The sequence below is a fragment of the Heterocephalus glaber genome, unplaced genomic scaffold, assembly GCF_053883595.1.
Source record: "Heterocephalus glaber isolate CG9 unplaced genomic scaffold, H.glaber_assembly_v1.0 deba00001757, whole genome shotgun sequence".
Classification (NCBI taxonomy): domain Eukaryota; kingdom Metazoa; phylum Chordata; class Mammalia; order Rodentia; family Bathyergidae; genus Heterocephalus; species Heterocephalus glaber.
The window spans coordinates 199,717-271,805 of NW_028258454.1; the positions used below are offsets into that span (position 1 = coordinate 199,717).

Sequence of the window (72,089 nt, forward strand, 5' to 3'; positions counted from 1 at the left end):
TTTGGCATGCCACAGTTGGCCTGCAGGCAACAACACTAGGCCTAATCATAATTTAATGGTGAAATAATTGTTCCCCAAATTTCTGTAGAATGGTTCCTGACACACAGCATATTTTGTCCTCAGATGTATGTGTATCTGTAGTCCAGGTATAGGGTGTGTCATAAACTAGATATTGTACATGTAACCAGTCATAAACTGATTAATAAAAATATTTTACTTTCAATGATTAAACAATCTTTAACACTTATGGTTAACTCCTATTCATAATGTTCAGTGAAGTGAATCAGACAATCAAGATAATACCACATGGTTTTTATTTTATTAGAAGCCAAAAATATAAAAAATGTGTAAAAGAAGAGGTAAATAGGAAATAGCAAGATACATCTTTAGTACATGGGAAGACAACCAAGAGATGAAGGAGTGGAAGGGAGGGGAAATTACAAGATAAAAAAGGAATAGAGTCCTGTGCCTGTAACAACTTCCCACAATGAATGTCATCATTATGTACTACAGACATGTACCAAATTTAAAAATGAACTTTTAAAATAGTAATTTTTAAGCAATCAAAAAGCTGAAAATCAGAGTAAATTATACTGGTAAAACATAAAACATGTTTTTATCTAATTGTTTTAAGTTTATCTGACTTTTTTTATTCATTAAGTTTATAAGTACATTTTAGGTATACAATACAATGACATTCATCATTGGGTATTTGTACCTTTACATGATATATCTTGGTTCTTATTTAATTCAACTCTTTCAATATATTAAGAAAATCTTAATTACTTTAGACATGGAATACTTTATTTTATAATTATTGCCCATGCATGCATATATAAAAATGTGTAATTTTAATATATATCATATATACATACAAAAATTTTTACTGAAATAATAGACCTTGACCTTATCTTTTTCCACCTATACCTAACACTGGACTGTTTAGTGTAGTTCTGTCCTCATTGATCTCCTCCTCTGTCAAAAATCAAAATAACCCATGAGATTTTTATGGGACATTTTCACTTCTGTGGCCTTTCCACATGTTTGTGACCTGCTTTCAGATATATGTATCATGTACCAGAATTTTCCGTTTAACAACAGTGTCAAAGTTCCAAGCTTGAATTGAATGGTTTGTAATGAAGAGAAAGTGAGTGCTTCCAACATGCAGTTCCCTGTCTGTACACTAAATTGCTGAATCATCAGGAGGACCTTTCAAGGTGCAATCTGATTGGCCTTGCTTTTCCTGGAGAAGCACCTGGAGCTAAAGAAATTTAATACTGTCCCAAATTCTCATAGCTGGGGATAGACTGACATGCATGTGTGTCTCCAGAGAGGGTATTCAGACTCTGCAGTGGTCTATGTACTCTACCTGGGATATTTAATTCCTTAATATAGGCCCTCTCTAAAGGATTTCTGGGCACTCAAGCTCAGCCTGCTGTTGCATTCCCACTCCCTAGACCATTGCTTTCTTGGACATCTTGAATAGGAATGACTGCTTTCTTATTCCAATCAAGAAGATGAGTGCTCCCAGGGATGTAGGTCAGTGGCAAGTTGCTTGCCTGGCAAACACAAGGTCAGGACTTTGATCCCTGGTACTGAAAAAAACCCCACACAAAACACAAAAACAACAACAAACAGATGTATGTTGTAGTCTATTATCCATTCATATGTCAGAATGTGACACAGGATAATTAATAAAGAAATGAAATGTACCATCCACAAATTTTGAGGTTTTAAAGTGTAAGACCATTGGGCTGGGGATTAAGGTCAGTGGCAGCACACTTGCCTCACAAGCACAAGGTCCTGATTTCAATCCCTGGCACTGAAAAAAAATTTGTGAAATAGGAAGAAAGGTTGCAAAGGGGACAGGGAAGTGGGAGGAGTAGGGGATAGAAAGGGAATGGAATAAATATGAGAAAAGGAAAAAATGGAAACAAAGTTAAAAAAATGGAAACAAAGTTTTTGTAAATAGGAAGGGATGGAGGGGTTGACAGAGGGCAGGAAAATGGAAAAAAATAAGAATCAAGATATATTACGCAAAGATACAAATCTCCCTTGATGAATGACATTATAATGTATACCTAAAATGTACCAATAAAATTAATTTTTTAAAAAGTGTAAGACCATTGAATGAAATAGGGAGTACTTTTGTCCTGAAATATACTTTATGTTTTGGTTTGGTTTTTTGAGACTGGGTCTCATTATGTAATTTAGGCTGTCCTTGAACTCCAGATGTAGCCTAGATTGGCTTTGAACTTTTGGTGATCCCCTCCCCTAGCTTTCCGAGTGCTGGGATTACAGGCATGTGCCTCCATGCTGAGCTTGTATATGTTTTTTAATTCCATGTAGCCATGTGTATGATAGAGAGAAGTGAGTGTTATTAGAAACCCATGCTACCCATCTCACTCACTTTCATGTAAAAAACATCATTCCATTCATGAGAGAAACTGTTTATTAGATACTCAGTTCCCAAACCATAAAATTTAGAGGGTGCATGAATCAAGATGAGTTACTGATTTGAAATCTGTGGTTTGAGTGAGGAAAAATTCCACAGTACATGGATGTCTGCACTTACCCTTGAATCTCCGTACCCTTGGATACAGAAACCTCAGTACCAGTCAGCGTCCATTTATTGCGTTATTGTTGATGGTCTGGAGAAGATCCAATCTTTTCCTATGTAACACTTTTACTTATTTAAAATAAATGTTCTCATTACATAACACAAAACCATGATTAATAACAGTGATGAATTGACTAAGCAAAAGTCCCAATATAGACGGGTAGCAGTGTTTCACTCACTATCAAAAGGTCTTGTTCAGTGAGTGGCTGTGCAGCACTTGAAACACTCTGAAGTGCACTGTCACAGAAAGTGAATAGAATGCAATCTCAGCTTTGTTTATTGTGGCCTTTTATTAAGACTTTGAAAGACAAAGCATTTTATGTAATAATATTTCAGGAAGTGTAGAATCATATAAAGCATACTTGGGAAGACAAGGACTGGACTCAACTCTATGACCTTTAACATGTCTCTCAGTCCTATTTTACTGAAATATTTGTCTGTAATTCTACTCAGCTCTGCCCCTGGTTGGTCTTCGTCAGGCTGAGGTCTCTGACTCTTGACTCTGTTCTCTGTGATTTCCTCTGGCTCCACTTATTTCCCAAAGGAAATTTGCCATTTGACTTTCTTAAATTTCATGACTTTCTCCTACCTTTTCTGCAACTCCTCATTATGAGGTGGCTTGGTCTATGTCATGTGCTTTAGATTGAAATATTAAAAAGTAAGGAAAGGATCTGGCTCATCTCTCTCACCCATGAAAGCTCTCTATGGTCCCAACACAGTGAGAATTGTAGAATGAATGCTTGAGTTCTCTATCAAAGGTGCTAAGAAAGGACAATACAGGGAATAAAATTGCTTCACTTGACAGAGCAAAGACATGGTAGGGGTGGGGATTTAGATAAGTGGTTCCACCACCTGCCTTGCAAGTGTAAAGTCCGGAGTTCAGTCCTCAGTACAAAAAAAGAAAAGAAAAGAAAAGAAATATCCATTAGGACAGCAATATAGACTTATATGAAATTCAGGGAAATTCAAGTAAAGGACCCCTTCAATTACACCTAGAATCTTCAACCTGAAGAGTGTTAGAACATTATACTGGACTTTTACAGGAGGAATAAATTTTTCAGAGCCTCCACACTCCTTCATGGTCTACACTCAGTGTTTAATAATTCCCCCTCCCCATGCTCAGCACACCCACATGCCTTTGTTTTGAAATACATTCTTTGCCATAAATGCTATTTTAATATTGCCTGGGAAAATCCTTTGTTTTCCTCAAAGCACTCCAGGTGAAATGCCACCTCTTTCATTGAGCTAGTGAGTTTCACACTGCCTTCTTTCATGTTCTCACATGAAAGAACTTTTAGGCCACCACTCCCAGCCCAGAGATAGGGTCTTCCAGGCTGCCATTCCACCACTCCCAGCCCAGAGGAGGTGAGCCATGCAGGCGCCAATAGCACACTGCCACACACATTGAAATGAGAAGACACATAAACAAGTCTCAAAACCAAACTTCCTGATCACCTACAGCAACCCCAAAGGGAAATGAGATGGAACACTCTGATACTCAACCACCTGGACCCACTGAACTGGCAACAAAAGAGGATCTGGAAAAACTGAAATCAGAAATAATTTCTCAGATAACAGCAGAGATTGTGCTCGTAGTGCAAGACATGATTAATAAATCTAGAGAGGAGCTGAGGAACATGATGGAATCCAAACATAGGAAACTAATGGAATCCATAAAACAGATGCAAATAGATTTCCAGGAGATCAAAACTCCATTGCAATGCAGCACAATGACCAACGTGAGGACAGAGTTTCAGATATAGAAGATAAGATTGCAATTAGTGACCAGGAAAAGAAAAATTGCTTCAAAATTGTAAGGGACCATGAGAAATCAATCCAGCAGCTGTTAGAGGATGCAAAGAAGAATAACATAAAGACTGATTGGAGTCAACGAAGAAACAGGAGAGAGTGCTGATGACATTAAAAAACTTTTCTCAGAAGTAATGGCAGAAAACTTTCCAAGCAGGGGAAAGAACTTGACATACAGATAGGTGAGGCATATAGAACTCCAACTAGCCATGATCAAAAAAAATCTACACATAGGCATATAATTGTTAAGATTCCAGAAACTCAACAGAAGAACAAAGGTCTACAAGGAGTTAGAGAAAAGAAATCACATACAAAGGAAATCCCATCAGAATCACAGGAGACTTCTCAACACAATCCCTCAAGGCAAGAAGAGGTTGGAGTGATGTATTCCAAGCCCTAAAGGAAAACAACCTCCAACCTAGATTGATGTACCCTGCAAAACTAGCTTTCCAAATTGATGAAGAAATAAGATACTTTTGTGAGACCAAAGCGACTCCATTTTGCTAAAAGCCACTATTCCCCTAGCCTCTATTATTAATGGTTGAAATGTGCTTGCTCTGGGACAAAAGACACACTCTGTAACAAAGCAAAGTTCTTAAGTTAATTGCTCAACCTTCTGTTTGCCCAGGAAATAAACATTCTGGGCCCCCTATTTGTAAAACAATCTGTCAATGTGCCGACCATCAGTACATAATGGTCGTGAACATTAGCCATTGTGTCTACTGACTGCCAGTACTTGACAGTCAGCCACTAACCTTTGTCCCTCTTTTCCCTCGTAAAACCTGTACATAATCACCCCTCAACCCCCAATGGGCCTAGCCAATCAGAAGTATACACTTCATGCTTGCTAAGTGCCAACCAATCATGTGATTGCTAAATGGAAAATCCCCAAACCTTGCTGTAACTTTAGTAAAAACTCCGCTAATTTGAAATGCGGGGCTCTCAATCTTGACCCGCTGCGTCAGTGACAGTTGAGAGTCCCTGCTCATGCTTGAATAAACGACCCTCATGTGCTTGCATCGGAAATGGCTTCCTGGTGGTCTTTGGGACTTCAAGATCTGGGCACAACACTTTCATGACAAAGCACCTTAGGAACTTCATGAATACCAAACCAGCACTCCAAATAATTTTAGACAATATCCTAGGAATAGACAATGAGGATTGCAACCCCAGGAAGCACAGCAGAATGAATCCATTGGGCATGACATGAAATTAAATGTAAAGGGGGAGAATCCAACAAAAAGAAAAAAACATGACAATGATAAGTCAATATGTATCAGTGATAACCATCAAGGTTAACAGTCTCAATTCAATCAAAAGAAATGGACTGGCAGAATGGGTGGAGAAGCAAGATCTAACAATATTCTACATACAATAAACACAATTCAAAATGAAACTCATAGACTGAAAGTTAAAGGGTGGAAAACAATACTCCATGAAACGGGAACCTGAAAAAAAGCTGGAGTAGCTATCCTCTTGGCAGATCAAGTAGATTTCAAACCAACACTGATTAAGAGAGACAAAGAAGCACACTACATCCTTGTAAAGGGAACAATCCAACAGGAAGACATGACAGTCATAAATATCTATGCACCAAACACTAGTGCACCCAGCTATATGAAACAAATCCTAACGGACATGAAAAGTCATATATGCAATAATACATTTGTAGTGAGGGACCTCAACACCCCACTGTCACAAATAGATCAACTAGACAAAAAATAAATAATAAAATACTACAACTCAATCAAACTCTTGAACAAATGAACTTAACAGATGTTTACAGAGTCTTCCACCCCACAAAATCAGAATACACATTCTCCTCAGCTGCACACGGGTCCTTCTCAAAAATAGACCACATACTCACACATAGAACATGTTTAAGTAAGTGCAAAACAATTGAATTTATCCCCTGTATATTATCAGACCATAGTGCGATGAAATTGGAGATCCATAGCAAAAGAAACTCAAAAAATTTCACAAACACGTGGAAATTGAACAACACACTTCTGAATAACCAATGGGTCACAGAGGAAATTAAACAAGAAATCAGACAGTTCCTTCAATTAAATGACAATGACAGTACAACATATTGGAATCTATGGGACACAATGAAAGCAGTCTTACAAGGGAAATTCATAGCAGTGAATGCACATCTTAGGAAAACAGCAAGCCCAATTAACCTGATACTGAACCTCAAGCTTCTAGAAAAAGATGAGCAGGACAAACCCAAAGCTCATACAAGGGAGGAAATTATAAAGATGAGAAGAGAAATCAATTTAATGGAGACTAAGGGAATGATACAAAAAATTAATGAAGCAAGAGTTTGTTCTTCAAAAGAATCAACAAAATTGACAAACCCTTAGCCAATCTTGTCAGAAAAAGGAAAGAAAAGGCCCAAATGCATGCAATTAGGAATGAAAAGGGTGAAATTACAACAGAACCAGCAGAAATCCAGAGGATCATCATTATCTACTTTGAGAACCTATATGCCAATAAGATGGACAACACAGGAGAAATGAACATATTCCTAGATACATATGAATTACCAAAGTTGAATGAAGAAGACCTAAAAATTCTAAACATCCCAATACCAACCAATGAAATTGAAAATGTAATTAAAAGTTACCAAATAAGGGAAGCCCAGGTCCTGATGGCTTCACTGCTGAATTCTATAAGACATTTAGAGAGGAACTACTGTCAGTACTGATTAAACTCTGCAATGAAATTGAAAGAGAAGCAATACTCTCAAATTCATTCCTGGAAACAAGCATCACCTTGATCTCCAAGGCAGAGAAAGACCCAACCGAAAAAGAGAACTATAGGCCAATCTCACTAATGAACATAGATGCAAAAATCCTTACTAAGATACTGGCAAATAGAATGCAGAAGGTCATCAAGAAGATCATACAACCTGATCAAGTGGGATTCCTTCCAAGGATTCAGGGATGGTTCAATATACAGAAATTAATCAATGTAATACACTATATCAATAGAGCCAAGGACAAAAACCATATGATTATCTCCATAGATGCAGAAAAATCTATTGACAAAATCCAACATGCATTTATGATAAAAACCCTACAAAATATTGGAATAGATGGTCTCTACCTCAATCTGATAAAAGCCATCTATGTAAAACCAACAGCCAGTATCATACTAAATGGTCAAACATAAATCCTTCACACTGAAATCAGGAACAAGACAAGGATGTGCACTATCACCACTCTTGTTCAATATAGTTTTGGAAACATTAGCCATGGCAATTAGACAAGACAAAGAAAGAAAAAGAATAAAGATAGGAAACGAAGAAGTCAAATTGTCATTGTTTTCAGATGACATGATACTGTATATAGAAGACCCCAAGAACTCCACCAAAAGTCTTCTAGACTTAATAACCAAATTCAGTAAAGTAGCTGGATACAAGCTCAACATGCAAAAATCAATAGCTTTCCTCTACATGAACAACAGACTCACTGAGAGAGAAATAGGGAAAATAATGCCTTTCACAATTTTATTCAAAAAACTGAAATACCTAGGGATCCACCTAATGAAAGAAATCAAAGACCTCTTCTCTGAAAACTATAGCACTCTGAAAAGAGAGATTGAAGATGATATCAGAAAATGGAAAGACATCCCTTTCTCCTGGGTAGGAAGGATTAATATAGTGAACATGGCCATACTTCCAAATCTGCTATATATATTCAATGCAATCCCAATTGAAATCCCAGCAGCATACTTCATGGGCCTTGAGAAAATAATCCAAAAATTCATTTGGCACAACAAGGGACCCATAATAGCAAAAGCAATTCTAGGTAACAGAGACATGGCAGGGGGTATCACAGTCCCCAACCTGCAACTCTACTACAAAGCTACTGTGATAAAAACAGCATGGTACTGGCAAAGAAACAGACCTGAGGACCAGTGGAATAGATTGGAAAATGCTGAAACAATTCCAGATACACTCAGCCATCTCATCTTCAAAAAAGGAGCCAAACACCCTCACTGGAGGAAAGTTAGCCTCTTTAATAAATGGTGCTGGAAAAATTGGGTCTCAACTTGCCAAAGATTAAAACTAGACTTATTTCTCTTGCCATGCAGTAAACTAAAATTGAAATGGATTAAAGATCTAAATATTAAAATAGAAACACTGAACCAGCTGGAACAGAGGTTAGGTAGAACTCTTGAAAACGTTGGTGTAGGAAAAGATTTCATGAACAATACCTCAGTTGTCCGTGAACTAGCACAACAATCAACAAGTGGGATCTCTTCTTATTGAAAAGCTTCTGCACAGCAAGAGAAACCACCAGCAATGTGAAGAGACAACCCACAATGTGGGAAAAAATCTTCACTTGCTGTTCCTCAAAGGCCTACTATCTCAAATCTATAAACAGCTTAAAAAAGATCAGACCTCCTAAATTTAAAGACCCAATGTGAAAATGGGCATCTGAAATGGACAGACATTTCTCAAAGAAGTAGAAGTAGCAAATAAATATATGAAACAATGTTCAACATCATTGGTCATTTGAGAGATGCAAATGAAAACAACACTGAGATTCCACCTCACTCCAGAAAGAATGGCTTCAATCATGAAATCAGCCAATAACAAATGCTGGTGGGGCTGTGGGGAAAGAGGAACCCTGCTCCACTGCTGATGGGAGTGTAGACTGTTGCAAGCACTGTGGAAATCAGTATGGAGATACCTCGAAGAACTAGGACTGGAAGTCCCATTTGACCCCGCTATTCCCCTGCTGGGTATCTTCCCCAAAGAATTAAAAGAATCATACCACAGTGATATATGTGCACCCATGTTCATAGCAGCACTATTTGTAATAGCTAAAACTTGGAAGCAGCCCAATTGCCCATCAACTGGAGACTGGATAAAGGAAATGTGGTTTTCTTTTATAAAATGGAGTATTACGCAGCCATAAAAATTGAGAAATTAGAGACATTTATAGCTAAATGGATGCACATTGAGGTGATACTCTTAAGTGACATAAATAGAACACACATGTATAAATACCAAATAGTTTCTCTAGTGTGAGAAACTGAAAGTGCAAATAAGGACTAAAAGGTATAGCAGATAATGTGAAATAGGAAGAAAAGGGGCAAAGGGGAAGGGGAAGTGGGATGGGTAGGGTAAAGAAAGAAGGAAATGGAATTAATATGAGAAAATGGAAAAATGGAAACAAAGTCTTTGTAAATAGGGAGGGTAGGGGAATGGGGAAAAATAAGACCCAAAAGAGATTATGTAAAGGTATAAATTTCCAAAGATGAATGTCATTATATTGTAAACCTAAAATGTACCGGTGATTAAAATGAATAATTGATAATGTGAAATAGGAAGAAAATGTCCAAAGGGGTAGGGGAAATGGGAGGGGTACGGCAAAGGAAAGACAGGAAAGGAAAATTATGAGAAATGGACAAAATGGAAACAACGTCTTTGAAAAGAGGGAAGGGTGGAGGGGTGAAGGGAGTGCAGGGAATGGGGAAAAAATAAGAACCAAGATACATCATGTAAAGGTACAAGTTCCCAATGAGAAATGTAAATGTATTGTATACCTAAAATGTCCCAATCAAAGAATTTTTTTTTTTGGTACCCACGATCGAACTCAGGTCCTTGTGCTTGCACAGCAGGCACTGAATCCACTGAGCTAAATCCCCGGCCCAAAGAATTAAAAAAAAGAACTTTTAATTGTTTTATCATCAGCACTGTGCATTTGTTATGAAAATGTATACATGCTTAGACATAACATGTAGGAACAAAGTTCTTCTCTACCTTCAGCTTCTCATGGCTCACATTGAGAAATTCTATTGAGTCTGGCAGCTTGGAATAAAATGTGATGTGGTAGGCCAGTCTATTGGTCTTCAGTAGTGTTGAAAGACTATGTCAGGGAGTGAGAGAAGCCTTCTGAAAGTGGCAACGTTTAAATGAGACCTGAAGCATATGACACTTGTAATTCATGTATTGATATGAAGAATTAATTTCCAGATAGAATAGGCAGTATGTAAATATTTGGGAACCTGTAGATGTAAGTGTTATATTACCTTGTTTCAACATACTCAGGGATACTAGAGTGATTTTCCAAAGAGTATTGTCATACACTTACTTTCCCACATTATTGTGGATATTCTTCATGAGTTCTTGTAAGTCAAAACTTACAAGTGAAATTGGTAGATAATGAAGGAGATCTCCATCTGCTTCCAAAATGCTGTGTAACACAAGTCCATTTGACTGTAGCATTGGGTTTGTTTCAAACATGAGTTCATCGCCAAATGCTTGTTAGTATTGAGTTAGTTCTGCATGCATGGGTGAGAGTGGAGTATAGAGGAAATATGTGGTTTTGATATGCAAAGAGTTGCTGGAGGCAGACTGAAATATGTACACATAAAAAATTGTGAAGAGCAGTCACTGAAAGATTCATTTATATAATTATTTGAAGGGTCAATCAATGCATTTGGAAGATTAGTTAGGACTTGTATCTAATGAATTGTGGTAGGTATTTTTTTAGTTACTTGCTTACTTGTTTACTTAGTAACATGTAAAATATACATAACATTCAGAATTTAAGAAAAATAAGCTTATTTTGTCTCATTGTTTCGGAGATTGTAGTCAGGGTTTGAATGTTTCCAATGCAGAAATATTTTGGCAAATGGAAATGAAGAAAAAAGGTAACTTTTTTTTTATAACATAAGGAGCTAGAGAGTAGGGAAGTAGCCTGAGAGAAAGGATTCAAGGGATCAGATTTGGTCCTTAAAGTCAAACTCATATTACTCCACCAGACACACCTAGAAGTGCAATTTACTAGCATACTCAAGCCAAGTAAGTTCTTAACAAGTGTATCACATAGGTCCAGGTAATATATTACTTTGAGGAATAGTAAAGTCTTGAAGAGGCAGAGTTTCAGCCTGTGAGGAGGAAACTAAAGAGCATGGTGAGGTGAGTGACTAAAGTCCTTGGGTTTCTCTGCCTCATCTCAAGGAAATGGTTGAGTGGATTAGAAGTGAGGCTCCCTTTCAGCAATCATTCTGACCCTCAAGGGTGGCAATATGCTTACTTTAAGAATTCACGTTTTTTTCCTGACCCTGGACGAGTAATAAGCATGTCTGGGAGAGTCGAAATATTTCCTTTTCTTTCATCTTTACTCTTTTGCAGATTATTGCTATAATTTAACTGAAATTTCTTCATTTGCACAATAACTGTGCTCCTTCGGGGGGGGGGATCATATATTCACTTTCTTAGCTCAAAATGAATAGATGGAGAGAGATAGTTTGAAAATCTTGACAATACAGCCTGTTGCCTCACTCCCAAATTTAGTTCTCAAACAGCCTGCTCCGTAGGTTTTCTGACATTATAGGAGTGATTCTTCCTTAGAATATTGACCCCGGACCGTCTTAACACATTTGTGACCCATTTTCAGGAAGAGTCCATTCAATCTTATAGGAAAACAGGAACAGCACTGAAAAGAAAGCGGTAAAGCCCTTAAATGTAAGTATCTCTTAGGCTACCTGAGGTCAACCTTGTAGCAAACTGCCTGGTCAGGAAGTCTCTGCGCTACAGTCTTTCTTTTGGGATCCACACCTGCAGGTAGGGGTTTGTTTATCTCCTTAGTCCTGGCCCGGAGGGCAAGGAAATAAAGCAGGAGCCAAACAGTGATGAAGGGGCAGGCTGTGTGAACTGTCCAATCAGGTGGGCCAAGGTAGGAGGGTTCTTCCGGTGTCATGGCGCCAAAGTGCCTGTCCTGAACACAATGCTTGCATTTCCGCCTTCTGTTGTTTCTACTGCCTGCGGTCTGTATAGGGAAGACCCAGGAAGACCCTCAATCCTCGCAATGGTAAGGTTGTGGAATGGGAGCCCTGAAATTGGGTGGAATCTGGGTGCAATCCCGTTAGAAGTGGTTCTAACCCGCTATGGTGGCTAGAGTCTCTGCTCTCAGCTACAGACTCTGAGGTCCTCCCTGACTGGCAATGACTCATTCTCTGCCCCTTTTGGACTTTGCTGGGGCAAGACTACCTATAGAGCCCCATAGCCCTGTTCTCACTGTGACATCGCCAGCCCACAGTGCCGTCTTAGAAACTCCCTGCAGCCCTCAGACCGCCACCGGTCTGGTGAGAGGAAGGGGCTTGGCATGACCCTGACTCAGATGTGGGTTGGAGCTGGATACAGCTGTTGTGAGCTGGGTCCCTGTTCTCATTCCTGTCGGTAACAGACCTGGAGGAGCTGAAATTTATCAGTATCTGTGATGCAGGGTCTCATAGCCACAACTCCTCTCCTCAGACTTCTGCTTTTTTGTATTTAAAGCGATCTCCTGAATTTCCAATATGTCCTCACATTTCCCAACTTGTGGTATGTGTTGACAAAGTTCCTGAGGATTTATAGAAAAGTGGTAATATGCGTCAGTGGTGGAACACTTGATAAACACCTAGTGAATTCCTGTGTTCCATACAGAGCAAAGCAAAAGAAATTTATAATTTTACTTATTTAGGTGACACACCTACTCACAATTAGACTATTTAAGTGAGAACTGTCCTACAGTTTAGTCATGTGTGGAAAATGAGGTGGGAATGTTAAAGTTTTAGCAAGGGCAGAGGAAAGTGTGCCTGCTAAGGACAACTTCCAGAATGGGCTGCCTGTTCAACCCATACTGAGAAAAGCTTTGAATTGGGGCATTTGCATGGACATTTATACGTGGTATGTGTATGAGCAAAAGAGACAGGGGTGTCACCTCTGAATTAATGGTAATTGAGATTGGCTTGATGGTAGTCATTGTTTCAATACTGAAATGCTGTCTTTGAGGAACACTTTAAAAGTAGTGGAGTGGAGAAGCCCCAAATAGAAGTTGTGCAAGCACATCAATGGTTAGGCATGAATGTTTTTTTGCTTAGGGCGGATCAAAGGAGAGTGAAAAGGAGAGTGAAAAGGAGGTAGAAGAGAATGGCATGATGAAGGGTGCCAGTAGTAGCACCTACAACATAGAAGATTTCCTCTGAGAGTCAGATTGTTCTTAGGGAAAGCACGAAGGAAGAACTGTGTGCTTGCATGGTCTGTGAGTTGGCCAAAAGTCACAAGCTTGAAGAAAGAGAAACTTAATAATAGGTAAATTTGTCTTCTGTTACCACTGATCAGTTCACCTAAACATTTCTGAGGCCAATAGGAAATAAGGAAACTGTCTGGCCTTGGAATAGGTTTAAAAACAGTGTGGACACCATCATGGATACACCCAGTATACAGAAGTTTTCAAGGTGTACTTGACGTTTTTATTGTACAGGAACTGAACTCTGCAAATTTTCTCTGAGTTACATACCCTAAAATTTTTTACTTTTTATTTTTTATTTTGTAAAGTTTTGAGATCAGGTTTTACTAAGTTGCCTCTGGTGGTAGGAGCTTTGGATAGTGTTTATACCTCACAATTGGGATGACACGCATGTGCCACTATGCCTGTTTCAGATTGGGGATCTGTATTCACCATGATTTACCAAGAGTTCAGTGCTTGGGTATAGTAAAAATCAGTAAGGCATGGTGGTTTACATCTTTACTCTCAGCTACTTGGGAGACTGAGGCAGGAGTATTACAACACCAAGCCAGACCTGGACAATGGAGCAAGACCCTCTTTCAATATGAATTACAAATTCTGAGATTTTTCTCCCCTGAATGCTAACTTGTTTAACATGCCTTAAGCTCTGTGATAAACCTCCAGTACTGAAGAATAATAGAAAAATTACTCAGTGGAAATCTTTCTTTGAGTTTTGTATTTTATTCTTTTTGCACCCTAGTGATACATGGTTCAGTATTGCTGAGGTCAGGATGGTGGACAGCAGTAATGAATCACTGCTCTGTCAGCAACAGCAAGCCAATGATGAACAAGCAGTGATGTACATTGCACCATATTCACTTAAGTGCATGAGATATTTAGAATTTTATTATGAATTTTATATTGTGTTAAATATATTTTCTCAAACACAGATCAAGCAAATGTGTTGGGCAGGTTTAAAGGATCCAAGGCTTAGCAGTAATGTTTGCTTGATCAGGCACATTCTGTACATTTTCAACACATTTTGTTTTCAAATTCCTTTGGTTTGATCATTATATTTTTCCTTTCTAATTTAAGTACTGTGTCTATTTCAACTCTTGAAAAAGTCCTGTGTAGAACATGATACTCATTAATTTGTTTCCTTTTTTGAGAGCTGTGTTAATCAGGTTCCCCAGAGCAACTGAATCATGAAAAAATATGAGTAGCACTTGGAAAAGGGAACACCACTCTGTATTTTGGGTTTTTTTCTTTGTTTGTTTTGATTTAGTTTGGTTGTTTTTATTACTTTTATAAAAAGGTGCCCCACTCTGATCATACTGTGTGGCTTGCATCACCATTACAAGGGGGATAGGATAGAGCTTTTCAGTGATCAGACAGAGCAGAGGCCTGAGCAGTTTGAACACAAGCCACCAAGCATATGCAAGGCTGAAGAGAAAACACTTCTATATCAATGCTGATTTATGTTGATTTTGGAAACCCTTCTAACTGTTTTAACCTTGAGTAAACATCTATCTTTTTATGCCAGTTTGCCTAGTCATGTAAATCCCACTTCTGTTTCCATGACATTAATGAGTTGAAGACATGTCTGTCCAGAAGTGCTATTTCCCCGGTCTTTCCCCTTTGCAATGATTTATATATTTTTCTGGGAAAAGAGATAACCATGGGCCTTTGTTATTTGGTCTATAAGTTACTACTTATTGCAGTAGCTGAATCCCCCTAAGTTCTTTTGAGGACAGACTTTCTATTGGTATCCTTGAGTTGCCCATGGAAATAGCCTATGACATAGCTGAGATAAAGCGTAGAGTTTTGGTTCAAAGCAACTTTCAGTACATTTCTACCTCCCTGTGGGTGTCATCATACAGCATGAAGTAATGGAGTCTGTTCTGGCTTTTCACACTAGTGACATATGAAGTGAAGTGTTAAGTAATGAAGACAAGCAGTGAGTGTGCAAGGAGAGACAGAGTCCTTTGTGGAGAGTCATTGAGCTTGGATTTGGGTGCAGAGCTAGAGATTTGGCAGGTCTTTGGGTCTTCAGTCATGTTCCCCCCCCCACCTTGGTACTGGAGATCGAACTCAGGTCCTTGTGCTTGTGCAGCAGGCAGCGAAACCACTGAGCTAAATCCCCAGCCCCCAGGTCTTTGGGTCTTTGTCCAGTCTCATGCCTTGTCATTCAGATGTTTATGTGTCCACTGCACTGGGTAAGTAAGTGGTTTTCATGCATTGGTGATTGTGCACATCAGAAAACGTGAATGTGTTTCAACTTTTTCTTGTCATTTTGACATAGAGTGTAAGAAGGATTTAGTAGCACCTTGGGGACAGAGGTCAAGAATGTTGAACACTCACATAACAAACAGAATAGCTTTTATTAGAAGGAAATATCAGCCCCAAATATCACTTGTGCTGTGCTTGACAAACCTGTTGCAGGTGTGTTTTTGTTCCACATTGTGCCCCTGCATACTGCTAGGTTATACCCAATAGCTTCAGGTACATTTTTTGTGCTTGCTAAAGACCCTAGATACTGATGCACACTGTACATGTGCTCTCCCACTGAGCTACACCCCAACATCCTGTATATAAGTTATTGCTGTCCAAGTGCTATGTTAGAGAGTTCATACTGTGTTTTAATTAATTCATTCAATATTATTTTCCAGATTTATTTGCACTGCTGTATGTAGATGTAATTCCTGTCATGATCCATATTGTTTGTCTGCATAACATTTTATTTCCCTTTCCACAGTTGTGGGAGGGCAGGCTTGTCTAATTCTGTCACTGATATAAATGCAACAAGGAACATGATCTTACTTGCTGTCCTAGAAGCAGATTTGAGAAAATCCCATGGATGCTCGAGAGCCTCTTTGTTGGTGCACAAAGTGTGTATCATTTAGACTCTTATTACCCACTGTCCACACTACAGCGCTCTAGTTTCTGTTTTCATAACCATCAGCAGTGGACTTTTTCTAATTGGACAAGTTCCATGGATTCATAGTGAAATTTGGTTGCTGCTTTTCATTTTTTCTGTCTTTTGTGCCTCTTTTTAGGGATTCTTTTTCCATTTACTCTGTAAGACATTTGATAAATTATCTGCTTATATCATGTTCTCATATTTCTGATGAGTATTCTTTTGGTTGTTGCTTTCCTAGGTATTTCATTATTACTTGTAGAGAATCAACATACCTTCTTATTTCTTCCATCTGCATTTTGATTTCATTGAGAATTTTCTTTGCTGAACAGAAATCCTTACTATTATTTTTTGTACCTGTTCAAAGTCACCTTAAGATTTGTAGCTTTGGAATTTTATTTCTGAGGATTTTCTCATTTGTAGGATCAATCAGCAAGTCATTTTCTTATACTATCTTCCATATTTTAGGTTCATATTTTATATTGTTTCTTGAATCTATGAAGAATGTACATTTGAAAGCTTGTGAAACAAAAAGAAGTTTCACTGAGCATATAAAATGAGCAATTTACTTCCATAAAGAACTGGTGTATCACATCTTACTCTTCGTTTGTAATGCCAGATTTATAAAATCTGTTTGATTTAAGCTGATACACTTATTGATATATTTTTAAAGTTTAGTGTGTATACATGTTGTCTGAATTTGAGGCTTAAATGACTGTAACTGTATAGCATTTGGCAAATAATTTGAGAGAACATCTCTCTCTTTTTTTTTTTTTTTTTTTTGGTACCGGAGATCTAACTCAGGACCTTGAGCTGTCGAGGCAGGCGGCAGAACCACTGAGCTGAATCCCTGGCCCACATCTGTTTTTTAGTTTGGGATTTCAAAAATATGAGTGTTCTTTGTTTTACATATATTTTTATTTTTTTCCATTAAGTTTATTGATACATTTAAGGTATACAATACAGTTACATTCATCATTCAGATCTTGTACCTTTACATGATGTATCTTGGTTCTTATTTTTTCCCCATTCCCCTGCCCTCCCTTCACCCCCTCCACCTTCCCTATTTACAAAGACTGTTTCTGTTTTTTTCTTTTGTCATATTTTTTCTTCTTCCTTCTTTCCTTTCCCCTACCCCTCCCATTTCCCCTACTCCTTTAGACCTTTTCTTCCTATTACACAATATCAATTATACATTTTGATCCTTATTTACACTAATTAGTTTTTCACACCAGAGAAACTATTTGGTATTTGCACATGTGTGTCCCATTTATTTCACTTAAGAGTATGGCCTAGGGGCCGGGGATTTAGCTCAGTGGTTCCGCCAACTGCCATGCAAGTGGCAAGTGCAAGGACCTGAGTTCGATCTCCAGTGCCAAAAAAAAGTATGACCTCAATGTGCATCCACTTAGCTATAAATATCTCTAGTTTCTCATTCTTTATGGCTGAGTAGTACTCCATTTTATAAAAATAATCTTTGTGCTGGGGATTGAGGTCAGTGGTGCTGCTGCCTGCTTCACAAGCAGAAGGTCCCAAGTTTGATCCCCAGTACCAAAATAAAACAAAACAAAAACCACATCTTGTTTGTCCAGTCTCCAGTTGATGGGGAATTGGGCTGTTTCCAAGTTTTAGCTATTACAAACTGCCACTATAAACATGGGTGAGCATATATCACTGTGGTATGATTCTTCTAATTCTTTTGGGAAGATACCCAGCAGAAGAATAGTGTCCTTTGTTTTTTAGAAGACAATCTCATAGATGTTTTTCAAGTTTATATTGTTTTTTTGGTATTATAGATACAGTTTTAATAAGCATATAATTTAATGAACCCATAGCATACTGCATCATCAAATCTAAGTCTGTACATTTTCTTCCCAATATTCATATTATCTTCTTCAAATTTATTTGTATGTGTTATCTTTTTGGAAGTTTTCCAGACTTAAAATATTTTTAAAAATATAATTTGCAATAATGTTTAAAGATGGTTATATAAAAGTTTATTGTTATATGAGATCATTTCTGCATGTCAATAATGTCATTATATTACAGTGACATGGGAGGAAACATTTTCTTCAACAGAACTATGTATACAGGCAGGGAGTGAGTGTGAGGAAGCAATTAGGACAGCTAGTTGACTGACGTCAAGGCAGAGTTTAGAAGTATTTGCAAAAATTTTAAAGAAGCTCAAACGTCTAATTAATTATATGTTTGGCAGTGTAGGTTTTTCCCTACAATGTTTATTATATTCCCATAATATAGGGACATTCTTTCACTTTTGACAGAACGAATTTTTTTCTGTTTTTACTGATCATCAGTTAAAAACTCTTTTTGGGTTAAGGTTAAGTTAGAGTTAGGCATGGTGACTTATGCCTGAAATCCCAGCACTTTGGGCGCAGATGCAGCAGGATAAGTATAATCTGGGCTACCTGAGCCTCCTAGTGAGTTCTACGCCAGCCTGAACTACATTAAAAAAAAAGAAAAACATCATGAATTCTGAATTTCTTGTGTTATAGAACTGCAAACACCTAATAACAATACTGTATAAATACATCAGGTTGCCATTTTAAATATGTTCCCACCACACTTCACATGTGTTCATGACTGAGAACAAATAGGCAGTATCCCTCTTCTGTCATATATAAGCAATGCATTAGTAATTATTAGGAATATGACAGTCATTTTACAGCAGATGATCCATAACTAAAGCAAGTTAAATCTCATGACTGCTACTGTTGCTGAAATGTGGCTCTGGTATTCTTGAATTTCATAAAATTTCTGGCCAAAAGGCTTACCATGATACTCATTTTTTTAATCATCAAATTTGTATTCATTTAAAAACCAGTCAGTAAACATCTTTTCCTGGGATGTCAAATAGTCATACTTCTAAGTAGTTGCACATAAAAAGCGAAGCATGTTAAGCTTTGGAAAATGAAAAAAAGGATGAGCTGATGAACTCAAGGTTCATTTTATTTGCAAATGAGTATCTACTGAACTTGAATGGAAACAGTGATTTTGTATACATAGCTTGGAAAGATATTCAAGTAATTCAGACCTTTCCCCAGGGGGAAAGGAAGAGAGTGATACTGACCTTTCTTTATTATAATCTATATAATACTTATATTTGGCAAATACAATATTCATATTTTGTCATAAGATGCATAAAGATTGTATATGTTCTAACTGAATTTATGTTAAGACTTACCTACTTGTTCTCTATTTTGTAAATATTGTAAATATATCTCATGTATACTGTCTGAATATTAAGTGCATTAGAACAAATAATTTAACAATGTATTTTTGATGTTTGTTAAAATTTGCAACTTTAGTCACCTACTTATTTATTAGTGATTTAAATATTTCAACTTATTCCTCTCTGACAATATGCTTTCTAGTTCTTGGATTCCTGAGAAATTTTAAATGTATTTACAGTGTTACACTGCTGGTCCAGCAATAGAAACTCATGTTAAGTTGCTCATTTTTTTTTGTACCAGGAATTGAACTCAGGACTTTGTGCTTGTGAGGCAGGCAGCGGGACTACTGAGCTAAATCCCCGGCCCTTAAGTTGCTCATTTTGACATTTAAGTTGTCATGATCTTACTTTAGATATTTTAGAAACTGTGTTTGCAAATGTGTAACACCATTCTCAGCTCCTTATATTTCTTATACAACAGGAAGTTTAATTTCTGGAGTGAATAACAATAATACAGATATGAACCACTACATTCTAAATTATCAAGAAAAGAAGGATTCTGAGGGAATGCATTTTATAAATATATTGAAATGTATGTTTCCTAGAGCCTGTGCACTGAGATAAATCATACCTCTTCATCCGTCCTGTCTGCAGTGACTCCAAATGCATGCACATTCCTGTAGTCAAAGTTAATAAAACTCAATAGGTTGCTAAACTCTAGCTTCAGCTCTGTACTATTATCACCATGGTGAATGTGAAGACCTTTATTTCCAAATAGATGTTGTAAAAGCAATGTAAGTTCAAGTTGTTCAGTACAATTAAGAATAGTTTCTTTGTTTTTTGCTTTCTTTTTTTTTTTTTTTTTTTGGTACCAGGGATTGAACTCAGGACCTCACACTTGCCAGAAAGGTGCTGTCCCACTGAGCTAAATTGCTGATCCCTAAGAATTATTAAGTAAATCCAGTACAATTAAGTTTCCATTTGAGCTGTCCTATGGTCAAAATTTTCACCATTGTGTCTTCATTCTGTTTCGGATTCCAGCAGGCAAAACAGCGATGCTTGCTCAGAACTATTGCACCTGATTTGAATTTATTCTTTTTGGCTTCTTATAGTTCCTGTTCCAGCTCCTGCCAGTGCTCATTGAGCTGCACCTGCTGGTGTACCTGTTCCCACTGTTGGGGAATGTGCTAATGAGGGTACTTTCAGGAGAGAATGCACATTACATGCCACCATGTACCTACTGTCTGCTTTTTCCATCTCTAAAATTGTGTTCAGTGTGCTAATCAAAGCATATTAACCTGTTGTGCCTCCAGTACTGTGTCACATGTGTGGCATGAGCTAAACACATCTTGTTTGTGGTTTGTTTTTTTTGTATATCCTTTTATTGGTACATTTTAGGTGTACAATATAATGACATTCATCATTGGAAATTTGCACCTTTACATAGTCTCTTGGTCTTTATTTTTTCTCCCTTCCCCTGCCCTCCCTTCAACCCCTCCAACCCTCCCTTCTTGCAAAGACTTTCTTTCCATTTTTTCATTTTCTCATATTAATTCCATTCCCTTCTTTTCCCCTATCCCTCTCATTTCCCCATCCCCTTTGTCCCTTTTCTTTCTATTTCACATTATCTATTATACCTTTTAGTCCTTATTTACACTATCAGTTTCTCACACTAGAGAAACTATTCAGTATTTACACATGAGTATCCTGTTTATTTCACTTTAGAGTGGTGCCTCAGTGTGCATCCAAACATATTTTCTTTATCCAGTCTCCAGTTGATGGGCATTTGGGCTGTTTCCAAGTTTAGCTATTACAAACTGTGCTGCTATGAACATGAGTGCACATATATCACTGTGGTATGATTCTTTTAATTCTTTGGGGAAGATACCTGGCAGAGGAATACCTGGTTCAAATGGGACTTCGAGTCCTAGTTCTTTGAGGTATCTCCATACTGATTTCCACAGTGCTTGCACCAGTCTACACTCCCACCAGCAGTGGAGCAGTGTTCCTCTTTCCCCACAACCCCGCCAGCATTTGTTGTTGGTTGATTTCATGATAGCAGCCATTCTTTCTGGAGTGAGGTGAAATCTCAGTGTTGTTTTCATTTGCATCTCTGGAATGACCAGTGATGTTGAACATTTTTTCATATGTTTATTTGCCATGTCTACTACTTTGTGTGGGAAATGTCTGTTCATTTCAGATGTCCATTTTTGGATTGGGTTTTTTAATTTGGGAGATCTGATTTTTTAAAGTTCTTTATAGATTCAGGATAGTAGGCCTTTGTCTGAGGGACTGCTGGTGAAAATTTTTTCCCACCTTGTGGGTTGTCTCTTCATACTGTTGGTGGTTTCTCTTGCTGTGCAGAAGCTTTTTAGTAAAAAGAGATCTCACTTGATTGTGCTAGTTCACGGGCAACTGAGCTTTTGTTCATAAAGTCTCTTCCTACACTAATGCCTTCAAGAGGTCTACCTAACCTCTGTTCCAGCCAGTTCAGCGTTTCTGTTTTTATATTTAGATCTTTAATCCATTTCGATTTTAGTTTAGTGCATGGCGAGAGATATAGGTCTAGTTTTAATCTTTGGCAAGTTGAAGCCCAATTTTTCCAGCACCATTTATCAAAGTGGCTATCTTTCCTCCAGTGAGGGTGATTGGCTCCTTTGTCAAAGATGAGGTGGCTAAGTGTGTCTGGAGTTGTTTCTGCATCTTCTAATCTGTTCCACTGGTCTTCAGGTCTGTTTCTTTGCCAGTACCGTGCTATTTTTATCACAGTAGCTTTGTAGTAGAGTTGCAGGTTGGAGGTTGTAATACCCCCTGCCATGTCTCTGTTACCTAGAATTGCTTTTGTTATTCTGGGTCTCTTCTTGTTCCAAATGAATTTTTGGATTATTTCCTCAAGGTCTATGAAGTGTGCTGCTGGGATTTCAATTGGGATTGCATTGAATCTGTATAGCAATTTTGGAAGTATAGTCATTTTCACTGTGTTGATCCTTCCTACCCAGGAGCAAGGGATGTCTTTCCATTTTCTAATATCCCCTTCAGTATCTTTTTTCAAAGTGCTATAGTTTTCAGAGAAGAAGTCTTTGATTTCTTTTGTTAGGTTGATTCCTAGGTATTTCAGTTTTTTGGATGCTATTGTGAAAGGAATCGTTTGCCCTGTTTCTCTCTCAGTGAGTCTGTTGTTCGTAAACACATGTTCTTTAGCTTTTGTGACACTCCACCCTTCTTCATGGTTATGGGGCCAGCCCACTGTGTGCCCCTTTTCATGTTCTTTGTTACATTATAAGCAGTGGCCTTTGTGAGTATGACAGTCTTGGAGTTTTTCCTGGGATATTGTTATGGTTTAAATCTATATGTTCTCCCAAAGCATCATGGATTCATGGGTGGAGCTTTTGGGAGGTGACTGGATCATGGGTGTTTGACTGGATTCTGATGGGTTCATAGCTGGGTATGATGTTGTGAGGTAAAGCCTTGTGGGAAGAGTTGGATCACTGTGGGTGTGTCCTAGAAGGATATATCACTGCTCCTCCTTTGATGTCTCCCTGCTTCCCAATATTATGCCAAATATGTATGCTTCCTGCATGCCATTTGTCTCTTTCAAGTGAACCTGCCTTGGAGCCAATAACTATAGATTGAAAACTATACAAACTGATCCTTTCCATTTTTAAGATTGCTTTTTTTTTGTTGTTTTTTGGTACTAGGATTGAACTCAGGTTCTTGCACTTGTGCAGCAGAGGGCAAAACCACTGAGCTAAATCCCTGGCTCCTTTCCATTTTTAAAATGTGAGTGTTGGGTATTGTGTCTCAGTGCTGAGAAAGTAACAGTTGCCTTCCATTACAGCATTTTGGTGTCAGTAGTACACTGGCCCCTTGTCTTGTATGAGTCTGAAAGTAACTTCGAATTCTCTCTGCCACATTTTTCAATGGATGTTGAATTGTCACAAAAAGACATTTTAGTCATGTGTCAGATCTCATTGTCTATTTAGTTGTCACTGTGTTGTGCTGTGTCTTTATTGTGACTGCCATCTGAAGGATCCATTCTGCTCAGGGACAGCAGATATCCTTCTCCTCAAGTGTGATTTACCTTACTGTGGTTGTGAAAGTAGTCTGGCTCTTCCTTTGTCATTTACTTCTATCTGAGTTTTGGAAATAACAGAGGTTCCACAAAATTCCTGCATAAAGTAGTCAAAATATGTTCATACTCATCCTCAGGGACAAGGATCAAAATGAATGAAAAAGGTCTCAGAGCATTTTTGGCTAGAGGTGTAGTTAATAATGACACTATGGCCTCCACATTTCTTCCTTTTCTGTCCATTATTTTTCATTCTCTTACTCCTTCCACACCTTCCTCTGTTTTTTAGTTTCTTATTCCTTCCTTAATTTTCTCAGTCCTTCTCTCTTTCATAGATTTAATGAATCTTAGATGCTCTTTTGTCATAATCCACAGAATATGGCTCAATATAGTATTTGATGTGTGTTCTCATTGTTTCTGTGCTGTGACAGGCCCTTTAGAAGAGCCACAAGAAGTATGTCCCTAGTCTACGCCTAAAATATTACTGTCTGTCCTTTAACACTGCTTCAAATGCATAATTCAAATTGAGCAACACAGTTCTACCACCTCAGGAATATTCAAAATTAATATGTTGAAAGAGAAAATCTTTCAGTCTGTGTGGAGAGAAGAGCATATTCTGAAGAATTCATTCTGTTAAGGTCTTAGCTATTCCTGCCTCATCATAGAGATGTGATTGAAGGTGAGGCTACATTGCAAATATTATTCTGGCCCTTTTGCTAAGGTCAGTCTTCAGAAGTCTGTATTTCTTTGTGACCTTGGAATAAGTCAGTTTCCTTTCTGAGGAATTGGAAATGTTTTCTTTTCTTTCATCTTGATTCCTTTATACAATATTATCGTACCAGCTTCTTCATTTATTAAATATTCATATTTCCTTTTTGACATGGTTTTATTTACTTTACTGAAAATGACAAGATAAGATTTGAGAAAGTCCGTACCATGAAGCTAAGGGCCTCATTTAATTTTACACCCACTGACAACCTTAGGCTGTTACTGCTATTACATTGTGTTCTGCCCTTGCCTAGACCCAGATGGGTTTAGTGATTCTCTCCATGTGACATTGACTCTGAAATTACAATGGCACAGTTGTGATCCTGTTTTCAAAGACAACAAAAAAGAACAAGCCCTTGAGTCCAGTAAGGAGACACAAGGAGCTCTGTAAAGCTAGAAGCAAATCCTTCTTTAATCCAATGATCCAAAAGCTGAATCAAGTCAGTGTCCTTGGAGAAATTCTGGGCCAGGAAGGGTTTTACCTAGAGTCTGTCATTTGGGCTCTACTCAAGCAGCTATTGAATTTTCTTCTCCCTCTTGGCTCAGTGGGCAGAAAATGGAGCAGCCTTGTATCAGTGAAGAAGAGCTGCTGTTGTATGTCCTGTCAGGCACACTGGCCAGAGAATAGCAGCCTCTTTGAGACACTCAGGTCAGAACCTGCCAGTGTGTTGCTGAGAGGCTCCAACCCTGGCTTTTCTTTACTTGCTTTATGAATTCTACTAACTGTTGCTCCATGGGAAGGTCCTGGGAGACCCTCAGTCCTCAAAATGGTGATTATTCAGGGCCAAATGACCCACAATAGGAGTGGGGTTTGTGGTGGATATGCAACTTCTAGTTAGAAGTGGACACTGAGCTTTGGCAGGATCTGGGCCTCCCTGCATCAGTTGAGGAATCTTCGTTCCTATATGTCAGCTTTCACTGATACATATTTGGTCCTTTTTAAACCTCTGGGTCAGGCTGAGACATCTGCCAGGACCTAAGCATCCTGTCCTTTCCCAGTGAGTTGACATGGGCAGAGGCCTGCCTTTGCTCAGTGCCTGCAGCCTCACTCCTCACCATGCTGCTCAGTAAGCAGGATGGTGTATGGGGGACTCATGACACACGTGTGAGGTTTCTGTGTGGATGAAACTGTTGTGTTGGATGCTCTGTTTTTGTCTCAGCAGCAGTCCAGGTATTATGGTTTATATCTCCAGTGTCTCCTAAATTTTGAGTTTGAAAGCTGATTGATTTGTGTAGGCCTTCTCCTCATCAATGAATTCATTTATTGGTGAGTTCAGTATCTAAATGTGCTGTTAGAAGGAGGAGACTTACAGGAAATGGGTGCTTTTCCTAGTTAAAAAGAGTGGAGTATTGATTACTTCTGAAAAAAAAAGAATTAGAAATAAATTACTTGTTGTGCATTGGCTATAAATATGCCTAATTATCCATAGAATCATGATGCACTTGAAGAAACCATCAATGGTTCCTTCCATTGCATCTATTTTCATCTAGCTATCCCCAAGATGAGCACAGTATGGATTTTCCAGAAATTCTTTGGACCTTAACAATTTCTTCATGGAAAGTATTATCTGATTTCACTTCTTTGGAATTTTGAGTAAGTTAACAGTTGAGGCTAGTATTCTTATGCTGAATTACGCTGAAAAGATTATTTGTGGTTTCTTTACCTCAAATTATTGCCTACAGGATTGTCAGGAAATTCATTTTTTAGCCACTTCACTGTCTTATTCTCTGCCTCTAAGCTTGGTGTATTGCAAGATAGTTTTAAAAAAAAAAAATTGATGTGATTAAAACTGTTGTAGTTGATTATTTTTTTCAAGTAGTAATAAGTGAGTTGGAATGTTTGATAGAATAAGAAAAATGCTGGTGTGCAGATAATGAAAATTCAAAGGAAAAATTTTACTTAATATTTTATAGATATGTAGTTTATTGTTTTGACAACAGAAAGAATACTTTGTATTTGTCCATCTATTATATTTCATTATGTTTTTGTAGTTTTATCTTGTGCTTATTATATCTAGTGTTGAACCTCTTTCATATATGGGGTTTAAACATTTGTAAAATTTTGTCACTGTGAGGGCTATATATGACATAAAGTTTATAATTTTCCGTCCATTTGTGTAGACCTCATATGTAATTACATGACATATTATTATATATTAAGCTTGGGATGTAATCTGTGGTACAGCATTTTAGTAATCCCATTATGTTCTTGTTGATACTTTAATTTTCCAGCATATACCATGATGTTATATACAGGTAAAGACATTTTTATGTTTTCCATCTTAATCTCTGCTTATTACTTTTTTTTTGGTACCAGGGATCGAACTCGGGTCCTTGCACTTGCACAGCAAGCAACAAAACCACTGAGCTAAACCTCAGCCCTCTGCTTATTACTTTTTAATCTTGTGCTTTGTCTGTATCTCCTGACAGGATTTTATGATTTTTTGTTCTCTACTCCTTTTATTGTAATGGATTACATTATTTCATAATTCCTTTGATACTTTAAGAATTTATTCTCTACTGCCTATAATCTGCATAAATAATGAGCACTGGGATTTCCTGTTTGTTAAGTGATTTCCATTTTCACATTGCTATTATTTCTCTAAATTTCTGATGTTGTGATCTTTTGTTCTTTTCTAATATATATATGCATGGTTTTTAATTTGTTTTGAAGCATCCATTTTTGCATCCCTGAACTGATAATATGTTGTACATTCACTTTCATACTTATACATCCTTAACATTTAATTAGGCCTTGCATTTGAAGCATGTATCTTTTAAAAATTCATGATTGTGTCTCTAATTCTTAGGAATGTTTTAAATATTTCTGCTCCTGGTGTCAAATTTCAATTCAGTATCTGTTTTGCTCGAAATCCATTACTTTGAACACATTAAAGTTTTTTTCTCTTTTTTTTTTCTTTTTTGGACTTTTATTCCTACATGTTTAAAGTATATAATGATTACATTCATTGTAGGGAGTTGGTACATGTCCATAACTGAACATGGTGTATTGGGTGTATTTGGTGTATTGCTCTGAACATGGTGTATTTGGGTGAATGTTTCTTGTGATTTTTGAGAGGGCTTTGTACTGTGTAGTTATTAGATGAAGTATTATGCAGTATCCAACCAATCCCCACAAAGCATGATATTGTTAATTTTTTTTGTTCTTTTATTAGTACATTTTAGGTATACAATTCATTTACATTTATCATTCGGTGTTTGTACCTGTACGTGATATATCTTGGTTCTTCTTTTTTTCCCAACTACCTGTGCGCCCTTCACCCCCTCCACCCTTCCCTATTCACATAGATTTCATTTCCTTTTTTTTTTCTTTTCTCATAGTTTTTCCTTTGCCTCTTTTCCTTTACCCTTCCCCTCCCTTCACTCCTTCGTCTTTGGACCTTTTTTCCTATTCCAAATTATCAATTATTCATTTTAATCATTTTAACCCTTGTTTGCACTATCAGTTTCTCACACTAGAGAAACTATTCGGTATTTACACATGTGTGTCCTATTTATTTCAGTTAAGATTATGGCCACGATATGTATCCATTTAGCTATAAATGACTCTAGTTTTTCATTCTTTATGGCTGAGTAGTACTCCATTTAATAAAAAAACCCACATTTTCTTTATCCAGTTTCCAGTTGATGCGCACGTGGGCTGCTTCCAAGCTTTAGCTATTAGAAACTGTGCTGCTATGAACATGGGTGCACATATATCACTGTGGTATGATTCTTTTAATTCTTTTGGGAAGATACCCAGCAGGGGGATAGCTGGGTCAAAATGGGACCTCTAGTCCTAGTTCTTTGAGGTATCTCCATATTGACTTCCACAGTGGTTGCACCAGTCTGCACTCCCACCAGCAATGGAGAAGGGACCCTTTCTCCCCACAACCCCGCCAGCATTTGTTATTGGTTGATTTCTTGATAGCAGCCATTCTTTTTGGGGTGAGGTGAAATCTCAGTGTTGTTTTCATCTGCATGTCTCAAATGACGAGCGATGTTGAACATATTTTCATATATTTGTTTGCTGCTTTTACTTCTTTGTCTGAGAAATGTCTGTTCATTTCAGAGGCACATTTTTGAATTGGGTCTTTGAATTTGGGGGGTCTGATTTTTTTCAATTCTTTATATATTCTAGATAGTAGTCCTTTGAGGTACAGCTGCTAAAAATTTTTTCCCATATTGTAGGTTGTCTGTTAGCTCTGTTGGTGGTTTCTTTTGCAGTGCAGAAGCTTTTTAATAAGATGACATCCCAGTTGTTGATTCTTTCTGCTAGTTCCCATGCTGCTGAGGTTTTGTTCATAAAGTCTTTTCCTATGCCAATGTCTTCAAGAGTTCTACCTAACTTATCTTCCAGCAAGTTTAGTGTTTCTGTCTTAATATTTAGATCTTTAATCCACTTCGATCTTAGTTTAGTGTATGGTGATAGGCATGAGTCTACTTTTAATCTTTGGCAGATTGAAATCCAGTTTTTCCAACACCATTTATTAAATAGGCTATCTTTCCTCCAATGATGGTGGTTGGCTCCTTTGTCAAAGATGAGGTGGCTGAGCATGTCTGGACTTGTTTCTGCATCTTCTAATCTATTCCACTGATCCTCAGGTCTGTTCCTTTATCAGTACCATGCTGATTTTATCACAGTAGCTTTGTAGTATAGTTTCAAGTTGGGGATTGTGATACCCCCAGCCATGTCTCTGTTGCTTAGAATTGCTTTAGCTATTTTAGGTCTCCTATGGTTCCAAATGAATTTTTGGATTGTTTTCTCTAGTTCTGTGAAGTATATTGTTGGAATTTCAATTGGCATTGCATTGAATCTATGTAGTAGTTTTGGATGTATGGCCATTTTCACTATATTGGTTCTTCCTACCAGGAGCAAGGGATGTCTTTCCATTTTCTTGTATCCTCTTCAATCTCTTTTTTCAGAGTGCTGTAGTTTTCAGTGTAGAGGTCTTTTGCTTCTTTTGTTAGATTGATTCATAGATATTTCATTTTTTTTGATGCTATTGTAAAAGGAATTGTTTCCCTAATTTCTCAGTGAGTCTGTTATTTGTGTACAAGAAGGCTATTGTTTTTTGAGTGTTGACCTTGTATCCAGCTATTCTTCTGAATCTGTCAATTAAGTCTAGAAGTCTTCTGATGGAGTTCTTTGGGTCTTCTATGTAAAGTATCATAGCAGCAAATAATGACTGTTTCACTTCTTCCTTTCCTATCTTTATTTCTTTTATTTCTTTCTCTTTTCTAATTGCTGTGGCTAATGTTTCCAGAACTATATTAAACAGGAGTGGTGATAGTGGGCATCCTTGTCTTTTCCTGATTTTAGCATGAAAGTTTTCAGGTTTTGACCATTTAGTATGATGTTGGCTGTTGGTTTTTCATAGATAGCCTTAATCAGGTTAAGATAAAGACCTTCTGTTGCAGTTTTCTGTAGGGTTTTTATAATGAATGGGTGCTGGATTTTGTCAAATGCTTTTTCTGCATCTTTTGAGATAATCATAAGGTTTTTGTCCATGACTCTGTTAATATGGTGTATTACATCTATTAATTTATTAATGTTGAACCCTCCTTGCATCCCTGGGATAAATCTGACTTGGTAAGGTGTATGATCTTCTTGATGACCTTCTGTATTCTGTTTGCCAGTATCTTGTTGAGGATTTTTGCATCTATGTTCATTATGGAGATTGACCTGTAGTTCTCTTTTTGCATTGGGTCTTTCCCTGGTTTTGGAATCAAAGTGACACTTGCTTCCGGGAATGAATTTGGAAGTATTGCTTCCCTTTCAATTTCCTTGATGAGTTTAAAGAGTAATGGTGATAGTTCATCTTTAAGTGTCTTGTACAATTCAGTAGTGAATCCATCCAGATCTGGGCTTTTCTTTGTTGGTAAATATTTTATTACATTTTCAATTGTACTCATTGTAATTGTGTTTAGAATTTCTATATCTTCTTCCTTTAACTTTGACAATTTGTATGTATCTAGGAATCTGTCCATTTCTTCTGTGTTTTCCATTTCATTGGAGTAGAGGTTCTCAGAGTAGGTGTTGATGATCCTCTGGATTTCTGTTGGATCTGTTGTGACTTCACCTTTTTCATTCTTAATTGCATGGATTTGTGCCTTTTCTTTCCTTTTTTTGATAAGGTTGGCTAAAGGTTTATCGATTTTATTTATTCTTTCAAAAAACCTACTCTTGGATTCATTGATTTTTTTGTATTCTCTTAGTCTCCATTGCATTGATTTCCGCTTGGATCTTTATAATTTCCTCTCTTGTAGGAGCTTTGGATTCATTATGCTCTTCTTTTTCTAGGAGCTTGAGGTTCTGCATTAGGTTATTTATCTGAGTTTTCTCTGTCTTCCTAATATGGGCATTCACTGCTATGAATTTCCCGCATAGAACTGCTTTTATTGTGTCCCATAGATTCCTGTATGTTGTACTGGCATTTTTCATTTACTTGTAGAAACTGTTTAATTTCTTCTTTAATTGCTTCTGTGACCTATTGGTTGTTCAAGAGAGTGTTATTCAGTTTCCATGTGTTTGAGGTTTTGCAGTTTGTTATGTTATTGATCTCCAATTTTATTGCACTATGGTCTGATAATATACAGGAGGTAACTTCTGTTCTTTTACATTTACTTAGACATGTCCTATGAGCTAGCATGTGGTCTATTCTAGAGAATGAGCAGTGTGCAGCCGAATAGAATGTGTATTCTGATTTTGTGGGGTGGAACACTCTGTAAACATCTATTAAGTCCATTTGTTCAATAGCTTGGTTCAGTTCTAGAATTTCCTTGTTGACTTTTTGTCTAGATGATCTGTGTATTTGTGATAGTGTGGTATTGATGTCCCCCACTACAATTGTACTAGTGTTTATTTGGTTTTTCATGTCTATTAATATTTGTTTTGTATAGTTGGGGGCATTTGTATTTGGTGCATATATATTTAGGATTATCATCTCTTCCTCTTGGATTGTTCCCTTCACAAGGATGTAGTGACCATCTTTGTCTCTCTTAATTAGTTTTGGTTTGAAATCTACTTTGTCTGCAATTTAGATTGCTACCCCTGCTTTCTTCTGGGTTCCTGCGGCATGGAGAAAAGTTTTCCATCCTTTTACTTTCAGTCTATGAGTTTCTTTTTGATTTAGGTGTGTTTCTTGTATACAGCATATTGTTGCATATTCCTTTTTAATCCATTCTGTCAGTCTATTTCTTTTGATTGGTGAATTGAGGCCATTAACATTGAGGGTTATAATTGATAGATATTGATTCATCCTTCTCATGATTTTTTACTTTTGTTGGCTCTTTTATTTCTTATTTTTTCCCCCTTTCCCTTTAGTGTCTTACCTTGGCTGGTGGCTTCGCTCTGTTGGGCCTCATGGAGTTGTGACCTTCATTGTCTTTTTCTAGGATATTGTTTAGAATTGCTTGTAGTGCTGGTTTGGTGTTCATGAAATTTCTCAGGTGTTCTTTATTGTGGAAGTATGTAATTTCCCCATCGATTTTGAAAGATAATTTTGCAGGATAGAACAGTCTAGGTTGGAAGTTATTTTCTTTTAGGGCTTGAAGTACTTCACTCCAGGCTGTCCTTGATTTGAGGGTTTGTGTTGAGAAGTCTGCTGTGATTCTGATGGGCTTTCCTTTGAAGATGATTTGTTTCTTTTCTCTAACTGCTTGTTGGATTTTGTTTTTCTGTTGGGTTTCTGGGATCTTGACTATTATATGTTTAGATGTAGATTTTTTTTGATCATGGATAGTTGGAGTTCTATATGCCTCACTTAATCTGTATTGTCCAATTCTCTACCTCTGTCTGGGAAGTTTTCCACTATTACTTCTGTGAACAGTTTTTTTGTGTCAGTTGTGCTTTCTCATGTTTTTTCATGGACTCCTAACAGTGTTATGTTATTCTTCTTTGCATTATCTAGCAGTTGTTGGATTGATTTCTCATGGTCCCTTACTATTTTTAAGAAATCTGTTTTCATGGTCTCCAACCACGATCCTGTCTTCTATATCTGATATTCTATCTTCAGATTCCCTTAATCTGCTGTGGATACTTTCAGTGGAGTTTTTGATCTCCTGAATATCTGTTTGAATCTGTTTCATGAATTCCATTTCTTTCTTATGTTGGGCGATTATGGTTTCCATTTCTTTCTTAGGCTGGGTATTCATGGCTTCCAGCATGTTTCTGAGCTCATCTATTTTTTTATGTTTCTGTTCTAGATCCTCTAATCATGTCTTTCACTCTGCTCACCATCTCTGTAGATATCTGGGAGATTATTTCTGCTTTGAATTTTTCTAGAGCCTCATTCATCTGTTTTGTTACTTCCTGTTCCAACAGTTCAGGGTATCCAGGTGGTGGGTTATGGGACTTTCCCATCTCATTTCCCCCAGGATTTACCCTTGGTGGGGTGGAAGTCAGAGTTTGTGCCTTGCTTAAATGTCTTCTCATTTTTGTTTTTGGTACTCTCCTTGGTTTAACTCTTGGGTTGATAGTTTGAAATTGCTTATTGTAAGTATCTTTGTTGCTTGTAATTGGAACCCTTGTGGAATGATTGCTTCTCAGAGGTGTTTTCCAGATATAGCTAGTCTTTAAGTTTTGAGTCTCTAAGACTCTAAGGCTATCTCATTTTCCTTATACTAGGAAGGTTCATTGCTAGATCAATAACAACACTTCAGCCCAAGTGATACAATCAGCAACACCATTGCATCAAGTACATCTTCGAAAATGACATTTTGTGGTAGTTTTTAATCTATCACCTTTAGCTGTGTGAATTCAATCAATATCAAGGACCAACCCACCATATAGTGAATGAACTCTTCAATATAACAACTTTACCTTTTAGGATGGGGAGTTAGAAGGGGTTGGGAAGGGAGGGACAGATGGGAAGAAGGATAAGAGAAGGTTAGCAGTGTGGCCAGAGAACATAGGTGAGAAGGAAAAAGAGAATAATAGGAAAATAAAGAAGAACTCCGAATGAGGACCAAAATAGGGACAAAAAGGGAAGATGAACAATGTGCAAGACCAAGAGAGTGAGTGTAAGAGAGAGAGAAAGGAAAGCGAAAAGAAAGAAGAAAAGAAAAAAAGGGAGAGAAAAACAAATACTTGCAAAGAGTAGGAAAAAAATTACAGATAGGAGCAAAAGAAAAGAAAAGAGAAAAACTAATAATACTGATTTTGGGAATAAAAAATAACAGTGAAGATGAAGGGCCTCTTTCAGGGTATGTCTCTACTGTCACAGTAGACAACGTGGGTAGCAGTGTGCAGATATAAGTCAATGAGTCTCAGCAAGCTAGTCGCAGACCCGTGAGATTCAGGCAGATTTCTGGCTGCAAGTCCCAAGTTGAGCTCCCTGTCCTCCTCTGCAGAGTTGTATTGCAGGTTCCAGCTGCCCTTCCCCTGAAGATAGTCCCAGTCCTGATGGGAGGTGAAGATGACTCCAACTTACCCAGTACAGTGGTCTGGTGGTCTGCTGTCCTCTGTGTCTTTGTAGTGTGGAACCAGTTGGCTGTACAGAGAAGAGGCCAGAGGTGCAGGGGTGGGGGTGGGGTGTCCAGTGGAATTGCTGAAGGGGCATGGGCTGATTCGGCGTGTTCCGTGGAACTTGCGACCCTGGTATGGTGTCTGCAGACCTGCCTGTGTGCAGCGGGCTGAGGGCTGATTGGGTGTGTTCCACGGAACTCAAGACCTTGGTAAGGCATCCACAGACCTGCCTGTCTGCAGTGGGCTGATTGGGCATGTTCCGTGCAACTCACGACCCTGTAAAAGATACCGCCACTCCCACTCCCTGGACACAGCCTGTATATACATAGCTTCCTCTCTCGCTCTGGGCTGATGTTGTTAATTTTAACTGTCTCATTACAGATTTTTCTTCCTCCTTCAGCTATCAATTACTGGTGGAGTTTTGACATCTTCAGACATAGTTGCGAATCAGTGAATTTCTCTTCACGTTCATGTTTTGCCTCATGCAATATGCTGCGCTGCTCTCTTTAGTGGAATATGTATCAAGGACTGTTCTTTCTATACAACTGGCTCATCTGATTACTGTAATCATTGTTAATTTTGAGGTACAAATTGAATAATGTCAGACTAATATAGATTCTGCAGATTTTGTTGAATCATTGATAGACCAGTATGTCTTTTTGCATAGCTTGCATAGCTCTCCATACATTCGACCCTCATGAGTGTCAATATAAAAACAACTCCTGTCCAAGTGGGCACAGCATTACCCCGTAACCCAGATGTGTAGAGATTGATCAGCTTTGTATCTCTTTCTGTATACTCTAACCTGTCCTCCTGATGGGCAATACAGAATTTTACCACTGTTAACCAGGGGTCTGGGGGTGTCCACCTGTTTGCACCTATGCTGCTTTACTTATTGCTGCCCAGTGTGCGGATGATGTTTCATCTTTTCATATATGAATGAAGACAGATACAAATTAATGTGTACTTTCTTTTTTAAAAAATTTTTATTTTATTGGTACATTTTAGGTATAGAGTATAATTACATTCATCATTGGAAATTTGCACCTTTACATAATCTCTCTTGGTTCTTATTTATGTGTACTTTCTTAATGGTAATTTAGTGTTTAAATATTTTTGAATAAATTTTACTTTCAAAATTTTTGGTGAGATTTAACATTAATAACAATGAGAATATCCTCAGAATATTCGGAAAGTTTATTCACTGGGCCTTGGGCAATGGATGGGAGCATCCACGTCATTGATTCTGGACCTGACTCAAACCTCATTTGCCCCGTGGATGACCACTCTTCCACTTCAATAACTTAGGTTTACCATGTGTGAGTTTCTGTGAACAATGTTCTTTTAATTTCCTCCCTTAGAATTTTCAATTTGTGACTATTATAGAAATCACAAGAAAACTGTATTTAGAGATCTTTCTTTCCTCCCACTATTGTTCACAAGTGCTGATATGTGAATCAAGAGCCAGATGATGTCTCATCCATTCCATTGCTCATGTGATTCAGAATTTGTCAAGTTTACTTGAAAAAATTCACATCTATCTTCAGGAATAATAACAGTGTATTCTCTGGACATTGGAAAGAAGTCACTGGTCTGCATGTTTTGGTCAACTCTAAAGTAAAGAAAATGAGTGTAGAGTTTATCAATTGACCCTTCATTCTTGAGTAAATCTACATCCTTATTGTGTTCTTCCACACTTCCATTTTCTTTAGTGATTTTTCTCAAAAAAGTTTGATCCTTGGAATTTATTCAGTGTTTTCTCTTGAGTTAGATATGTTGTGCTCATTTGCTTTAGATTTGTGTTCATTGATCTTTACTACCTACCCAAAATCTTTATACTGTGTGCACAGGAAATACTTTCTTGTTTTGTTTATATCCCATGTTTTTCATACATTTGAATTTATCCTTGAAATTGTAATGGTTACTTGATTTTCTTTTGAGGAAAATCTTTTTTCACATTTAAAAGTTATTTCACTATGACTTCTCAAGTCAGTCAAATTTATCTTTCCCTTATGCAAGGTAATTATTGCATGTAGCATAGTAGAGTACACAGTCTAGGTTTCTAAATACATACTTGTTTCTTCCTGAACATGAAACATTGTGATTTCTTCCAGAGATGTATAACACCAGCTCTTTCAAGAATCAATATTTCACATATATCTGGACCCACTGAAGTCTGCCTTTCATTCCTGAGATCCATTTGTCATTTTCTAATGGTACAATCTCACGAAAGGTGGAATTTGAATGTCTTCCATGTATATCATGGAAGCTATCAAACTTTTTGCGTAGAAGGCATTGAATGTTGTTAGAATTTTACTATACTGTATAGCTATAATGTTTTTAACAAATCAAAGGTGTCATTTGCAAATGACATTTGTTTTAGAAATGTTCCTTTTTTGCGGCAAGTTTGAGTCAGTGTGTGTCTTTATATTTCAGACTGGTCTAACTTATTTTGTAGCTGAGGCTGGCCTTGAACTTAACCCCATCTTCCTGCACCAGCCTCCCAAGTTCTTGGATTATAGACATGTACCACCACACCTGGCTGAAATTTTCTTCTTTTGCCTAATTATTTTGTGATATATTGATTTTCAGTGGCAACTACATTTTATTCATCTTCCTCCCCTCATAGCCCCCTAGAATTTCTTATATCTGAGGGAAAGGAGACTACATGGTGAGACTGAGCTATAAGATATTTTGCCAACCTTTCCCTGTTTTCATTGTTCATAGACTTGTTCCAATAAAACCATTTTTCCATTAACATTTTAAGTATTATTCATATACCATATTTAATGTTCAATTATGTTTTTTCTATGAAATCAAATTCAAGTTTCTAAATGCTGCATATATATAATGAAAGAAAGGACTCAATGGCATAAAAAGTTTTGAAAAAAATATTATCTATGGTCTGTCAAAGCCATTCATTAGGTATCATCTGTCCCAGTGTTTTGTTGATGGTGATCTTGTAGGGTTCCTCTGAGCTCTGCATTAGAGGTGGTGCACAGACACCCTGGCAGTGACCTAGCAAAGGAACCAGTGCTCTTTTCTGCTCTTGCATTAGCAATGAGTGGCAATCTGGCATCAGAATTGATGTCTGAAAAAAATGTGTATACATGTGGAATTTATGACCGAGACGTAGAATTGATATCTGAAGGATTCAGCCTTTATTGGGCTTGTGTTTTTTGTGGGTTTTTCACCACCAGTATATGACTTTTTATTTAAAATTTGTTCATTTATATTTATAATACTTTGAAAATTTTGGTTCCTTATAATATTGATTGAACTTATGTATGTAGTGGTTTCAGAATAATAGCAAATTTTAATACTATAAATGAGATTACTATAATTTTAATATTTCCTTCAACCTTTTTGTCCTTAGACTGTATTCCACTGAGGTTGCACAGTCAAAATATTGGTTCTAGAGTTTGGTTGGAAAATTTTTTTTCTCTGTGTGGTCATGTCATGAACTTGATATACAGTTAGACTCATTTGATTCAGTTTGTTTTTAATTTTTAGGAACTGCTTTTGCTTTTGTTCCATATTTAATTTTGATTTTTTTTGAGGCATTGGCATGATACCCCATGTCAAAATTACATTAAAAAATGTACATTCAGAGAAGCTTCATTTCCATCTATCCTTATCTCTTTCACCTGGACCCTCTTTTCTCTAACAGGTAAACATTTTTCTTAGGTTTTCCTCCCTCAATGTTTATCTTGTTTACATTAGAGTCAGACTTTATAAATACAGTAAAACCTTGGTTTGTAAGAATAATTCATTCTGCTTATAATCCAGAGCACTTGTATATTGAAGGAGAGAGACAGACAGACCAGTTGTGATCATGTGACATTCCACATACCAAGTTACTTGCAATCCAAGACTGGACTGTAGATCAAAGTGTGGGAATATTGCCAGTCAGCCTGGGGTTCTTTTGCTGGATTTAAGAATCGGCAAAGTGCAGCTCTGCTAGCAGTCTTGATGTCACCAGGTAATGCTAGATGGCAACACTTGACACAGCCAGCTGCTGGTCACTGCCACTGCCAGCTGTCATAGTCTTATGCCAGCTTATGCTGGACACCATAGGTCACTGTCTGATGCCTGCTTGTGCTGGACACTGTAGGTGAATTCTACCAGATGGTGTGTCTCTGCTGCTGGCCTTTATTGGCTGCTGGTCTCTGGAGTTCTTTGGTGTTTATTCATCTTTCTTTGGAACATAAAAGTCCTAAGTAGATTTATAGGAATTTTGGAGCCCCTGCTACCTGAAAAATAAATCACAAGCAGGTTTACAGGAGCACTAAAGGGAGTCTTTATTGTAACAGGGCCTGGGCTGCAGCACAGAGACTAGTACACAGGAGGGAGACCTAGACTAAAAGGAAGAATGCCTGGAAAATGCTACTATTGTAACAACTTGCAGGCCTAATTCAATAAAGGTGAAGGCTGAAACCAGGGAATCTTCTGGAAGCTTGCAGTGAATGTTGGGTATGCAAAAAAGGGGCTGAGATCCTTCCCTTCCAGATCTTAGCCACTCCAGGGTGCGTCTCCTCAAAAATGCAACAGTACTATCAGAAGGGGGCTGAGTGGGGGAGGGGCACCTTGCCACCTGGCCCCTCCAGCCTGCAGAGCACTTCCCTTCTGTCTCTCACATAGGCTCTCTAACAATCTTTTCCTGTATGCCTCTCTTTAGAATTGTTCCCCTTGCAGTTAGTTCATCTCTAACTCCATTTAATGCCCTCTGATTATTACCTGCCTCTTCCATAGAGCTTGCTTGCCAAGAGCAAGAAAGCATTCCATTACCAGTACCTATCATAATCTATACCCTATGCTGCTGAAAAACTCGTATTTTAACTTGTTCTCTGTGTCTAACTGCATAACATAGTTGTCTGCTGTATATTCTGCCTTTTCTGCATTTGTTGTCTGTATTAAATCACAAACCTTTGGTTATTTAGGTGCCTAATATAGTATGATCTTTTCTTTCTCATTCTTGTATAACACCTTGTGGTATATGACTACGTTCAACTTATTTCATGTTCATTTACCTTAGTACTCTACTTCATTATTCTATGTTGTTTTGTATCTGTTTAATGAATTTGCCTTTTTTCCAAGAAAGTTGTAGTTCCTTGAAGTTCAGGACTTCCCCATCACTTTAGTCTTGGCTACTTGTGAGGCAGAGGCAGGAGGATCACTTGAGCTCAGGAAGGAGTTCAACACTAGCCTGGGCAACATAGTGAGACCTTATTTCAGTGAAAGGGTATAGCTCAGTGGTAGAGCACTTGCCTGCCATGCGCTAGACCCTGGGTTCAATCCCAAGCACTGGAGCATGAGCACCACTGGTATGGGAGGTCTGAGTGGGCAGAGCTTTGGAACCCGTGGCTTTAGTGACTGCACCTAGCCCACCAGAAGTGTGAGGCTAGGGCTAGCAGATGGCGGTGAGCCAGTCAGGTAAGGTGTGGGCGGCAGGCTGTGGAGCTTTTTTGTTTTATTGCGACAGAGTCTCATTATGTAGTTCAGGCTGGACTTGAACTCACTGTAGAGCCCACATTGGTCTTGAATTTACTGCAATCTTCCTGGTTCAGCTTCCCAAGTGTGGAGATTACACATATGCATCATCACAACTGGCTCTCAATTCAGCTTTTCAAGAGAGAGGTTGAGATATCCTGGGTTGTGAGTTTCCACCTTCCTCTGAAAAGCATATGTGTGGTGTTTAGGAGGCAGTGACTTTTGAGGATGTGGCTGTGAATTTTACCGTAGAGGAGTGGGCTTTGCTGAATCCATCCCAAAAGAAGCTCTACAGAGATGTGATGGAGGAAACTTTTAGGAACATGGCTGCTATAGGTAAGATGACATCTCTTTCTCATCTATAAAGTCAGACAATATTGCATGTTGCTCATCAGTACTGTTTCATTAAAGAGAATGAGAAAATATTTTGAAGAATATCTCAGGCCTGTTAACATTATATCATGAATCTAATTGGAATCTTAATTTTTTTTGTAATAATATAATGAGTCCTTGTATTTCTATGTCTACAATTCAGGAAGAGCCTGGGATAACCAGGAAGTTGAGGAAGAATGCAAAAATTCCTGGAGATATCTAAGGTAATTTGCACTCACAAGGAAAAAGAATGTTCCTCAAGAATCAGTGTGAGAACAGAAACATGACAATCAAGGAAATGAGGCCAAGTTTAATTTAATGTTACAAATATTCTCTAAAGATGTATACAGCTTGAGTATGTATAATCTGACAATTTAACCGTAAAAATGTATAAAATTGCATTTAGGTATTGTATATAGGTGTATATAGAAAGAATAAAATTTTGAATTTTACAGGAATCCATCCTCAAGGTACCTATTTATATATACATGTGAATTTAAGACATTCAGTATCTGAAAATTGCTAACCTTGAACCAGTATCCAAAGTACAAATGAATGCTAGTGTTGTGATAGGTCTTTTCCAGACATTTTGAAGAGAATCGAGTCCATTAATGATTTAAAATTCTTAGAAGGCACCTTCCAAAATTGCTGGTGGAATGTTAAGTACAGCTGCTATGATGATCACTACACAGATATCTTAGAAGCTGAAAATAGAACTTTCATTTGAGCCAGATATACCTCTCCTGGGTATATTCTCAAATTAGTTAAAAGCATCATATTATACTGATACATGCATACCCATACTCAACACAGGCTAATTTATAACAGCTAAGCCCTGGAATCAGTTTAGAAGTCCATCACTGGGTTTATGCATGAAGAAAATTGTTGATAGGTTCTGTGTGATGTAAACCTAACAGTCTGGAAAGCAGATTCTGCAGGCTGTCAAGTTGGAGCTTAGCCTGAGCAACTTAATCATCAGTGAAAATCTCTTAAAATAAATACAAAAGCTGGAGGTGTTGTCTAAGACCTGTGTTTAATTCTCCACAGTGAAAAGAAAAAGAAAATGTGCCATTTAATCAGCCAAAAAGATGAATAGTTTGCCAAAAGAAATAGGTGGGTCTTCATCACATAATGTTAAGTGAAATAACTCAGGCACAAAATGTGAAATGTCACATGGTTTCTCTTCTGTGAGAAACCAAAAAATATAAATCAGGGAGGAAAACAAAGGAGAGATGATAGGAAAGAGAAAAGCTGATGTTTTGGATATGGCAAAGACAAAGTAAGAAGAAAAGGGGGAAAGTAATGGAGGAAATGGTATTGAAATGATCAGTATGTGATGCGCCTGTGTACCAGTTGTCCAAAATGAAGCTAAAAATTTTGTATTGGAAAGTATACCATCTTAAACTTTCCCAAATGAAAACCACTCTTGTGAGAATGGCTGTTTTGAAGGTATCCTTCAGTACATCTTGTTCATTCTTTGTCAGAATTTCTTAGCAGGCATCCAAACAAAATTTGTTCAGGTAAATCATTAATATGGAGACTCATTTTATTATGACGTTTTTTCTTTACAGAAACGTAGAACTAGAGAAATACTATCAATATACAGCTTGGAATCAATGTAAAGAAGTATTCCTTTGCAGTAGAGCTGCTAATGTGGACATGAAACAAGCTGGTTTAACACCAGCTGAAAGCCTTGCTTGTAGAGCTCCTCTGGTTGAGCATTTGTCACGAAATGTGCCCATCGTAGCTCACACAGCACTGAAGCCATATAAATACTTGAGATCTGAAGAGAATCTGTATAAATGTGATCAACATGGAAGAAACTGTGATTTCCAGTCCTTTCAGAAACATTCAGGGACAAAGGCTGGAGAGAAACCCTGTGAATATGATCAATGTGGGAAATCCTACTCCGATCTTAGTGAAAGAACTCACCTTACAGACAAGGCCTTTGTATGTAAGAAAAATTTGAAAGCTTCCAGCACAGACAGTGATGTTCAGACCCAGGAAAGAAATCACAGTGGGAGGAAACCCTATGTCTGTAAACAATGTGGGAAAGCTTTCACCACACATAGATCTTGTGAAATACATGAAAGAACTCACACTGGGGAGAAACCCTATGTATGTATGCAGTGTGGGAAAGCATTCAGTACACGTAGTGCTTGTCAAATACACGAAAGAGTTCATACTGGGGAAAAACCCTATGTATGTAAGCAGTGTGGGAAAGCATTTAGTACACGTGGTGCTTGTCAAATACATGAAAGAAGACACACTGGGGAGAAACCTTATGTGTGTAAACAGTGTGGAGAAGCTTTCATCACACGTGGTACTTGTCAAAGACATGAAAGAGTTCACACTGGGGAGAAACCTTATGTATGTAAGCAATGTGGGAAAGCATTCAGTGCACGTAGTGCTTGTCAAATACATGAAAGGGTTCACACTGGGGAGAAACCCTATGTATGTAAGCAATGTGGGAAAGCTTTTGTCACACGTGGTGATTGTCAAATACATGAAAGAATTCACACTGGGGAGAAGCCATATATATGTAAACAATGTAGGAGAGCATTCAGCACACATAGTGCTTGTCAAAGACATGAAAGGACTCACACTGGGGAGAAATCTTATGTATGTAAGCAATGTGGGAAAGCTTTCATCACACGTGGTGAATGTCAAAGACATGAAAGAGTTCACACTGGGGAGAAACCCTATGAATGTAAGCATTGTGGGAAAGCTTTCATCACAAACAGTCATTGCCGAACTCATGAAAAAGTTCACACTGGGGATAAAGCCTATGAATGTAAGGAATGTGGGAAAGCTTTCATCACACGTGGTGAATGTCAGAGACATGAAAGAATTCACAGTGGGGAGAAACCCTATGAATGTAAACAGTGTGGGAAAGCTTTCCGTGTTCAAGGATATTGTCAAATACATGAAAGAGTTCACACTGGAGAGAAACCCTATGTATGTAAGCAATGTGGAAAAGGTTTCAGCAGAAGCAGTTGCTGGCAAACACATGAAAGAGCTCACACTGGGGAGAAGCCATACATATGTAAGCAATGTGGGAAAGCTTTGAGCACACGTAGTGCTCATCAAAGACATGAAAGAGCTCACACTGGGGAGAAACCCTATGTATGTAAGCAGTGTGGGAAAGGTTTGAGCACACGTGATGCTTATCAAAGACATGAAAGAGCTCACACTGGTGAGAAATCCTATGTATGTAAGCAATGTGGGAAAGCTTTTGTCACACGTGGTGAATGTCAAAGACATGAAAGAGTTCACACTGGGGAGAAACCCTACGTATGTAAGCAATGTGGGAAAGCTTTCAGCACAAACAGTCATTGTCAAATACATGAAAGAGTTCACACTGGGGAGAAACCCTATGTATGTAAGCAATGTGGGAAAGCTTTCAGCACACGTGGATATTGTCAAATACATGAAAGAGTTCACACTGGGGAGAAACCCTATGTATGTAAGCAATGTGGGAAAGCTTTCAGCACAAAGAGTCGTTGTCGAACACATGAAAAAGTTCACAGTGGGGAGAAACCCTATGTATGTAAGCAATGTGGGAAAGCTTTCTGCACACATAGTGCTTGTCAAAGACATGAAAGAGTTCACACTGGGGAGAAACCCTATGTATGTAAACAATGTGGGAAAGCTTTGAGCACACAAGATGCTCATAAAAGACATCAAAGAGCTCACACTGGGGAGAAGCCTTATGTATGTAAGCAATGTGGGAAAGCTTTCATCACACGTGGTGAGTGTCAAAGACATGAAAGAGTTCATACTGGGGAGAAACCCTATGTATGTAAGCAATGTGGGAAAGCTTTCAGAACAAACAGTCACTGTCAAACACATGAAAAAGTTCACACTGGTGATAAACCCTACATACATAAACAATGTGGGACAGCGTACATCACATGTGGATATTACCAGATAAATGAAAGGGTTCACACTCTGGAGAAACCCTATATATTTTAGCAATGTGTAAAAGTTTTCATCCCATGTGGTGAATGTCAAAGACGTGAAAGAATTCTCACTGGATATTGATGCTAAGTATGTGAGCAGTGTGCAGACTTTCAGCACATATGATTGTCCAATGAAAAATTCACTTGGGAGAAATCATAAGTATGTAAGTAATGTGGGATAGATGTCAGTCCACACACATTATGAACACATGAAGTCTCACGGGAGAACCTTTATATATGCGCACCTATTTTTAAAATCCTGTTGGAAATTCTCATGTGGTGGAGACTTTTAGAAGTAAATAATACAAAAGATGTCAATATTTCTTGACATTTTCCAGAAAATACAAATCTCAGCGATATCTAAAAGTACCTGCATTGTATGGTTTTTAGTAAATCACTTGAAGAGATCTAAATTATGTACCTGTGGGGTATAATATAAAAGTATTGAGTTGATATAATTTTCTATTTTTGAGTGGTTAATCCTTGGTGTCTTTTAACTGTATATGGTGAATTGAAAGCTACTTTTTACTTTCAAGTACAGTTAGCATCTATGTAGTTACTGTTTTGCCTTTAAAATTGGGATGTATAGGCTATTAAAATCCTTAAAGTTTTTTGTATCAGGGATCAAACTCAGGACCTTGTGCTTGCAAAGCAGGCATGGTACCACTGAGTGAAATCCCTGGCTAAAAACAAACTTAAATTATTTGTAGTTAATTGTTGGGATTTTACCACAACATTTGTTTTAAATTTTTGGTGCATACACTCCATATTTTGTGTTACAAAAATGTTTTTTAATTTGTTGCTATATTTTATATTAAGATATGCATTGTCAGATTTGTGAACATGTGTTTTTGACAAATTTGAGTTGTCACAAAACTTGAAAGTTAGCAAATGTTATGTTTTTATATTGTGACAAGATACCTGCTTATATCCCAACATCATATATCATGTACATAATGTTGCATGTTTTTCTTATTGGAGTCAACATTATCATTTACATAAATTTTTATATTTTCTTCCCAGAAGAATTTTACTTTTCATGTTTATATTGCAATGACTTTTAATTTGGTGTTAATTTTTCCACCACATGTACCAAAAATAAACTATACTGCTGAGTTTTTGATTGCCACAGACCAACAGGACCATAACTCTTCTCCAAAAGGATATCATATTAGTAATGTCTCCAGAAAGTGTAAATGATGCTATGATTTATCAGTAACAAGACTTTCAGAGGAATTTTTGTCAGCTGTTGAGGTGTTTTAGGGACAGTGGTTGCTATTGAATGTACAAGGCAAATGCCTTTATTGTATTCCTTGATGCTATGATGCCATTGTATCTTTGGTAATCATTGTTTTTACCTAATAAGCTGAACTAATGGCATGAAACAAAATGTAACTCATACGATGCATCTGTCAGTTTGGTAAAGAGTGAGTTTGCTAAATTATAATTCAGACTGTTTCACAATTTTTGAGATAAATTTATACAATACATTTCTCCTAAGAACCACTGTCTGATGTTTGATGTATGTGACAATTGCCTTCAACACACACTGGGCCAAGTTATCTGCGTGAGTCCCAGTTGGTCTCCTTTGACCTGTATTTTTTCTATCTTTTTAACATTGACCTAGTTTCTAAAATGTTTTATATAGTTTTCTTGAATACAAAAGCTACTCTTTCTGATGGGGTTACATTGTTTCAAACCTTTGGTATGAAAACACGAGTGAGCAATGCATTAAATATCTGTAATGCATGGGGTATAGCTTGCCCTAGCCTTAATTATGCTTAGACACATAAATTACTCACTAGTTATGTAGTGTCATCTAAAAGTATGTCTTTTGCATCTGAAATATCTGATATAATTCATGGAATATAGTACACTGCAGAGTACATGTGCACACTTCTGCTTCTTACCATCACCAGGAAGGTATGTACTGTGTATTGGTATTGCAGGTGGTGATAGAATATTGAAACTACAAAACATCCTGAGTGCGTTTACTTTGCCATTATTTTACCATGGAAAAAATCTTATTTTGTTTTTTTGGTTCTGGGGTTCAAACTGAGGACTTCGAGCCTGGCACAGTGTAGCTGAGCTAAATCGCTGGCCTTTTACCATGAAAAAAGTCTTGCTGGCCCTGCTGATGGATACTTGTAATCCCAGCAACTCAGGAGGCAGAAGTGGGAGGAAAAAAATTTCAGTCCAGCCTATTTAGTGACACCCTCTCTCAAAATACATTTGAAAGTTCTGCAGATGTAATCCAGTGCTTTAGTACTCCTAGATTTACTCCTCAGTATCAAAATTATTTTAATACTAAGAATTACACACTAGTCCTTTTCTCACTGACCACTTAGCAGTTTACCCCAAGCATCACTCAATGAGCACATTTGTTTATGTACAGACTGTCCTGAGCATCTTTCAGGCAGATTTCACTTTAACCAGCCGATACTGTATTAAATTTGATAAAATTATTTTTGTATTTAATATTATAAAAAATTAATGAAAAAATGCAATATTTGGCCATCCTGTATTTATATAATTGGACTGGTAAGTGCTTAATGTATAGTCTTAGCACCAGGATAGTCTGAGACAGGATTATCATGGCTTTAAAGCTAACTTTGGGGGCCACTTAGCTAGGTGCCTTAGCAAACTATGAAACAGTTGTCTTTATCTGCATTTGAAGTTTAAGGAAAGAAATTTAGTGAAGAACATAAACCTAGGGTAAGGTGAGAAAAAAAAAATCATGTTTTCAAATCATCATTTTGTTTCTCGGGAAATGTTCTTTTCATGAAAATATTTGTATAGCATATATTCCTGCCTTTGAGTAAAGTATAAGCAATAAAAGATGAATGAGCCAGGCAGTACACATTCTGAATGTAGAGACATAAAAACAAAGTATTCTCAATGCTATTGCTGGTGTTTTTGGTATAAAATAAGGTAGGATAACACAACAAACATAAAAAATTTTATAAAATTTGAAAACTTCTGCACAGACATGGATGCAAAAAAAAGCATGAAAAATAATCCACAATGAGTATTTTGCCTGATATTCCTCAGAGAACTAATATCTGAAAAAAATAGGCAAGTTAAATGAATAACACTTCTCAGACTACGTACAAATTGCTAATAAATACCTGAAAAAAAGTTGAGCATTTCTGTCCAATAGAGAAAGGCCAGTTGGAACATAAACTCATTCCAGAAAGATCACATCACCAAAAACGAAAAAATGTTTCATGAGGCTGCAGGGGAAAAGGAAACATTCAACATTGGTGGGATAAATAGTTCAGCTACTACAGAAGTCAGTGTATAGAGTATTCAGAAAACTAAAAGTAATGCATTCAGTGTAGTGCTTCCTTTTGTGAATGTCTTCCCCAAAGAATTAAAGACATCATGTTTCAGTGATCCATGCATATTCCTGTTTACAGCAGCAATACTCTTTTTCTATTGGACAGCAGGGGTGAGTCCTGCTCTGTCAGCCACCAGATACCAAGGATAAACAACAAGTACCCCTCAGTGTACTCTGCTAAAAATTATATGTGATATTTTATTATGAAATGAGCTGTATATTAGAATATTCTTCCTGACTACAGGTCAATATAAGCATGATAAGCATGTTAATGTTGCAAGGGGATCACTTACATTCATTAGATTTGGTATATTAAATGCATATTCAGTACATTTTTCAGCTTTTGTGTTGATCAAATATTTCCACTTTGTACCTCAAGGAACTGTAACCACTTCAAGTTTATTGAGGTGGAGATGTGCATAACACCAAGTTCATTATATTCTCTCCTGGTTCATTGTTGTTCGTGTACTGCAATGAAACATATGTATACATGTGTATATAAGAATTTCTTTTTTTACTTTCCTTATAACAGATTAAAAACTTTTTTAAGATTCTTAAAATTTCTTTGTATAATTGGAGGCTGAATACTCATATAACTCCCCAGGGTTAAACCTGGGGAAACACTGCTCAAATGAAGCTGGAAGCTTAAGAAGAAGAACCAACCACAATCAACCACAGCCCAAGAGGGAAGACTTTGAAGCCCCATAAAGACCACCTAATGAAGGTCCATGTTCAAAAACTGAACACTAATGACTACACCAAACATCACACCTGTTTAAGATAATTCAAGTATGCAGAAGCTTCTCTTTTCAACTTTGGGCTTATTTGTTTGTTTTGGTTTGGTTGGGGTGTTTGTTTGTTCCACTAATACCTAGTCCTCTTAGATGACACCGATTTTTCACATGACAGTTAACTCTCAGATCAATAGACTTCATATCAATTATTTTCTGGAGAAGGACACACACAGACATAGTTTTTATGGCATGTCTCCATCAGGTCATGCTGATGACATGATTAACAATCCAAAATCAAAAAAGCCCTAATAAAATTTGTATTAATACATGTCTGTAATGTTTAATGTTTACATTCATTGTCAGAAAGTTGCACATATATAAAACACATGTGAACTCTTTGTTTTACTTTCCCATCTCCTTTCTCCCACTTCCAGCATTTCTACATCTTGTTTTCCTTTGTAAAATATCTCTCATTTTCTAATTACTGATCTTTTATTTTTCTTATATAAGTAAAAGTTAGAATGCCTCCAATAGTAAAGTCAATCATCTATAAATAGCAACATCCTGAATATACAAGTGTGTAAGGATTTTAGCATCCTTCCTGTGTTTCTACAGAAAATCCACAAAATACGATTCCAGTGAAGAGTATCCCAAATGATAGGTATGAGGCCACATTATGACCCCAGAAATGGAGGGTAACAAGTGTGCAGCACAAGCAAGTCATGATCACAAGCCTATGAGATAAATGAATGAAAATTGGATCATCAGATTTACCTACCAAAAACTTTGATGCAGGGCTACCTGGGTTTTGAAGCACAAGCTTTGCTCCTGTGTCTCCAGTAGGTGTGTCCAGGCATGTGGCAGCATCTAATCATAGTCCCTCTTTATCCACATGTTAATTTTGCTACTTTAGGAGGGTCTGATAACATTAAAAAGTTCAATAAAAATGACAAGGTTCATATCATGTGCTATTCTCAATAGCATGATTAAATCTCATGCCACTATGATCCATCATTTATCTCAATTTATTGCATCATATAGCTGTTGTGTGCTGTCACATCATGACAAGGTGAGTACAATAACAACAGCACCATTCAGAGAAAGGGAGCACCTTCACAGGGCACTGATCAACCATGTTAACAAACATTTCAGTATTAAGTAATAGTATGAACCTTTACCTGCACATAATATATCAATTCAATTTTTCATAGGTATATATGAATATAAAATACTATATGTGTGTATATGTATGTGTTTTATTACTATCTACTGTTGAAAGCATACATTGGGCACATGAAATCATATCCTCATCAGATAAGGGGACATTAGTCTATTTTAAAAATTTTAGCACAGAGGTACACAATTCCTATCGGTCTGGTTTGTCACATCAGGAAAAAAAGAGTAAAGAGTTTTCTGGAAGAAACATATGACTGGCCAACTTGTCAAATGAAAAACAGCATGCCCATTGCCCAAGAACAACACTCTTCCACTCCCATGTCTAACTCACACACATCTTGAAAACTCTATCTTTGCCCCAGGGTAATACCTTGGTTTCACATGGAGTGTGGTTGAACTTCAGAAGGAATAAACCTGGAGCAGGTGTAAATTTGTGAAAGGAAAGTGCATTTCTGGGAAATTTAGGATTGACTCTAGGAAAGACTGAGTAGGTGGGTGGTAAATAAGGTGAGGTAAAGAGACAGATTCAAATGGCAAAGAGAACACAAACATCACCAGACAGCACCAGGAGACAAGCGTCACCTGGGACCGTAAGAGAATTACTGAGGCTCAAGGAACAGGGGAGAGTTTATGTTTGATAAGTGGTTTCCCAGACCAATTTAATTACATTTAAGTATTTATTTGTAGACTTGTTCATATTCTCAAAGATACTTTTTGTCCATTTTTAAATCCACATAAAGTGTCTTAACATTTCCCTTCTCTACCTTATCAGGTAACATAATATGAATCATGAATTGTTACAAAGACATGTTCTAAGATTTGGATTCAACATTCTTGTCTTAATCTATAAATGTTGTCGTGATGTAGATGAATCACATCTTCAAGATGAAGGCAAACTGGAGGCTACAGCGAAAGAGGAATCAATCTCCTTTGGAGCTTTCTCAGCAGCAGTCTTCCCATAGGTGGCCTCCAGCTGGAGAGAACACCAACAGAGTGAGTGTGAACAGTGCAAAGCTGGAGAGTGCTGAAGGCTAGAGACTCATATGCAGAAGCCATGCAGAAGGCAGAAGCCACAGCCATTGAGTGCCTAACTCCTTTCTGAGGTTGTAACCCTATGGGGATTTTCTTTTTTTTTAAATTTATATATTAATTGGTACATTTTAGGTATACAATATAGTTACATTTATCATTGAGTGTTTGTACCTGAACATGACGTATCTTAGTTCTTATTTTTTCCCCATTACCTATGCGCCCTTCACCCCCACCACCCTTCCCTATTTACTTAGATTTCATTTCCACTTTTTTTTTCTTTCTCATACTTTTTTCTTTCCTTTCTTCCCTTTCCCCTTCCCCTCCCACCACCCCTCCACCTTTGGACCTTTTCCTATTTCAAATTATCAATTATTCATTTTAATCATTTTCATCCTTATTTACACTTTCAGTTTCTCACACTAGAGGTACTATTCGGTATTTACACGTGTGTCCTATTTATTTCAGTTAAGAGTATGGCCTCAATATGCATCCATTTAGCTATAAATGACTCTCGTTTCTCATTCTTTATGGCTGAGTAGTACTCCATTTTATAAAAAAAACCCCACATCTTATTTATCCAGTTTCCAGTTGATGGGCACTTGGGTTGTTTCCAATCCTTAGCTATTCCAAATTGTGCCTCTATAAACACAGGTGCACATATATCACTGTAGTATCAGTCTTTTAATTCTTTGAGGAAGATACCTAGTAGGGGAATAGCTGGGTCAAATGGGACCTCTAGTCCTAGTTCTTTGAGGTATCTCCATACAGATTTCCATAGTGGTTGCACCAGTCTACTTTCCCACCAACAACGGAGCAGGGGTCCTTTCTCTCCACACCCCCACCAGCATTTGTTATTGGTTGATTTCTTGATAGCAGCCATTCTTTCTGGGGTGAGGTGCAATTTCAATGTTGTTTTCATCTGCATCTTTCGAATGACCAGTGATGTTGAACATTTTTTCATATATTTATTTGCTGTTTTTCTTTGTCTGAGAAATGTCTATTTATTTCGGATGCCCATTTTTGAACTCGTTCTTTGAATTTGGGGGCTCTGATTTTTTTTCAATTCTATATATATTCTAGGTAGTAGACCTTTGTCTGAGGTACAGCTGCTAAAAATTTCTTCCCATATTGTAGGTTGTCTCTTAGCTCTGTTGGTAGTTTCTCTTGCAGTGCAGAAGCTTTTTACTAAGTTGAATTCCCAGTTGTTGATTCTTTGTGCTAGTTCCCGTGCTACTGAAGTTTTGTTTGTAAAGTCTTTTCCTATGCCAGTGTCATTGAGAGTTCTACCTAACTTATCTCCCAGCAAGTTTACTGTGTCTGTCTTGATATTTAGCTCTTTAATCCACTTTGATCTTAGTTTAGTGCACAGTGATAGGTATGGGTCTAGTTTTAATCTTTGGCAGGTTGAAATCCAGTTTTTCCAACACCATTTATTGAACAGGCTATCTTTTCTCCAATGAGGGTGACTGGCTCCTTTGTCAAAGATGAGGTGGCTGAGTGTGTCTGGAGTTGATTCTGCATCTTCTAACCTATTCCACTGATCCTCAGGTCTGTTTCTTTGCCAGTACCATGCTGTTTTTATCACAGTAGCTTTGTAGTATAGTTTCAAGTTGGGGATTGTGATTCCTCCATCCATGTCTCTGTTGCCCAGAATTGGTTTTGCCATTCTAGGTTTCTTCTGCTTCCAAATAAATTTTTGGATTGTTTTCTCTAGTTCTGTGAAGTATATTGTTGGAATTTCAATCAGTATTGCATTAAATCTATATACTAGTTTTGGATGTATGGCCATTTTCACTATATTGATTCTTCCTAACCAGGAACAAGGGATATCTTTTCATTTTCTTATATCCTCTTCAATCTCCTTCTTCAGAGTGCTGTAGTTTTCAATGTAGAGGCCTTTTGCTTCCTTTGTTAGGCTGATTCCTAGATACTTCATTTTTTTAGATGTTATTGTAAAAGGAATTATTTCCAGAATTTCTCTCTCAATGGGTCTGCTATTTGCATATAAGAAGGCTATTGTCTTTTGAGTATTGACCTTATATCCAGCTACTCTACTGAATCTGTCAATTAGGTCTAGAAGGCTTTTGACTGAGTTTTTTGGGTCTTCTATGTTAAGTATCATATCATCAGCAAATAATGACTGTTTCACTTCTTCCTTTCCTATCTTTATTCCTTTTATTTCTTTCTCTTTTCTAATTGCTATGGCTAATGTTTCCAGAACAATGTTGAACCAGAATGGTGATAGTGGGCATCCTTGTCTTTTCCTGATTTTAGCATGAAAGTTTTCAGTTTTTGACCATTTAGTATGATGTTGGCTGTTGGTTTTTCATAGATAGTCTTAATCAGGTTGAGATAAAGACCTTCTTTTCCAATTTTCTGTAGCATTTTTATCATGAATGGGTGCTGGATTTTGTCAAATGCCTTTTCTGCATCTATTGAGATGATGATATGGTTTTTGTCCTTGACTCTGTTAATATAGTGTGTATTACATTTATTGATTTATGGATGTGGACCATCCTTGCATCCCTGGGATAAATCCGACTTGGTCAGGGTATATGATCTTCTTGATGACCCTCTGTATTCTGTTTGCCAGTATCTTATTGAGGATCTTTGCATCTATGTTCATTAGGGAGATTGGTCTGTAGTTCTCTTTTTGCATTGGGTCATTCCCTGGTTTTGGAATCAACGTTGCTTCCAGGAAAGAATTTGGAAGCCTTGCTTCCCATTCAATTTCCTTGATGAGCTTAAAGAGTAATGGTGATAGTTCTTCTCTAAACGTCTTGTAGAATTCAGCAGTGAACCCATCAGGACATGGGCTTGTCTTTGTTGGTAAATTTTTTATTACATTTTCAATTTCACTCATTGTTATTGGGGTGTTTAGAATTTGTATATCTTCTCCATTTAACTTTGGCAATTTGTATGTATCTAGGAATCTGCCCATTTCTTCTGTGTTTTCCATTTTATTAGAGTACAGGTTCTCAAAGTAGGTATTGGTGATCCTCTGAATTTCTGCTGGATCTGTTGTGACTTCACCTTTTTCATTCTTAATTGCATGGATTTGAGCCTTTTCTTTCCTTTTTTTGATAAGGTTGGCTAAAGGTTTATCGATTTTATTTATTCTTTCAAAAAACCAGCTCTTCGATTCATTATTTTTTTGTATCATTCTCTTAGTCTTCATTGCATTGATTTCCGCTTGGATCTTTATAATTTCCTTTCTTGTACGAGCTTTGGATTCATTATGCTCTTCTTTTTCTAGGAGCTTGGGGTTCTGCATTAGGTTATTTAACTGAGTTCTCTCTGTTGTCCTAATATGGGCATTCACTGCTATGAATTTCTCATGTAGAACTGCTTTCATTGTGTCCCAGAGATTCCTGTATGTTGTACTGGCATTATCATTTACTTGTAGAAACTGTCTAATTTCTTCAATTTCCTCTGTGACCCATTGGTTGCTCAGGAGAGTGTTATTCAATTTCCATGTGTTTGTGAGTATTCTGTGGTTTCTTAGGTTATTGATCTCCAATTTTATTGCATAATGGTCTGATAATGTACAGGGGATAACTTCAATTCTTTTACATTTACTTAGATTTGCCCTATGAGCTAGCATGTGATCTATTTTGGAGAATGGCCCATGTGCATCTGAAAAGAATGTGTATTCTGATTTTGTGGGGTGGAGCACTCTATAAACATCTCTTAAGTCCATTTGTTCAATAGCTTGGTTCAATTCTAGAATTTCATTGTTAATTTTTTTCCTAGATGATCTGTCTATTTGTGATAGAGGGGTGTTGAGGTCCCCCACTACAATTGTGCTAGTGCTTATTTGGGTTTTCATGTCCATTAATATTTGTTTTGTATAGTTGGGGGCATTTGTATTTAGTGCATAAATATGTAGGATTGTCATATCTTCCTCTTGGATTGTTCCCTTCACAAGGATGTAGTGACCATCTTTGTCTCTCTTAATTAATTTTGGTTTGAAATCTACTTTGTCTGCAAATGAGATTTCTACCCCTGCTTTTTTCTGGGATCCTGTCGCATAGAGAACTGTTTTCCATCCTTTTACTTTCAGTCTATGAATTTCCTTTTGAGTTAGGTGTGTTTCTTGTATACAGCATATTGCTGGGTTTTGCTTCTTAATCCATTCTGTCAGTCTATTTCTTTGGATTGGTGAATTGAGGCCATTAATTTTGACAGTTATAATTGAGAGATATTGACTCATTCTTGCCATGATGTTTTATTGTTGTTGGCTCTTTTCTTATTTTTCCCCCTTTCCGTTTGGTGCCTTACCTTGTGTGGTGTCTTCTCTCTGTTGGCCCTCATGGAGTTGTGACCTTCACTGTCTTTTTCTAGGATATTGTTTAGAATTGTTTGGAGTGCTGGTTTGGTGTTCATGAAATTTCTCAGGTGTTCTTTGTTGTGAAAGTATCTAATTTCCCCATTGATTTTGAAATGTAATTTTGCAGGATACAACAGTGTAGGTTGGAAGTTATTTTCTTTTAGGGCTTGAAATACTTCACTCCAGGCTCTCCTTGATTTCAGGGTTTGTGTTGAGAAATCTGCCATGATTCTGATGGGGTTTCCTTTGTAGGTGCCTGTAGAATTTTGTTCTTCTGTTCAGTTTCTGGGATCTTGACTATTATATGCCTAGGTGTAGATTTTTTTGTTCATGGCTGGGTGGAGTTCTATATGCCTCACTTATCTGTGTGTCCAATTCTCCACCTCTATCTGGGAAGTTTTCTACTATCACTTCTGTGAACAGTTTTTTTTATGTCAATTGTACTTTCTCCTGCTTTTTCGTGGACTCCTATCAGTCTTATGTTATTCTTCTTTGCATCATCTAGCAGCTGTTGGATTCATTTCTCATGGTCCCTTACTATCTTTAAGAAATCTCTGTTTTCTTGGTCCTTAAGTGAGATCCTGTCTTCTATATCTGATATTCTGTCTTCAGATTCTCTTATTCTGCTCTGCATGCTTTCAATGGAGTTTGTAATGTCCTGAATATCTGTTTGAATCTGTTTCATGGATTCCATTTTTTTCTTATGTTGGGTGATCATGGTGTCCATTTCTTTCATATGCTAGGCATTCATGGCTTCCAGCATGTTTCTGATCTCATCTATTTTCTTGTCTGTTTCTACTCTAGAGCCTCTAATCATGTCTCTCACTCCATTCACCATATCTGTATTTATCTGGGAGATTATTTCTGCTTTGAATTTTTCTAGAGCCTCATGTATCTGCGTTGTTACTTCCTGTGCTATCAGTTCAGGGTGTCCAGGTGGTTGATTATCTGACTTTTCCACCTCATTTCCCCCAGAATTTCCTTTTCGTGGGGTGGAAGCCTGCATTTGTGCCTTGCTTAAATGTCTTCTCATTTTTGTTTTTGGTACTGTCTTTGGTTTAATTCCTGGGTTGATATTTCAAAATTGCTTAATGCAGGTATCTTTGTTGCTCGTGTTTAAAACCCTTGTGGAATGATTGCTTTTCAGAGGTGTCTTCCAGATATAGCTTGAGTTTAGGTTTGGAGGCTCTAATGACTCAGGCTATTTTATTTTCCTTATACCAGGAAGGAAAACTGATTAGATCAACCACACATGTTAGGCCAAATGTTACAATCAGCAATACCATAGCATCAAGCACAGCTTAGAAAATGACAATTTGTGGTAGTTATTAATCTATTACATTTAACTGTGTGAAGTATAATCCCCTGTGCCTCTTTAGTGAGGGACCAGGTAGCAGAAGAGCCATAAGGTGGGGGTATTGGGGAGAGGGAGATGGAATTGGGCCTTGCAGGTGCCCACAGGGCTAAGCAGAGCACTCGATGAAGGCGGGGCTCCTAGCTGCTCCCAGGACCTCACCGTGCCATGGACAGGAACTGGAACCCCTATGGGGATTTTTCTTGAAAATTTATATACATCGTTTTGGTTTTGGCATTCATAGATTTAATGATGTCAGTCTATAATTTGTATAGCATGTTTGTGGTCAAGCTCAGAGATAGATTCCTTTATGTAGTTTCTAGGAGGAAGGGGTGATGAATTTGACACTTTCAGGGAGAACTTTAATTTGACTCCAGGTAAGGGTATTCCTCTAGTAAATATTAGGGTGGCAAATTTTGCATTTTCAGACTGATAAAAGGAGCAGCCAGCTATGATCAGCTTTCAGAGTTCATATTTTTACTTGTCACCAGGATCTGGTTCACCATGGCACACCATTTCTGCAGTCAATCTTGCCCTCTACATTGGGAACATGTTTAACTGTCTGAATGTGGATGTTTCTTTTGATCTTGGATGAAGCAGGTGGGTTTTCTTCACTCTTGATTGTTCTGTAGAGTCTTGCTAATGAATAAGTATAGTATATGTGTTATTTAATAATCATATTCCCTTGTTTTTGTTTTCTGTTTTGTGGTAAAATGTGTCAAACAGTACATAGTACCCTTAACCTTTTAATTATTGACAATGCATGTGTATATAAATATATAAAAATTATTTTTGAGAGAGGGTCTCACTATGTAGTTTAGGCTGGCCTGAAACTCACAGCTATGCTCCTGCCTTCACCTCCTAAATGGTGGGATTACAGGCATGCATCACCATGCTTGGCTATAAAATTTTAAATATATATTATATATACATATATAATTTTTAATAACATGTGAGTGGGTCTTAGTTAGACTCTGGTATAAAACATGAGAAGGCATTCATCAGTGAGGGAAATTGAAGCAAGATGCTTTTTCAGCCATGGGTGGGGGAAGAGTTTTTCAGTAGTTCCTCAGGCCCAATGCTTCCACCGAGGGAATTTTTTTTTTTAAATATTACTTTAATGTATAATTTAAGCTAAGAAATTTAACTTGGCCAAGTTAAGAAAGGAATCTTACCTTAAAACATATTAATAACATAACTACATATTTATTAAACCAAATATAGTACCTATTTTGTAAGTCTAAAAAAGCCAAGAATGCCTGAATTTATATTTAGTAACGGATGATTTAGGTGTTGTTATGCACAATATATAAGCATTAGACCTTTATATATTTTCTTATTTAATTATTTTAACAATTACTTGAGATGACTCCTGAGAAAGTATAGCACAGTAAATATTATATACATATACATATATATCTTAATCAATGAAAATATCTTATTGTCCACAGAAAATAATGGATGTTACATTCACATAAATAATTTTTAAGATAAATGTCTTAACAACCTGGACGGAAACATAACACCCACTTTAGAGACATTTTTTCTCACATTAATCAATTTAAATTAGCTCACTGTTAAGCCATGTGATAAAAAAATTTGGGCTAATAAGTGAGTGTTCTTTTTTTTTTTTTTTTTTTTTTGACTCAATACAGAATGGAAAGTGGGTGGAGGAGACCTGTGAAATTACAGGCATTTGAACAGAAGAGTTGCTTTCAAAACCATGTTCTCCAAGATCTTACTGAACAAGGGTCTCTTCTTGCTCGTGGTTTAAGTATTCCGGTACTAGGAAATCACTGCTCTGGAAGTAGTTTGCTAGCTCTGATGCTTCATGGTTCAGACCCCTCAGGTGCACGATTAAATTTTCGGACTTTGTGAACATGGCGCGACATGTTTTGCACTCATAAATCCGTGACTTGTGGATAATGTGCCGGGAAACCCCAATAAGGTGTTTATATTCCTCCAAGAAAGTGAAAGTGCCACTACATACACATCTGGCACCGGAAACAACGTTTACCTTCATGCTTTAGGTGGTGCGTCTTCAGCGAGTAAGCCCTCGCAGCGGTTACACTGAAATGGTTTCATTCTCGAGTGGATGAGCATATAGTGTTTTAGGTTCTGAATACCGGTGAATCGCATCCCACGGGTTGGACACTGAAAAGGTCTGTCTGGACCATTTGGACTTGGTCGTTCCGCACTGTGGTCGTCGTCATCGCATGAGCATTAGTGCTGGAAGTGCTTTGAAGGGTAGGCAACCCCAGGGTAACATCTTCCTCTACTGAGCCTGCGGGCGGGCGGCGGCGACGGCTGCAGCCCTGGAAGGGGGCGGAGCGCGCGGCAGCTCCCTCTCCTCCCCCGGGAGCGCGGGACCCTATCTTGGCCGCCGCGCCTAGGCCGGTGGGCAGCCTGAGGCTAGGACACGGCGGGAGATCGTGGCGGCGGAGGCGGGACAGGCCTGGGGGGAGGCGCGAGGGGGCTCGGGGAGCCGCGCGCGGAGGCCGCTGGGGGCCATTGGCCGAGGGCGGGAAGTGGTTTGGGGAGCGCGATCACCGCTCGAGTTTTCCCGGCGGGTTGAGAGGGAGCCACCAGGGCTCTGCTCACTCAGTGTTCTCTTTTGTATAAGCTAATTTAAATAGAAATTTTAGAGGATAACATATACCTGAGAGTAAACACACAGAAACACACATATTAACCTTAATCATACATAACTTCAACATGCCAAACTGTTAGGTTACATTAAGTTTATTTGCAAACTCACTTAATCCTATAATTTTAAGTGAGTTTGGTTACAGAGTTTTGCATAACTTTTTCTTTTTATGAAAAGCCCTAACAGAATCGAAAGTCTGCAAGGACAAAAAAATGAAAATAAATAGAAAATAATGAACTCAAAATTTTTCTAGAAGCAGCTGCAGGTACTTTACTTTAACCAATTATTAAAAACTAACTGACAGGCAGATGGACAAAACATAGAAAACAAAAAAGAAGTACATTAAATCAAAGTGGGCTCTTAGATATATTGGCCATGCTGAATTACCTTTCTTTTCTTACCTTAAAGATTATACCAACAGGCTCAAAACACTCGTCAAATCAACCAGACAAGGGAAGAAATAAAAGGGATATGATTAGGAAAGAAAGAATTCAATCAATCCTTATTCACAGATGGCATGTTCCCTTACATAGAAGACTGTAAAAACCACACCAATGTACTTTTAGAGCTAGTGAACCAATACAGCAAGGGGCAAAATGGAAAAATTAACACGAATAAATCAATAGTGTTCTCAAACACAAATCATGAAGCCACTAGGAAGGATTTTTTTTTGGTACCGGGAATCAAATCAGGACCTTTGGCTTGAGAGGCAGCGCGGTGCCAGAGCTAAATCTCCAGCCCATACGAAGGAAATTATTACAACAATTCCACTTAGGCTAGCTTTAAAAAATTAAATGCTTATGTGTTAACATAAATAAGGAAGTCAAAGAAATCTGTAACAAATACTAGAGTATTCTGAAAAAAGATGAAAAGGACAGTAGAATGTAAAAAGTCATTCCCTCTTCTTTCTTAGGCTCAAAAACTGTCATCAAAATTGCCATATTACCAAAAATGATATATAGACTTAATATAATTTCTATCAAAATACCAAAGCAGCATTCTCCACAAAACTGGAAAAGGAATCCTAAAATTTACATAGAACCAGAAGGATTCTAGAATATGGAAAGCAATCTTGAACAAAAACACAAAAGCAGATGGCATTGCAATCCCAGATTTCATTATACTTCAAACCTCCAATAATAAAAACAGCTTGGTTCTGGCATAAAAACAAACATGTTAACCAATGGAAAAGAATTGAAGATGCAGAGACTATTCCATGCACCTTTAGGCAACTGATTTTTAAAAAAAAATTTAAATTTTTTAATTCATTAAGTTTATTGGTATGCATCTGATTTTTTTTACAGATGGGCCAACAACTAATGCTGGAGAAAAGGTACCCTCTTAATAGATGGTGGTGGGAAAAGTGGTTATTCATTATATTTGAAGAAAAATAAATCTAGACCCATATTTCTCACCTTGCACTAAAATTAAAATAAGTGAAAAACCTAGATACAAAGATAGAAACACAGAATATGTAGGAAAATAAATTTGGTGAAACACTTTAAGGCATAAGTAAGAATCTAATATAACAATAGAATCTATTATGGTTTATATTTGGATGTTCCCCAGAGCCACATTCTCTCAGAGGTTATGCTTTTGGAAAACTATTGGATCTTCAGGTCACCAGAGAAGACTTGATATTGGGAGATGGAACCTGGTTGACAGTGGCAGGTCCTTGGGAGCATAACCTGAAAGGGTGCATCTCCCTTCTTGTTTCCTCCTTTCTCTCTTCTACTGGCTGCCATGACATGAGCAGGTTTCCTCCACCCAGGCTCCTCTATTATGCTTTCCATTGTTTCATCTTTGTGAATAAGACTGCAAAGCATGGACTGAAATATGGAACTGGGATCCAAAATAAAACTCTCATCTTTAAATTGTGGATGCTAGCTATGGTTTTTCACCAAAAAAAGAAAAAAAAAGGCTCAGACAGATTTTGATACTAGAAGACAAGGTTTGTTTCTGTGAATAAACCTAACCATATAGTTCTGAAGCTTTAGGAACTAGTTTATAGGAGGAGATTGGAAAGGTTTGGACATTCTAGCTAGATGGTTTTAAACCAAAGGTAATGTGGGATCTGGTCAAAAATTAGATGAAAGGAAGGCTGACAGAAATATAGACTATTGTCTAAGACAATACCTTTTTTGTGTGTGTGTGGTACCAGGGATTTTTTTTATGGACCTTGCACTTTCAAGGCAGATGCAGTGCCACTGAATTAAATCCCTGCCCCCACAGTACCTTTTTGAATGTACCTGATCTCAAAAGCTAAGCAGGGTCAGACCTGGTTAGTACTTGGACAAGAGAAATGTAAAGATCAGGTTCAGTAGGTTTCAATTTGATAGAAGAACTGCATGAAGGTTGGTCTAGAGACCATGTGTATTAAGCTCCTGCTGAAAATTTGCCTACATTTTGCTAATGTTCTGAGACTTTGTGGAGACTGTCTTTAAGGGTGGCGGACTACTGTCATAGTGGAATTTCAAAGAAGACCAATATTCACATTGCAATATGGGTACTTCTTGCCAATTTTAATCAGTTTATACTGAATATCAGCAGATGCCCATTTCAGTTTACCCCAAAAATGAAGCCCCTATAAAGTTGGAGCAAAGAGCTTGTTTGCTAGTAAGACTACCATTAAAAAGAAAGCGAGTACAACCTTGGATCAAGAAGAGAAAGATTGGAAGAATCACCAAGAATCCTCCCTTTTCTGGTTCAGGGATGAAAAGCTGTAAAGCTTTCATTCAAAACAAGAGTCTCAGGGGCCAAGGATTTAGCTCAGTGGTTTCGCTGCCTGCTGTGCAAGCGTAAGGACCTGAGTTTGATCCCCAGTACCAAAAACAAACAGACAAACAAACAAACAAACAAACACAAGTCTCAGGAAATCCAGCTTATTCAGAGAAAAATAGAAAATAATTTTTCACAGGTTAGCCATCCAAGTATTCAGCGGTCTCTGCAGCCATGAGCCGTGGATTCCCTGATACTGCTTGAGCTGTCTGTCAGTGGACCTTGGAATCATCCATGTTATGCTGGTTTATAGGGATGTAGAAAGAAAGAGTTGTGGGTTCAATAAAGCTTCCAACCAGATTTCAGAAGATCTGGAAGGCCAAGCAGTGTGCCCCTGAAAGGAGACAAGTGCAGTGAAGACTCTAGGCAGTTGTAGAGGCCAGGAATATGGAGTGTCTGTTGAGAAAGCCTGCAGGCAATGAGCAGAACCTGCTCAACTTAGAGGTGATGGGTCTGTGATGGGTCTGATAGGGAGTGCCATAGTGTGGCCCTCAAAGCTATATGGAGATTGCATCTTGCATAACACACCTGAGGTGCTAGACATGGGGCTATGGGGTTTAATGTTTTCCCTGTTGGGTTTTATTTTTGGCCATTGGTTTCTAGCCTCCAGTTCCTCTCTTTAGGAATGAAAATGTTTACCTTGTGCCACTGTATGTTAGCAGTGTTCAGCTTTCTTTTTTATTTTTATAGTGGCTCACAGCAATGAGTTTGTTTTCAATATCATAGGAGACTGTGGACTTGAACTTTTCAAAAATTCTGGAACCGTTAATATAGATAATTTTGCATAAGGAGATCTCCATAAGTCTTTTGGGGTCCAGGGCAGAATGTTATAGTTTATGCCTCAATGACCCCCAAGGAGGCTCATGAACTCTTAGGTGGGGATTTTAAAAGAGGATTGGACCTTAGAGGTGATAGAGCTGTTAGGAAATGGGGCCCGGTCCGGGGAGACAGGCCGCTGAAACATGACCTAGAAGAGCGTATCTCCCTCCTCAGAGCCTCCTTTCTCTCTTTGTGCTTCTGGGCCACCACCATTGTGAACAGCTTTCCTCTTTTCAGGCTCCTGTACCATGCTATTTCTGTGTTTAAGACTGCTGAACATGACCTGAAACTTCTGAATTGTGAGTAAAAATAAACTATCCTTTTAAAAAGTTGATGTTATTAGGTATTGTGATGCAGTGACCAAGAAAGTGACTAAGACTGAATGCTAATTGCACACACAATAATACCAGACATCAACAAATATATGTATATCAAATTAAAAATCTTTGGCACAGGAAAGAACAATAAACGGTGTGAAGAGATAACCTACAGAATGAGATTTTTTTTTCAGCTACTCCTCAGATGGAATATCATATAGAACATATACAGAATGCCAAAAGTTGGACCTCTCCTAAAATAAATGACTCAGACATTAAATGGACAGTGAAATGAAATTTCACAAAAAAAAACATGGCCAATAAGTAAATGAAAAAATATTCTGCATCTTTGTCCCTTAGAGAATCAAATAAAAGTAATACTGAGCTTCCATCTTATTCCAGTAAGAATGACTTTATTATTTTTTTTTTGGTGGTGGTTCCAGGGATCAAACTCAGGACCTTGTGCTTGTGAGGCAGATGAGATGCCACTGAGCTAAATCTCCAGCCCAGAATGACTATCTTTTATGACTCAAAATCAATAAATTCTGTTGAGGTTGTGGGGGAATATAACCCTTCTACATGGTTGCTGGAAATATAAAATAGTACAGCCACTAGGGAAATCAGTGTGAAAACTCTTCAAAAAACTGAATGAAAATTTCATTTGTCCTAGCTATGCCTTTTTTGAGTGTCTTCCTGAAAGATGTAAAGACATCATATTACAGTGATGCATGTGCACCCATTGTTATAGTAGGACAGTTTATAATAGGTAAATCAGGAAAGTGACCTAAATGGTTATCAATAGATGGAAAAAGAAAACATGTTACATATTGACAATGGATTACTACTCAGCCATAAGGAATAGTTACAAGTGATTTGTAGGAAAATGGGTTGATCCTAAGATCGTAATGCTAAGTGAAATAAATTAGACAAAGAAGGTTAGATATCACATTTTTCACTTATATGAGAAACTCAAGCATAAATGATTTAAAGAGTTAAATAAAAGAGAGATAATAGGAAGCAGAGATGTAGACATTGAGTGGATGGGAGAGGAAACTAGGAAAGAGGGGAGAAAGGGAAGAAGAGGCAAGTGGCAGTAAATGTAAAGATGCCATCTATATATATATTAATTTCCCAAGATAAATATAACTATCACATATTTTCATTACAATAATAAAAAATTTAAAAATAATGTCATTAGCAACAAAATCTATGAGTGAAATATATAAAATAATAAAAGTCAATAGTATATATACCTCTAAAGTTACAAAACAGCACTTAGAAAACTAATAATATAATAACATATAATGTGAGATAAACCATGTTGTCAGATGAAAAGACTGAGTATTCGGAAAATGTTAATATTGTCCAAATTGATCTACTGAATCAAAATTCTAACACATTTTGTAGTGGAATTTCAACTTATTAGAGGGTAAGAGCAGGCACACTACATAATATTTAGAATTATTGGTCATCTCTAGATTGTGAAATTTGTAAATGATCTTGGTAATGGTAATATTCAGCAAGTATTTTCCTTTAAATAAATTTACTCATGTCATAATTTAAAGAGGTATAATTTATTGAGAAATATAGCTGGGGTTTTTTTTCTCCCAAACTCATATATTAAAGCCTAATTCCTTGTTGGGTGTGGTGGCAACATGCCTGTGATCCTAGCACTCAGGAGGAGGAGGATCAACCCAAGTTTGAGGACAGCCTGAGCTACATAGTGAGTAAAAGGCCAACATGAAGTGCATAGTGAGACCCTGTCTAAAAAACCCATAATCCCTAAAGGCAGTGGCAGTAAGAGATGGGGGCTTTGGCTCTTTCCTTGTTAGGGAGATTAGTGGTCTTATGAAGTAGGCTGGAGAGTGAGATTTTCTTGTCTTGCCATGTAAGTAAAGAGCAAGAAGACATCATGCATGTAGAATCATCCCTCTCTGGACAGAAAGTTATTTTGACAGTAGTTATATCATTTTCTACAACTGAAAAATACTATTTAGGTCATGTTTTTCACAGGGTGCTGTCCGACCTCTTCAGTGAGAGTAAGCAAAACCATACTTGTTTTGCTTTTTAGCCTTAGATGTTCTTGAAAACATTTTGTCTCACAATCAACCCAAAGCCTTATAGCCTTAATTTGTTTGGGCTGCTGCAATACACTATTATTTGTGGATATTTTAAATCAGTAGGTAGACTTTTAGCAACATCCTGCTCATCTCCATCACCTTCTATCTTATCATTTCCTTATTGTTAATTTCCCACCCAAATACAGTTATTTGTTGTAAGCTACTAAGCGTGGGGTCATTTTTTGACACAGCAATAGATAATTTGTATGTTTTGTCAGGCCTCAGGGTCTAGTGCTATGCTCATTCTTTCTTCCTTTCCCCTCCTCACACATTGTCTTCATCCCCACCATTCCAAACTCTTTTCTGAGCAAATTATTTTCTGCCTCTGCATCTCTGGACCATATGTCTTCCTCAGTACACTGCTTCTGGACTTGTGCAAGGCTTGCTTATTTGTGTTTCTGTTTCAAACAGAAATGTCATTGAAGCCCATTTATACCTGCATAGCTAGGGGCTCCCCAACCTCTCCCTCAGAGCATTCTGTGTTATGGCACTGTATCTTCTATTCTTCTATTTCATGTGTATTTATTTTTGTGTTATTATTTCTGTTCAGACTATGAATTCTTGGAGAGCAGGGGCGACATTAGTCATTTTTAGCACATTCCTTACGAACAGGATCTCAGAACCCACTAACCAGCTGTGAGGGGATCATATTGTAAAGAGGCACACTAACAATGAAAGACTTTTGGTTTCTAGGAAATGCAGAGTTAGAAAATGACTTCTTGGTGTGTGCCTGTCACCCACTCATGGTCTCTAGCTTAGTGATTCTTCTCTCTCTCTTTTTCCAGTTGCTACTGCAGGATACATGGCCAAGGACTACATTTTGGAGTTCCAAGTTTTGCTCTGGACTGGAAAAAAATAGAAAGCAAAATATATACTTTTGTTATAGTTGTAAGGCAAAATGAAGCCCAATGTGGTTACACTATAGCTTAGGCTATGGGGTGTGATATCTTGGGGGCTGTGAGTCCTGAGTCAGCAGGACTCCAGTGCAGGTGCATCTCACTATCTCAGTGTAAATAACTTATATAACCAAGGTTGATTCTAGCACATAACCATTGTTGTGTATTTTACTGTAAACCTAGATTGCATGTGGGTTGGGCAGCTGAGGACTGTGGTGAGTTTGCAGGGGCTGGGAGCTGCAAGGGTGGCTGGACAGATAAGGAGGCAGCTGGGCAGCTGAGGACTGCTGTGAGGGTGTGCAGCTAAATGGAGAGATGGACTGCAGCTGAGCTGCTTAGCAGCTAAATAAAGTCAAGTGAAACACATCACTTTGTGTCTCTTTTTCAGGCTTCCTGAATCTCGAGCAAACCTCCCCAGTCTGAACTGGTGAGAGGACGGTGGCTGTAGTTAGCAGGATACATCACAGCCTCATCCAAGGCAGAAACCAGTAAAAAGGGACAGATCAGTAGAGAATTGAAAGAAGAGATACACTCTGCTCATACCCTTTGTCCAAATGCATGCATGGTGATGAGATAATAGAGCTCATCAACACAGACAGCTCAGGGAATTGAACTGCTTTTATGCAGGAAGGTCCATCTTGTGGTGAAACTGAAAATGAAGCAGCAAGCCGTGACCCAATGAGACCATGAAGGTAAACAAGAGTAGCAAATGACAGAGCCCATTTGCAAGACTTTGAGGTTAAGCATGAAGCCCATGCCAGAGCTGCAAGCAAAATGTAAATTCTGGTCTGAATCAGAGTAGGAGACAGTCCTGGGGCCCAGGCTGGTGTCACTATAAGGGAAGAAACCCATCAGGTCAGAGTCCATGTAATCATAGGTTGGCTTATGGTAGTAGCACAGATGGTCTGGAGAGACTCCAAGGAACAGGTAGAGACCTTGAGTGGATGACAGGCATGCACAAAACTGGTGCAAATTGTATGGGACCTGAACATAGGACAATCATTTCTTGGCAGCTGCCATAACACTAATTAGCCAATAAGGGCTGGGAAGAGCTCAACCAAGGCTGCTGGGGCAGCTGGCATTTGCAGTCATCTGGAGGCAAATCTAGAGGTGAGAACAAGCCCAAGGGTGGGCAGAAGAGGCAGCTGTGGAGTAGTCATGGGAAATGCTGAAGGGGACAGAAAAGGAGCAAGGAATTCAGGCCATAAGGAGTCAAGACAGCAAAAAGACTGAGCAAAAGGTGCCAAAATGAGTGACTACAACCATGTGTGGATCAACCTCCTCATGGCAGGTGTAAACCTGATATGCTGTTAACACTTTGAAGATAACTGCAGCCTGAACAGCATTTTCAGTAAATGAAGGTTTCAGTGGAAGCAGATGGTCCAGACCTAGGTCATAAACTTGCAGGACTTCATGGCATCTGTGAATGATGCCAAGCAGGCATTTAATTTTGACTATGGACAGGGTCAAGGTGCTTGATTAGGGGGAAATCTGGAGGACCTGAAGCATAGTGTTGCATTTGCTAGTCATTGGTCCCATGCAAATGTACATGAAATGTTCATATTAGTGGTAGCCAGGACAACTGTAGCATGATTTATAGAAATTCTGATAAATTCCTGTATAAGCTGGCCTATATAAATGTTTATGGAGGATGTAATGTCAAAGTGAAACCAATGACTGTAGATTGTGTGCCTCCTTGAGTATATACCATGCACCACTTCCTGATACCTGACTACATTTTGGGGGTGAACATTCTCCAGGGATTGAGGCTACATAAACAATATGGCTTCACATGGAAAAAAGATAAGAGGCATTCGCTGCGTTGCCACCTCTGGTGGCACAGCTCTACTATATGTCATGGGTTTGTGGCAAAGGACAAGGCTGCATGGTCATTCCCATGGTACATGCAATTATTTCATTATATTTCATCATTCATGATATTATGCTAAGTACAGATGCTCTTGCAAGTCTAGAGCATGCTGCTGGTGATTTCTGGCAGTGCCTGGCAGCATGTAAATAGGTTGTTAGTGAAGTCAAGGTCCAAAGACCTGGGATATCTTCAAGTTTTTGAGAGTTGTCTGTTCAGGTGGTACAGAGTCAATACCAGAGGATGTTATTGATAAGACACAGAAGTATCCTCATCCTACCACAGTGAAAGTTAGAGAATTTTCTAAGGCTCCTGAGGTATTGGAGAGCTTTTATTAACCATTTAGCCCAGATTTAAAAACCTTTGTACAACCTGAATATGAATGGTGTTGCCTGAAATAGGGCAGAAGATGCTGAGCATGTGAATAGGGCAAAAGACACTGATCAAGCAAACAAAAAAGATGCTGAGCAGGCAGATAGAGCAGAAGGTGCTGAGCAGACATTTGGGGCAGCAAAGCAGACTGTGCAGCAAACACAAGCCCGCAGATGACTCACCTCTGGCACTCTTAGGACCTCGATGTTATTGTAACCATCAGTGGCTTTGGTTGGGATTTGTGGCAGTGTACAGAATCGCTGGAGATGTCTTTAGGACTTTGGTCACAATAATAGAAGGAGAAGAATGTCTGCTGTTTCTGTATATAGAAACAGCTAGCAGCTATATATGCAGCCTTACAGGCCTGAGAATTAATCACCAGGAGATCCCCATGAAGGTGCAAATCACCTACCCAGTGTCTATGTGCATAGTTATCTGCCTCCAAAATGGGTTGCTCAAACACTAATGCTGTCCAATAGAGAGAATAATTAAAGTAACAGAGTGCTGAGCACAAGTTCCCTTTCTGCTAAGTTACACAAGGTGGGCCAGTAAAATATACAGATGTTGCCCCATTGTCCCATCCACCTGAGAGAGCAGAGTAAGCCCACTACAAGGAGCATCAGCCACTGTTACTGACAAGTGCCTGGTATGAGGATGGGTTGAACCATGGGCCTGCAGCACAATAGACACTTGCTGTTCTGCAGCCAGAAAAAGACAGTATTTAGTTTGATATTGGTACTAGACAGAGTAGTCAATGAACTCTGTGTCATGTGGGTAGTGATTATCCAGGAGGCTCCCTTACCATACAGAGAGTTGGGTGGTATGTCATGGTCTGATGTTACAGCTTTCTATGTGGAAGGCCTCAGGTTGGGTAGTTGACCACCAGCCCATGTGGTACCAAGTCATATGGAAAGACCTATGTGTTATAGGCCACAGAAAAAGGAGACCAGGGTATGGTTAATGATGGGCCTGCAGAAGGGCAACCTTGAACTCTTCTACAGGTTGGGTACTGCACCAAAGTCCACAAGAAAAGAGAGGGATTTGCCCACAAGGGAGATCCACTTTCTATTTCCCACAATGATACTGTCCAGAGAGGAGAGAGCCCACCAGCAAAAAGCCCTTGTGTTCAACTCCTTGAAGATGCCAGGCAGCCTGGGGCTGGAAAGAGGAGCTAGATGAGACATTTGAGAAGAGCCAGGGAAAAAAAAAGAAAAGAAAAGAGCCAGGGAGCTAATTTGGCTTCCAGCCTTGGGCCAGCTGAGTGTAGTTTGTGTGCCAGCCTGGCCCCAAAAGTGACTGTACATGTGGCATAGAACAAGGAACTCTATTATGGCCTACAATGAGTTCTCCTAGTATTGTTATTAGGACATTTAGGTACAAGGATAAGCCCTGTAAGGGTGTATATCCAGTAGGCAATCACATCCCATAGTGTGAAGAGGTGGATTGTAGGGAAAATGAAGCCCAAGATGGCTACAGGGGTGAATAATTTCTGGGTGAATTCAGACCATGGGGGGGTGACTTCTGGGGAACAATAATTCCTGAGTCAGTAGGACTCCAGCACCTTACATTCTCAGTGGAAATAACTTATATAACTAAGAGTGATACTGGCATATGGTGACTATTGTGTACTTTACTATAAATTTAGACTGGTGTGTGATCCAGGCAGCTGAGGATTGCTGTGAGACTATACAGTGGTTAGGAGCCACAGAGTAGCTGTACAGATAAGGAAGCAGCTCCGCAACTGAAGACTGCTGCGAATAGGTGCAGCTAAATAGAATGCTGGAAAACAGCTGAGCTGCTGAGCAGCTAAATATAGGCAAGTCAGAGATTCCCATGACTCTGTGTCTCTTTATCAAGATGCATGAACTCAAGTGAGCTTCTCCAGTCTGAACTGATAAGAGGACAATGATTTTCTCAGAGGAGGCCTGTAATGAATGTATATTTCTGAGCAAAAATTGATCACCATGTCCATTTTGAAAATTAATCTTGATTGTCACCTTGATTGCCTTGTCAGCTGCCTAGGAGATTAATAAATCACACCTGTGGGTATGTCTGAGCGAGTCAAGGAGTCCTAACCATATGGAATATATCTGGTCCCTGGTCCCTGTGTCTCTGGTGCTCTTCTATGAACATTTTCCAGTCACCATGAAGTGAGCAGCTTTTATTCACTGTCTTCTGCTATGGAGTTTCTGCCTTGGAACCAACTAACCATGGATTGAAACCATAAGCCAAAATAAACTTCTCATCCTTTAACTTACAGGTGTCATAACTGATGTCACAGCAATGGAAGAGCTAACACACCCAGCCACCCAGCAAGTAACAGAATAGAAAAACAAAGAAAAAAAATGCACTAAACAGCAACATAGGAACAAAATACAAAATTATGTTTCTATTAGAATAACACCCACTATGAATTTGCTTTTTTCAGAAGAGAATATTTTAGCCCCTGTTCGCCCCAGGGCCGCCCCACAAGTGCCTCCGGGCAGCGCGCGCCCGCGGACCTCAACCTGTCGGCGGGCATGCGCTCGGGGCCGCGCGCGGGAACGACTCTCGTCCACTCGGAGCTGGAAGGGAACGAAGAAGGAGGCGGCCTGCTGAACCTCTCCTCGCCCTTGCGAGCGAAAACTCCGCGCCTCAGAGCCGTGATGAGCTCGGGATAAGCACAGGCGGCAAAGCCAGATGTGTAGGCAGCGGTGGAACCCTCACAGAGTAGCAAACACGAACGGATGAGGTGAAGCCAGAATGGAGAGCGAATAATGTGAGCCCCAGGATTCACCAGACACCTTTGGTTATCTTGGAATGCTCTTATTCTACGACAACAGATCTCTTCTCTGGCATCGTATGGATGCTTTGAATGCAAAAGATAGATCCTCAACTTTGACATCCAGGCTCTCAGATTCACCACCAGAGCAGCCCCAAGGTGGTGCTGTTGGACTGATGGTTGTATCATGGCTTGGAAATGCTGATGCGGCACTAGTAGTGCAGAGGTATCCATCTGATTGGTAACCTGCTTGCTTTGCTGAAGTTACAGAAGGTAGTTGTATGGCTCTACCTCCTGGACAACTGTAGTGGTAAGTGGTGGGGGGTTGTATACAGCACTGAGGAGCTAGTATGGACTGTTTGTATGCTTCTGTCCTCAGAATGAGCTCTTTGAGTTCACTGGATGACACATCTTCAAGCCCTTATGGTTTAAAATAATGAATCATCATGGTGCTGGGGAAACATTTATTCTTTCTTGCTCAGAACTCACCATCCCAGTTTTGCTTTGAGGAATCTACTTGTCCTTCATTTTCACTGTAAGTGCTTCAGGTGAAATGGGTAATCTAGAGAATGCTGCCTGTTTGTATAAAGTCTGTGACCTAAGAATGGTTTTTAATACTTTAAAGCACAGGGAATGGGGAAAAAATAAGAACCAAGATACATCATGTACAGGTACAAGCACGCAATGATAAATGTAAATGTATTGTATACCTAAAATGTATCAATAAAAGAATATAAGCAAAAAAAAATCAAAAGGATAAAATCTCATGATACATAAAACTTGTACAGTACTCACATTTCAGTGTCCAAAATAAAGATTTATCAGAACTTAAAAAAAAAAGAAGAGAATATTTTAAGAATAATTTACTCACAGAAATTTAGGGAAAATATACTCTTTAAAATTAGGTCACTTAATCCCAAATTTAAATATATGCTTTAATTTTTCTTCAGAAATGCTTTATTTTTCTGAATTATAGAATATTCGAAGGGAATAAAATTCAATTTTAATTTAAGTATTTGAAACAAGTTATTTTTCCTATTTGCATTTACATATAGGATGGCTGTATCATTTATTCTTAAAATCCCTGATAATTTTTTTTAATTCTTTTATTGGTACATTGTAGGTATACAACACAATTACATTTCTCATTGGGAACTTGTGCCTTTACATGATGCATCTTGGTTCTTATTTTTTCCCCATTCCTAGTCCTCCCTTCACCCCCTCCACCCTTCCCTATTTATAAAGACTCTATTTCCATTTTTACCATTTCTCATCATTTTTCCTTTCCCCTCTTTCCTTTCCCCTGCCCCTCTCACTACCCCTACCCCTTTGGACATTTTCTTCCTATTTTGCATTATCAATTATTCATTCTAATCATTGGTACATTTTAGGTATACAATATAATGACATTCATCGTTGGAAATTTGCATCTTTACATAATCTCTCTTGGTTCTTATTTTTCACCCTTGCCCAGCCCTCCCTTCAACCCCTCCATTCCTTCCTAGGAAGAAAAGGGGCAAAGAGGAAGGAAGTGGGAGGGCTAGGGGAAAGGGAATGGGATTAATATGAGAAAATGGAAAAATAGGACTAGTCTTCTTGCCTTCAGGCCAGCAATAGCATGCTGAAACATAACTCTATTTTGCCTCTGGTCACAGCTGAGGCCTCAATGGTCCTGAGATGCTCTGACACTCAAGGGCAAGATTACATCAGCTGAAGATATTCTGGTTCTTTAAGAACAGAGTAATAATACAAAAAGAGAAAGGTTTCACCTGGGGAGGGACAAATTTCTTATCAGCTTAACTCATCCCACCTATTGTTGTAAGAACCGTTTTGCTCATCTTACTGTCCTAATCAACATAAGCTCAT

The 72,089-nt window shown here is 38.1% G+C and overlaps 1 protein-coding gene and 1 pseudogene across 2 annotated transcripts; both read left to right on the plus strand.

The window, feature by feature from the left end:
• Positions 1–12,115: 12,115 nt before the first annotated feature.
• Positions 12,116–41,283, plus strand: LOC101704560 (zinc finger protein 124). The gene is made up of 4 exons (XM_021248541.2): positions 12,116–12,264; positions 39,556–39,682; positions 39,882–39,942; positions 40,766–41,283. The coding sequence occupies exons 1-4, from the start codon at positions 12,181–12,183 to the stop codon at positions 40,812–40,814; spliced, it is 321 nt and encodes a 106-aa protein (XP_021104200.1). The 5' UTR covers positions 12,116–12,180; the 3' UTR covers positions 40,815–41,283.
• Positions 41,284–42,476: 1,193 nt separating this feature from the next.
• Positions 42,477–65,589, plus strand: LOC147821225 (uncharacterized; annotated as a pseudogene). The gene is made up of 4 exons (XR_015447382.1): positions 42,477–47,809; positions 49,798–50,033; positions 56,138–56,246; positions 57,302–65,589. The product of XR_015447382.1 is annotated as an uncharacterized LOC147821225 (transcript).
• The last annotated feature ends 6,500 nt before the right edge of the window (positions 65,590–72,089 follow it).

Excerpts from the sequence above, each read along its gene's own strand:
- LOC101704560 (XM_021248541.2), top strand. The coding sequence starts at position 12,181 with ATGCTTGCATTTCCGCCTTCTGTTGTTTCTACTGCCTGCGGTCTGTAT. Across the intron at positions 39,683-39,881 it reads TAGGAACATGGCTGCTATAG|GAAGAGCCTGGGATAACCAG; the intron begins GTAAGATGACAT and ends TCTACAATTCAG. Across the intron at positions 39,943-40,765 it reads AATTCCTGGAGATATCTAAG|TGAAAAGAAAAAGAAAATGT; the intron begins GTAATTTGCACT and ends AATTCTCCACAG.